The sequence below is a fragment of the Aythya fuligula genome, chromosome 3, assembly GCF_009819795.1.
Source record: "Aythya fuligula isolate bAytFul2 chromosome 3, bAytFul2.pri, whole genome shotgun sequence".
Taxonomy (NCBI): Eukaryota; Metazoa; Chordata; class Aves; order Anseriformes; family Anatidae; genus Aythya; species Aythya fuligula.
Window position 1 is genome coordinate 114314580 of NC_045561.1, and position 70690 is coordinate 114385269.

Sequence of the window (70690 nt, forward strand, 5' to 3'; positions counted from 1 at the left end):
ATTTCTTTATCATTAATTGATGTTTTTTTCATGTGTGGAATTTGATTGGATATCATTAATATTGCTTCTTGTTTGCTGATAATACACAGTTATCTTATTCTATGTAAGCAGCAACTGGTTCATAGTAGGGCTGTATTTATTACGAAAAAAATTTACTCATTTCTTCTGAATTTTCTTATCTCCAATTTCCAGTTATATCATTCTCTATAGACATTATAAAAGCTGCACTGTACATATGCCACCTGCTATTGTTGTTCATACTCTTCTGTTATTTACAACACCAAATCTATTTATTATTTGATAAAACACATAGACCCACAGCAAGAGAATGGCGCCTGCCTTCCTGTCCTGCTCTCTGAATTTGAAGGGTCTGCAATTTCTCCAAACCAAGTGTCTCGGTGCACATCCTGGCCACAGAAAAAAATCTGTCTCACAAGAGATATGGCCTATAACTGGTCTGGAGCCTTGGAAGTCTACAAGAAAATCCTTAAAGCCCTCAAGATAGACAAACAATATTTTTTGCTTTACAAGGCAGAGCTGACATCACTTTGCATGCATATATTTTTGAAATGATGACATATTTTTCCCCCAAAGCATACTGCAATAAGTTTTAAGTAGAAAATTTCATATGACGACAAGATAGGGTGAACTCTTGTTACAGTAGTGCTGCAGGTATTGTTAGCAGCTACAGAAAGCAGGTGGCAAACCCTTTCTGAACCCAAGAATCAGGTTTTACAACCTTCTCACTTTTGAAACCAGTCTTTATGCTTTTGCATGCAGCCAAATGATTAGCAAAGATTAGCACAAAAATAATTCTGCTTTCTTAAACTTCAGAAATTGGAAACAAGTTCATGCTGGAATTTTTCCAAACTGCTTGTGGCCCTAGCTCTACCTCAGGATGCAAGACCTGTTGCAAATATTTGCAAGATATTAAAAGACACGTGATATTTCTTTTATCGAATCGATCCTGTTCTGACTACACTAGCAGTATATTTAATAAATATTTTTGACTCTATGATAGCACACATTTGAGTACTTTGCTCTTCTATGATAATGATGACTAAGACTGAAGGAAGGATCTTAACTGTGCAAAACTTCTTGGCATAACTGAACTAGTTTTTGACTAAAATTTTTACAGCACAAACAGTTGATATCATTGGTCCGTGATCCAGAAAAATACTTAAGCATACATCCAATTTTAAGCCCAGGAGTTTTTATATTCAAGCCAAAAGATTCAGCATCTTGGAAAACTAAGCTCTGCATGTATGTCTATTACCTTTATATATATATATAATTTGAACACAACGGGATACTGCTAGATGTGAAAAATTTCTCTGTCATAAGGTTAAGCTACCAGCATTTACTGTTGTGGTGGGTAGATTTTATTTATTTATTTATTTATTTTCCATTCTTGCTTGAATGTGAGGAATTTACACCCGTTAAAGAGACACAGACTGTTTCCCATCCCGATTTTGCCAGTACAGGAGATTATTTTTTGCTTTATGATTATGTATACATACACAGGATGTTCACTAAACTCAAAAAAAGAGCCATGGAGAGGGGCAGGATAGCCCCTGGCTGCAAGAATAGTTTTTGTGGTATACTGTCAATAAAGGATACCCTTTTAGCTGTGCCTAGCTCTCCCATACTGGTAGAGAAAATTTAGTCATCTAATGCAAGTCTCCATATTCTACAAGCCCATCTAAATTATATATTCAGGATAAAGTGTGTTACCTTGGGTAAGCAGGTCATCTTTTCAAGTTTCATCTTAATTTTTAAGTTTCAGGAGATTAAATATGAATCCCTGGTATACCAAGGCAAGCTTTATCCCAAGACTTTTCTTAAAGTAGTAAAGAAGATGAAACCTAAATTAATATTTAATAACAACAACAACAACAACAATAATAACAATAATATTCTCCAGGTTACCTGAACAGAGGCATTTTTTAGTAAACTCTCTTATTTCTAGGTGAAAATTTCTCTTTGTGTAACTAAGAACAGGCCTGAACCTTACAGTTTCTTTTGTTTTATCAGCAAACTGAATTGTTGTTGTTATTGTTGTTATTGTTTTGGAGTTGTCAATGTTCAGTTGTTACTGAAAATGCTAATTTTCAGTAACACCGAGAGTTCAGCTTCCAATGTTCATTTTTCCACCAGAGGGCACTCCTCTATTTTTAATGAAATCAAATTTCTGAACAACATTGAGCAGATTTGCAGTTTGGCATGTGCTGTACAATTCTAGCTGAAATGTGGCAAGCAGAAAATTGCAGGATCAGAGACACCCTGTCACACATCTGTCAATATTATGTGTTATCTGCTACCCTCCCACTGCCCAGCTGATGGGCACTGCAAGTCTGCAGTATGACAGATGTTTTGGGTTTGTGTACGTAAAATAAATAGTCAATAATATTATACACAGTGCATGCAGCAAGGATATGACTGAGCTTAACCTGGGATTGAAGAGATCTGTGTCTATGTGACCAAGGAGAAAGGGTCACCATGGTGAGCACCAGATTTTAGCATTTTTATGGAATATTCCATTCCCTTGGTTGCTTAGTGTTTTTATATTAGTGTATGGGAATACATGTAATTATAAAATCAAATCTATTTTGGAGCTGATGCAGCTTGGATTGAGTTTTGGTGCTTAAGAATTTGTATCAATAAAAAACAAAAGCGAATATCTGCAGTGAGATTTGTAGACATTGAAGAACCTGTTATTTATCTGAACTGTAAGGAATGTTTACCACTATAAGGACTTTTTAAGCAATTTTATGTTTATTACTCATAAGTAGTCTGCTTTTTGATAACAGAAGAGAAAGGATATTTTTTAAGGCTTATACATAAGGATGTCAAAGCTTTCAGAAGAAAAATTTTGGCAAAAACTAGAGGATTATTATTATTATTATTATTTTTTAAATCTATGCATACAAAATGTAGATGCATTTCCTAACAGGCTCTATAAAGAAGGAGCTACCTCCTAAATATTTCACAGAATCACAGAATATCCTGAGTTGGAAGGGACACACAAGGATCATGGAGTCCAGCTCCTGTCTCCTCACAGTACCACCCAAAACCAGACCATGTCTGAGAGCATTGTCCAAATGCTTCTTGAACTCCGGCAGCTTGGTGCCATGACCACTGCCCTGGGGAGCCTGTCCCAGTGCCCAACCACCTCTGGTGCACTGCAGCCCAACCAACCCCCAGCCTGACCCTCCCCTGTCCCAGTTCCATGGCGTTCCCTCAGGTCCTGTCACTGTCCCCAGAGAGCAGAGCACAGCGCTCCTTGTCAGGGAGCTGCTGCAGGCCACCATGAGGCCTCCCCTTGGCCTCCTCTACTCTGGGATGATTTGTTAAAAGTAGTCTCATCCTCTAGTTACTGAAATAGTTGGCAAAAGCAAAATAATGAAGAAATAAACCCTTCTGATAATTTTACCAAAATGTATAAGAACAGAATCAGCAGAGATTGGAAGCATGCTACATCAAATGGTTAACATTCTGGCACTATATCAAAAGTGACGAATTCTCACAGCAGCTCTTAAACCAAAAAAGTAAACACTTTTCCCTTCCTCTGTCAAATAGTAAGTGGAATTACAGAGGTGGTGGGGTTTGCTTAAGGTTGTCTTAACCTGGTCCCTGTTAAGACAACAAGGGAGAGCCAAGATGAGCTAACACAGGTGTAAGAATGAAATAGAAGTATGTATTTGTTTTTCAATCAAGACAGGTTCAGTCTCCTGCAAACTTGTACTGTTGCACTTCAGGGTGAGGGGGATGACCTCTGTGCTTTCAGGACTTGAATGTAGGCAATCTGTAGCTAGGTCATTTGTTGGGATTGGTCTCTTCACTTCTCTAGAGTGTTTCATGGCTAATTATCCTCATGTTTTTCTTAAACTTCTCTGGACTAACTTCAGAAAATCTCTCTGCATTTAACTGCCTGCCAGGATCTCCATGATTCAGTCTCTTGCTTTTCAGCCAAACGCTTATACTCCCTGCAGGGGACGCACCTACTAATAGCCAAGCCTGCTGCCATTTGAGCCACCTTTGTTAGCTAGTCTCCACCCAAATCTCCAGAGTTTTCAGACAATGGTAAATACCTGTCCCTGAAAAAGTATCATCTAGGTGATAGTATCATCTAGGTGAAGACTCTCTCAGGTGAGAGTCTTCTCATCCAGCTCCAGAAGCTAGTTGTCTGCTTCAGAGCTTTTCTCCTTAATAGTGCCTTTAGAGGTAATGGAAGCACTTGAGGGATACGCCTCATCTCTTGTTACAGCGGATGTTTGAGAAAAGATGGTGAGTAGCAAAGTTAAATGACTGTCTTGATGTCATGAAGGCTTTTTAAAAAGTTATCATGTAGATCAAGTCATTTACAATTTTATATCTCTAGGAATGTTGAGGAAACCAACAGTTTCAGGAAAGGATGTAAGAGGGAGCTCTAAGTAAATACTGTCTTCAGTGTTCTAGCTCTCTGTAGAGACAGCATTTACTTTTCCCACTGTAGAATGATATCAGTGATTGATTGTGTGGGGGTTCTCTAAAATATGTGTTAGACAGTAGTAAATGTGTGAGATACACGAAATAGTTCATGTTTATTGAAAATAGCAGTGCAAAGTCACCTGGAAGAAAACCTACTCACAGCTTATTCTTCTTCTCGTCAAGTATATCTCTTTTGGAGCCTGCTTGGTAACTCTAAGCCTGCTCCATAGCTCTACAGGGTCTGTAGGCATAATTAGGATGTGTCATGTTTCCTCTGTTAGAAGCAACACAAAATTGCAGCTCTTCACTTATCGTTCAGCTACTTGACTAATAAAACTGCCCTCATAGCCCTGGTATGACACATCACCTATTCCTGCAATAGATCTGAGTGCTGTATTTAATGTGTGTGTTATTTCTAGTATTGTTTCTCAGTTGCAGAGTCACACAACACCTGTTCATGAGAATGAGCAATACTACACATATCAGTCTTGTGGAATATCCAGGCATGCTTCACAACTGCTGTTTTGTCTTTGAAACACACCTGTTGCTTCCCTAACACTGACTTCAAACAGCTGTACACCAACCCAGTTGATGCATATAACACACCTTCCAGAAGCAATGGCATGAAAAATTTGCTCTTCACCAGGTGTCTTTCACATGAGAGACTGAATAGTCTGTATGACAAACAACTTAATTGATTACAAGGATGAAGACTCATTGCAATTGCTTTTAGCTGTCTAAAATTAGTCCCCTAACATGGTTGTCTGGTGAATTGAGGCACATTCAGTGTATGATTCATTATATCTGTCATCAGCCTCTCTTTTAGGAAGACAAGTCATCCTCTAGACATCTTCCCTTGCTTTTCATTGACAACAGAAAGAGAATAAATGGTACTGTTTATACTACGTCTCTCATCACTTCCGTAGCCCTGCTGGCCACACTGTTTTTTATGCAAGCCAGGATGCTGTTGGCCTTCTTGGCCACCTGAGCACACTGCTGGCTCATATTCAGCCAACTATCCACCATCACTCCCAGGTCCTTCTCCACCAGGCAGCTTTCTAACCACTCATCTCCCCACCTGTAGGGCTGCATGAGGTTGTTGCACCCCAGGTGCAGGACCCAGCACTTGGCCTTGTTGAACTTCATACGGTTGGCCTCAGCCCATCAGTCCAGCCTATCCAGATCATCCTGCAGAGCCCTTCTACCCTTGAGCAGATCGACACACACACCTAACTTGGTGTCATCTGCGAACTTACTGAGGGTGCACTTGATCACCTCATCCGGATCATTGATAAAGATATTAAAGAGAACTGGCCCCAGTACCGAGCCCTGGGGGACTCCACTAGTGACTGGCATCCAACTGGATTTAAATCCATTCACCATGATTCTTTGGGCCTGTCTACCCAGCCAGTTTATAACCCAACAAAGTGTATGCCAGTCCAAGCCACAAGCAGCCAGTTTCTTGAGGAGAATGCTGTGGGAAATGGCATCAGAAGCCTTACTGAAGTCAAGGTAGATCATATCCACAGACTTTCTTTCATCCACCAAGTGCATCACTTTGTCATAGAAGGAGATCAGGTTTCTCAAGCAGGACCTGCCTTTCATAAGCCCATGCTGACTGGGCCTATTGCCTGGTTGCCCTGCAAGTGCTGTGTGATGACACTCAAGATAATCTGCTCCATGAGCTTTCCTGGCACTGAGGTCAAACCAACAAGCCTATAGTTTCCCATGCCTACCTTCTGTCCCTTCTTGTAGATGGGCATCACATTTGCTAGCCGCCAGTCGACTGGGACCTCCCCTGATAGCCAGGATTGCTGATAAATGATCGAAAATGGCCTGGGCAGTTCTTCCACCAGTTCTTGCAGCACCCTCAGGTGGATCTCATCTGGCCCCATCAACTTGCGTTCAACTTACATCTAAATGCTATAGAAGGTCACCAACCATTTCCTCGTGAATTGTGAGGACCACATCCTGCTTTCCATCCCCTTCCACCACCTCAGGGTGCTGGGTATCCAGAGAACAATGGCTCTTGAAGCTAAAGATTGAGGCAAAGAAGGCATTAAGCACCTCCGCTTTTTCCTTATCTCTTGTTACTAAGTTTCCCCCAGCATCCAGTAAAGGATGGAGATTCTCCTTAGTCCTCCTTTTTGTGTTAATGTATTTATAAAAACATTTTCTGTTGTCTTTAAGAGCAGTAGCCAGATTGAGCTCGAGATGAGCTCAATCTCATCTCAACCTTTCTAATTTTGTCCCTACACATCCTTACAACATCTAAAACAGGTGAATCCCACCTATAATACCTTTTATTTCAACTTCCAGCACTAAATTGTACTGCATTATGTTGCTGTTATGTATTAGCTGTTGGATTCTTCCTCTTCCTTGTGAATAAAATGGATCTTCAGTCTGAATTTAAATCCTGTAATTCTCAGCAATCAAAACTGGGATTACTGAGGCAAAGGATTATTTGGGAAGTGATTAGATTTATATATAAATTGGAAGCAATGCAGATAGACTTATGTTTTCAGTATAGGAATTACCATTTTCCAGTAGTGACCATCTGTTTATGATTATTACCAATTGATTAAAGGCAAACAAATGTATTGGTGGGTTTATCGATAATAAACAGGATCTTTCAGCAGATCACTTAGAAAGAAAATCATTTAAATCTTTCTAGGGGGACAAGCTGTTGTTCATGAGTTATGGAGAGGCAATTTGTCCACAAAATCACAAACACAACTAAATGTGATGTGGTAGTTTTACCCTGATGGGCAACTAAACTCCACCACAACTGCTCTCTCACCTCCTCGAAAGATGAGGGGGAGAAGAAAGTATGCTGGAAAGAAAAGAAGGGCTCAAGGGCTGAAATAAGGTTGGGGAGATTACTCACCAATTATTGCCACAAGCAAAACAGATAGCCTAGGGAGATTAATGTAATTTATTGTTTATTATTAGCAGACTACAGCAGTGAGGAAATTAAAAACACCTTCTCCATCTACCCTACTCTATGTCCTCCCCACCAGTGGTGCAGGGGAACAGAGAATGAGGGTTGCAGTCAGTCTATAGCACTCTGTCTCTACCACTCCTTCATGGTCACTCTCTGCTCCTGCTCCATGTGGTGTCCCTCACATGGGATGCTGTCCTTCCAGAACTGTGCCTTTGGGGCTGTCCACAGGCAGCAGCTCTTCAAGAACTGCCCCAGTGTGGCTCCGTACCACAGGTTCCATCCCCCAGGAGCAAACTGCTCCAGCACAGGTCCCCAGTGGACGGCAGCTTCCCCCCCCAGACCCCCTGCTCCTGCGGGGGCTCTCCATGGGCCGCAGCCTCCTCAGGCTACAACCACCTGCTCCACTGGGGACTCCTCCATGGGCTGCAGTGTGGAGATCTGCTCCATGTGGGACCCACGGGCTGCAGGGGGACAGCCTGCTCCACCAGGGGCCTCTCCACAGGCCTCATGGGAACTGCTGTGTGCCTGGAGCCCTCCTTCTGTACTGGGCTTGGGGGTTACAGGGCTGGTTCTCCCACATTTTCTCACCTTTCTCTGCCAGCCACTGTAGCATAACAGTTTTTTTCTCTTTCTTAAAACTGTTCTCCCAGAGACCCAACCAGCATCATTCATGGCTTGGCTCTGGCCAGCAGTGGATCTCTTTTGGAACCATCTTGAGCTGGCTCTAACCTGACATGGGGGCAGCTGCTGGGCTATGATTACAGAGGCCACCCTTTCAATCCCCCTGCCACCAAGCCCTTGCCATGTAAACCTAGTACATGTGTTGAAAATTTGTAATCCAATTCAAAATTCATTGACCATTTTCCAAGTCAACAGCTTCTCATAACTGTATTCTATACAAATTATATAGGGGATATTTCTATATCACTCAGTTACTTGGCTGAATTAAGGCTGAATATGAATCCTCAAGGTAGTTTAAGTCAGGTGTGTCTGGACTACAAAGCCTTACTTATACTACTGTATCTTATTGTGTCAGTTTGTATGCTTAAGGGCATGTACAATGTGAGGATAGCAACTAGAATTTATTTATTGCAGGCTTTTTCTTTGCTTGGTTTTGTTCCTACATGAATTGGTGTTTAAAACATCTTCTGGATATCAGGATTACAATATGAGTCATTTTCAGGTATGTTATTCCATGGTTCATCGTACTGTGGGCTATGTATGCCTTAGTCATGTATTCAGGAGAGTTTGTTTGCCTTCTATTGGATATCAGAGCAGGGAACTGAAAGTTTATAAAACATGATTTGCCTGATTTCCTACTGGAAAGTGTATGAGCACTACCCAGAATTAATATGAATTTCTAGGGTCTAGCACTCTTCTCCCTTGTCCAAATAAAATCTGGGTTCTTCAAAATATGGGTAAGTTTTTGCTTCAAGGACTGGAAGAGGGCTTATAACTACAACTAAGGCAGGAGGCAAGTTACCTAGGTCCTAGGATTTTCTGTTGGACCTTGTGGAATGGGATTTGGTTTGCAGATTAAAATACCGAACTGTAAGTGTCTATACGTGGATATGATCTGAGCATCTAATCTCCTATCACAATTAATGGAAAGCTCTGTCAATGTTCTCAGTGAAGCCTTCTGAGCTTTTAGGTGTATACAGAGTTTGTGAATTCACTGTCTCACTCAGAGACATCTAGAGCTAACTTTGATACACCAGAATGTCCTGTCTGTCCTTCTGCTGCTTTTCCAGAAGCACATAGTTTTTCTGTATATTCTGCAAAGCACCCATAGGCCCTATGTGCAGACCTTTGCCAATCCAGACTATCACATGGTAGGGATACCTCTGTTTAAGAAAAAAAAATATTGATTTTCCTACGAACTGTTCCACAAAATTAGTGATTTCTCACTCTTCTAGTAAAGACCCTCAGCATGACTAAACTGGCTGCAGATGTCTAAAGTAAATCAAGATGGATCCCACACCCCATATTGATATTCCTGACATTTTAATATGTTAGCTCATTTGCATTGGTTGACCCAGATGCTGCTTGGTGCATCTTAGCTTACAGGTGTCTTCAGCACCTAGCCCATACAATCTTACTTATTAACTGCTAGTGGGTGGACTAGCTGGCAATACTATGGCTCAACAGGGGATATGTTAATCTAAGTGTTTGTTGTTAGTTCCTTAAATCCAGCAAAAAGGTAGTGCATCTACTGTGGCAGAATGAGCCTTCTGCTACCACCCACTAACAGTAAGGCAGGTCCGATGTTACTGATCACAAAGTGAACAAAGGCAGATTGGGCTCAAGGGAGATGCTTTTTGCAGAAGATGAGATCAGGTTCAGACTCTGAGCTGCTTGGGGCGATGCATTATTAAATGCTATCTACTGATATGCTACTTTTGTAGAAGCTGATTAATGACATCTTATTTTATTATTCTTTATCTTTTATCTTCACCTTGTTTCACAGATGTAACTGGCAGTACACGGCAATAACCAAAGACCCGTGGCACTCATTAGGTTGTGGCTGCTCCTCAGAAGTGCCATCAGGCATGCAATTCCTATTCACAATTTTGTTAATGATGCTGGTTAACATGTGTGTTACTGTTCAAGCTACATAGACAGAATGGTCTTGTCAGTCTTAAACTAACTTATCTTTTAGTTATCATTTCCTTTGACACAGTCCTCTGATATACTGAGAGATAAATACAAGGCAGACTCTGTAATGTGTTCCCCCGGCAGTAAAATCTTAGCAGTAATGTTGTAGAAGGGTTTAATCTAACGAGTGTTTCTTTTGACCTGTTTTATATTTTATTAGAGAGTTAAAGCTGCAGGTCTTAAGGCACACTGAAACTAGAAACAAATTCTTTCTGAGTTGTTCCATGCTCCTTGGGAATTTTTTTGTCTTTGTGTGAAAGTGGGTGCTTAATCCTACCAGCACAGGACTCGTAGAGGATACAGCTAAATCAAATACCTTCAACTGCCTGAGATCCTGTTTTGTACCACTTTTGGGGTTGTGATTTGAGGAGAGGAGTAATCCCCTCTAAACAAAAACTAACCCAGCAAATAAAATGAATTTTTTTCTGCTGAATTATCTCAGCATGGGTTATTGAAAATTGACTATTGAAAAGTTAAAAGGATAAATTCAAAACAAAATGAACACAAAGAAGTCTATGTCCTGAGTGTGCAAGTATCTGAACCCAGTCAACCCAGGGTAAGCCGAAGCTGGCAATGAATAACTACCCACCGTCACTCCTCAGGTGTGTGATCTTTGCGTGTCCAGTAAAAAATAGGAGGCAATATGTCTCTTTTTCATTGTGGGTTTTGTTACTTCATGTTTATTACAGGATAAGAGCATGTACATGAGCAATTTCTGAAGAACATTTGATTTGGAAAGACTGTTGCAATAGGAATAGGATAATCTTCCCCTTATATTTATATGCTTAGGTCTTTATTCATACTGAGAAGTACCTCGAGAAGTACCCTGAGAGGGGTACTGAGAGGTACCTGAGAAGTACCTCGAGAAGAGTGTAAGCCTTCGATTGCATCCCTACCAACTCAATATTGACACTTCACCCTGGAAAGATCAGACAGCTGTCTTACTTTAGTTCCCAGGAAACTAATGGCTTTTATGGTGTTATTTAGTAGGTCATCTTATGAATTTTTCTTTTGCATGTACCTACTAGTTGCATGACAGCATTGTGCTTGCTAACAAAATCACTTTGCTGGTTTGGTAACTGACAAAGCAGCCAGAGCTACAGTGGTTTTCCATCATGAAGCATCAAGTGAAAATCAACCTGAGAACTACAGCCACCCACGTAAATTAAGTTCTGTTTCTTGAATTAGTTGCAAGGCTGAGATTCCTATGTGAGGGAAACCAAGGCAGAAGCCACATTGGCATTACAGAGTGGGATTGCAGAAGACCACTGAGGAAAGGCTTAACTTTCTCTGTCTTACAAAGGGCACTGAATGACTAGAAATTCTAGATTACATCTGAAAAAATACCCATGAGCTAGGCAAGACATAATATCAGAGCTTAACAGCTATGACAGGCTGAGGGAGTCGGGGGCGTTCAGCTTGGAGAGGAGAAGGCTCTGGGGAGAATTTACAGTGGCCTTCCAGTGCCTAAAGGGGCCTGCAGAGAAATGGGGAAGGACTCTTTGGCAGGGGGCATAGGGATAGGAAAAGGTGAGATGACTTTAACCACCTCTCTCCCACAAAGCTAATTTCTGCCTCTTTGCAGCCCCTTAGTTGTAAAAAAAAAGACTTGATATTGAGCTTTATGTTGAATTGTGCTAAGGAGCTGACCCAGATTAAAAACATACATATATTTATAGGGTATTTTTTATCATAGACCAGCTCCCCAATTCTTGACCTCCTCAAACATCCGGTATAGCAGAAATAACAAAATTTAAGGAAAAATGACAGAAATTGTTTGGTACAACACTGTTTCTAAAAGTCAAACCCAGGAAGATAGGGCTGAAGTATATTATAGACAGGGTAATAAGTATATTTACATCAAGGGACACTCCCTACCATTCGAGTCTGAAAGAAGTTGGTAAGACATTTATTCTTAACATAGCAAGTGCTCGTTTGTGAGGAGGCTGGGAACCAGATAGAAGGATTCTAACAAAAGGCTTCAGAGGGTAATATATACCTGGGGGAAATAGCCTTATCCACCTCTGATTGCTCTCTGCCATGCCAAGGGGCATCTGTAACCCTTACCCATGCCAAAACACAGAGGGTGGGGCAAGATTAAAACATGTCAGACCTTGTTTCCTTTTAAACTGAATTAGGCCACTCCTCACTCAGTCTTTGTTTGCAATTTGCATCTAATTTGGAGACACTTACCTCTCTCCTAAAATAGCATGCTGGGAACCTGGGTGCTAGACAGAAGGCTGCAGGTGCTAAGATGGGATCTCAGGAAGTAAAACACCAGGTTCTGCAGCATTTCTGGGGCCAGCTGAGGTCACTGAAGATCTCTGATAAAAGCCTGAGTACACACCCATTGTTTTCTTATGTGACTGTAAAATGGTAAGATGTTAATCTAAAAATGTGTAAAGCTATCTTTAGATTGTTTCTCTTTTCTTTAAAGTCTTTCTTTCTTGCTTGTTCAGCACACTGATGCAGCAGAGCAGACAGGTACATAAGCAGTCAGGAAATCCACCTGAGAATGGCATAGAAAGAGTTACAACAATATTCATTTTTGATTGCATATAATTTATCTAAATGCTTGTATTTGGCTAATTATTAGTTAGGAAATTAATGAAGGTTATCTCCTTATAGGTGGAAAAGGCATGTTTCTGCTCAGATGATTAAGTTGCAAAATACAACAGTCATGATTTTTTTAAGGGCACTCTATTTTTTGATGACGTCTTTACTCTTGCAGAGCAGAATTTAAAATGTGGCTGATGCATAACATGACTGGACAGTTTGGCACTAGATATAACATGGTATGTAGAGGATGATGAGCTCAGAGTAAATCTGTTTGATAAAACCATTTTTTTGTATGATGAGGTAAAATCAAGACAAACAGTATGGAGGGACAAATCAGAACTGGAAGAAAAAAATGGATGGGAAAAATAAAAAATAGATATTTCTTTGTCTTGTGTAAGCTGATGATTCCAATTAATTTTTTTGAGTTTTCATGAGTATGTGAGAAAAGGTTAAGCCAAATCTACATGTTCCTACAAAACTGCAGCCAAAAATGCACTAAAAATCAATGCATTTCCCCAATGTAGTGATCAAAATCAGAAGTTTGAGAATTGTAAATACAACTTCATTATGGTGCTATACTCACAATCTTTGTTAGCTCACTGTAGCCTCCCTTTATAGTTATCATCGAGTTAGATTTAATTGAGGACCAGAAGGCTTTATCTACCATGCAATTTCAGCTACTTGTGAAAGCATTTCAAAAAGCTGTCCTTCCATTCAGTACATAGGATTTTCTTCAAGACCGTATTTGAATACTATGGAAGTTACGGCATTTTGGTCAATGCATTCATGTATTCTTGCTTAGCAGGATGTTGATAATGACTGGAAAGCCTACGTTTCTTGCCTTACTCAAACATTACTATGTTTATTTTGAAAAAGAGGGAAAATTTGGTATATTAAAAATAGTGTGCAGGATGTTAAATTTCATTAGCATATTTTAAAAAAGTAAGGTTAGTGAACTTTATTATCCAATGACGATGCGTCTCTTGCATTAAGTATATTTTTGCCTTTGTGATACATGAAAGACCATCCTTTGCTGAAAGCTGTCAGGCAGATTAAAAAAATAGTTTCCTCTATTTTTCTATTCTTCTCTGAAGAAAGCACGGAAAGGAATGCACTGAAGGCATTACATTATCAGAAGTCTGTTTTCAACATTTTAGAATTTTATGAGATTTGTTGTTTTGTTGTGCCTGCTCTCAAAGATATAGCGTTCCTTATATCAAGCCCACTTGATTGTCTATTTCCTAGCTCTGTTGTACTGTGTGGAGTTTTTTCCTTAGATTTTAGTTGCAAAGAAATAAAGAGGTGCAGGAAAAATGAAATAAAAATAAAAGCTTATTAATGTGAAAATAGTCTTGAAAAAGATAATGTGGGGTCTCTTTTCTCTTGTTGTTTATTATGCCTGATATAGTTTGGAAGTTATAACAGGTCTAGCCAGTCTTTGGAGTGCATTGTCATTTACCTAAAATTTACTTCTCATAAATGTATTGCATGTGTTGTTAAACACTATTTTCCTGCCACCTGCCAGGTTATGGAAAGATATCTCCTTGATGAAGGCATTATTTAAAAAATAGGGATTCTTCTTGGACATATTTTACTCCAATGAATTTATACTTTGTTTCAACTACCTTTCATGGAGAACAATTTTTATTTTGATGCATGCACAATATCTTTTTCTTGAATGTGGGGAAGAATTGTTGCATTATGCAGCCTAAGAGAGTCTAAGTGAGAGGCAGTCCTCAGTTTCGGGAGGGATTTTTCAAACCTGCTGCACATAACATGATTTCAACACAGTTTTGCATCCTCACCTTTGAAATGTTGTAACACTTCAAAGTGTCAAATCAATCAAGGCTTAGGCACACATTTGAAGGCTTACTGCACGTTTTTGCTTTGCAGGCTTCAAGAACATTTCTTCAAATTCTACAAATAAGTGAATCAAGGCCTACAGCACGAAAGGTTGTAAAATATATTCATCTTGTAGTTTTCAGAAGACTACGTGCATTCTGAGAATATCTAACATTATCATAATGAAGGATGATTCATTTTCAAAATGGCATTAAAGTTTCTGTTTCAGTGCTAAAAGGATGTTATGACTGTTGAATATAAAATATATAGAGAGAGCAAAATCACAGAATTTTTCAGCCTGTCTGCCATTAAAGGACTTTATTTTTGTAATGGTGGGATGCAGGATACTGCTTAGCTGAACTGTGCCTATGATAAGTTTCTGTCCATTACACCATTGCACAAGTGAGAGAATTGTTGTAGCTGGAATATGTCTTACTCTCTAAACTGTGTACTTGTCCACAATGAGCCAAAAAGGTCTATGATATGGGGCATACTTCAGGCACTGTTGTCCTAGAGCAGCCAGATGCTGGCAGAGAACTCCATCCGAAGTAGGTGAAGAAGAGGATGGGAAATACATGTAACCCCTTTCCATTGCTCCTTCCATGGCAGTTCCTTGTCTGCTCTGGATCCCTTGTAGAGACAGGAAGGGTTTTGAGGGTGCCACCTTGAAAGATGAAACTCCCCAAGAATGGGGTGTGGTAGGAGAAAGGCATGATCTGACATGGAGTCTGTAGTCGCTGCAAGGATCAGAGACAATGCACGCAGCCGCACAATCATTATGATGTATCTGTTATAATGGCTTTTAAGTCTTTTACTAGCACCAAACAAAAACAAATTAATGTCTCTGTATCCTAGCTCTGGAAGTCATAGGTTTCTTGCTCCTAGGTTTTTTTTTTATACCATCACTAATCTATCTACTAGTATTACCTCTCCAGATTTTGCCTCTTTTAAGTACCACTTATTTATTTTATACCAAACTGTAATGGTTTAAAATTCTGGTAAATTTCATAGAACAGAACTGGCTCTTAATGTGTTTTGGATGGAATCTGGGAACTTGGAGCTTATTTTTGTCCTAAAGAATGCCTTAAATGTGCTTATGGTAAATGAGAACGTAGGTCTGATTCTCTTGTACCCAAGGAAGTAATTCGGTGAAGGTTTTCCATATTGTGGGTGTTCTTAAGCCATGATTGTGACTTGAGGCTAGGAAAGGTTGTGGGCATTACTTGTGAGAACTGTGTAATTAGCTCCTGATTTGAGTATTGTCAGTCTGTGAGGACACCCAGCGGCTAGAGGTCTTGGTCCCAGCTCCCTCTACAGGAACATCATAGTTGTGTGTGTTCAACAGCATGTATGTGTTGTGTCTTATTACGTTATTTTGAACCACATCTCCCTAGTTTGTAAAGATCTTTTATGGGTTTGTCAAACATGCTACCAACGTCAAGACAACCTCCTCTAGATCTAATTCCTTGTTAAAGAAGAAAGTTGCACTGGTTGGCAAGATTAGCTTGTGACAAAGCTATGCTAGTATTTTATGCTCTACTGACTACAAAATGACTGGTAAACAATTTGGTCCATTATCTTCCTGGATATCTAAATTATGCTTATTGACCTTTTGTTCCATGGGCTCTCAGAGGTGAGATGAATGAAGGTTGATTTTTACCTCACTACACTACTTTTATTTCCTGTTATGAGTGACCAAGAAATCATTTCTTGTGTTTTGGCTTAAGACAGAAGGGAATAGGTCTCTAGTCCCCCTACTAAAAGTAAACTGACTTTGAGTGGGGTGTAACTGGTCTACCCTATTCCATGACAACCACTGGATTATACGTTGCATTGTCATCATTTTTATTTGGATCTGTGCTAACAATTTGAGAGTGCAGGCGCTCATGTACAGTGCTCATACCTATATCCCAGCATTGCTTAATTTGCTGGTAGAGAGGTACCCAAATGAGAGGGCAGTACAACATGGAGTGAAAAAGTGGTGGAAATGAATGAGGAAAAAAAATATCAGAAGAAACAACAAAACAATAAGCTCTTTGAATTGTGAAACCAGGCTTTGAACTTAGAGCTCACCTTTCAGTACTAGCAGAAATGCCACTGAAATTAATGAGTCAGAAATACGTACTGAAATTGCCACTACAATCAGTGAGTCAGGAATGTGTGCTGAAATTCTTGTGCCAAAATCTCTGGGACTTGAAATCTTAATTATGACAGGAGCTTCCTTATTAAAAGAGCATTGGAAGGTGAAACTGCTGTAAGGTAAGGCTAAAATAACACGTAGTCCTATTGTTGACTCTGCGGCAGAACACTTGCTTCCCAAAGGTCACAGAAGCAGGTATTGCATGTTATTTGTAGAAGCATCCATTCTCTCTGAAAGAGATTCTGAAGAAAAGCTGTTTGTCTGACTGCTCTTTTTGACTAGGAAACCTCCAGTTTCTCACATTAGTGGTTTCTGCTTTTTTTGCTAAAGAATTGAGTTCCTTTCAAGACTTCATACAGTCAAAAAGTTGATGGAAGTGAACTGTGTTTCATGGTAATAAAAAAGAATGAAAACCAAAATGAATTGGTGAGTGAGAAATTAACAATTTAATGATTGATACAGCAAAAGCAGTCATTCAAAAAATAACTTTGGAGGACACACTTACTTGTCATTAAAAGGAAAATTTTCAAACACAAGAACCATCCCCTTCAACAATTTCTTTTTGTGAATTAAACCATTTTATTGAGCTGCTCTTTCTGATTGTAGAGCAGGTTTGGTTATCTGTATTTATGCTAAGTGTAATCTTACATTATAAAAAGGATCATTAATAATAATGAACTATATATATATATATTTTTTTTTAAGTAATAGGTGTAACTTTTTTAAAGTACAAAGTAAGTCAGCAAAAGACACAATACATTACAAACCAGAATAGCATTAGTGGAAGCTGCTCTGCTCTCCTAATTTGTTTTATTTTACCTTACTTTGAGAATTACATATTTCAGGTAATGTCATTTATCTTCTGGTCCAGTTTACAATACATAAATTGAAAATGTTGATAAAGTTAAGATTAGTTCCATTAGTATGCTAAGAACATAAAAAACCATGGACCTTTATGGAACACAGTGCTCCTTTAGTAACATTTTCGGAAAACAAAGATGTGAGAAGCTGATCACTATATATGTCTGATATCCAAATGCCAAATTTCAATTAACACCTCCACTACACTTCCAGAGCATTATGTGAATAGAATATAACATTGGCCTGTAGCTCTTCCTCATATGTATCACCGTACTGAAGTCAGTCTTTCTGCATGCATGGGGAATGTAGGATATACTTTGCTTTTGTGAAAGAAGTTATGAAGGAAATGGATGTGTAGGAAGTGATGAGCTTTTTATTTTATTTCAGTTTTGCATTGGCAAGAAGCTGGGCAGTTCTGCTTAACAAAGTTATTGGCACATCCATAATCTTTTTCCAATTGAGGACAATTGGAATAAAGATCCTGAAACTTGCAAGGGTTGCCTGAAAATGAATAAAAACACAAAATCACAAATTGGACATAAAAATCTACAGTGTTACCTTTCAGAATAATTTTTCATTGATATTTCTTTAATCTCTCATTTTTTCCTCTTTGCTGTTTACTCCACAGCAGCAGCCAAGATTTTGACCACACCTACAGTATTCCTAGCTCTTTTCAAGGTTTGAGCCAAGCTATTTTGACCTCATTGCAGTCAATAGATCTTCTTACACTAAGAAATACTTGTGAGAGCTTCCGTATGGAGATCTAGACATTGTCATCTTTTAAGGTCATATGAATATCTTGATATATCCCTGTGGGTCCAAAAAGTGGAGGGTATCTGCATCCCAATGTACATAAAACCAGCTACCATTTAACATTTGCCCACCCTTCTCACAGACTCCTTTTTTGGTTTCACTCCACAAGTTGTCCCACATAGGTAAAGCACCTAATGTGAGGAAGCCTGGGACTGCAATTGTTCTTCCATAAAACAGATGATAAATAGTAATAATATGGCAACCTATACAGCATGAGATTAATAGCTTTTCATTTGGCCTAACATTTGAACAAATCATTTTAAAACTCCCATTTGCGTAAAATAATCAGGTTTTTTTTTAGAATGTCAACTTTACCTGTGTCACAATTAAAATGCTTAAAACTTACTGCATAATCCGTTGTCACAAGCATTAGGGCAGTCACCACAGGGTTTTCCTTCTTTGTAGGGTGTCTTCATTAAATCTACCCTATTCCCCCTGAAACATAACCATTACTAACATAAACTATAAACTGATTATAACATATCTGAGAGTAAAACTTAATTATATGGATGCATACATATATAAATATATGCTGAATCTTTATTTATAGGTCAAGCTATTGATATATATTAGAATGTGAATATGGAAATTAATTTTAGACAAAGTTTATAAAACCTCATTCTGCCTTAAGATCCTTCCCCCTCCCCCCCAAATAGTATTATGGTACCATTATGCCTTTCTGAACCAATGTTTCAAGGAGAATATGGAAAATATTTATCTGTGATCTACTATGATGAAAATTAGGGTTTGGGGCAAATTAAATTTAATCTGAAAATCAGTGTCAGCATTATGTTTTATGCTTTTACTTGCTTGAGGATTCTTTTGAAAGGTATGTTTCTGTCCATATTCTTACTATGTTCCTAAGACCTGTTCCTGCACTGTGAGTGATGCATTGTGTTACAAATTTCCTATGTCCTGTCTTATTTTGATAATATAATAAGAACTTCCAGTAGCAGAATCAATACATACGCAGGGCAGTACTGGCACACATAAAAGTACTGATAGGTACTTTTAGGACAGTAAGCAACTGCACATCCAATTTGGTAAGACTTGTACCAAACCACCTGCAGATATAAGAATAAAGATAATTGGAGAATGAAAAACAAATAGAATTGAAAATAATTGAAGTAAGTTATGCATTAAAGAAACATTTGCAACCAAGTTAAGTTCTTTATATCTAACCTTTATAGTAAATATTAGTCCCAACTTGTTGGTAAAGCATTTGTTTTTACCTGCTTTCACCCCTCAATCAAATAACATTTTTGGGTATAATTACAAAATTTTATCTCATATATACATACATATATATATATATATATAAAGTTTTAAGCTAAACTGTCTTGATGTAGTGTATTTTCATTTAATTACAACTGTTGAAAAAGATGCTGTAAACGCAAAAGATGGTGTAAAATTTTGTATATGTAGTTGAACAGAGGAAGTTATCATAAGCCACCTTCCAACTGGGAACTCTCTGAAGTAATGGAACTCCATAGATCATAGCATAAGTATATATATATATATCCTTCCTGATAATTCAATAACCCTATTCTTCCAGTGTCTGAGAAATTTACAAAAGTTAAACAAACAAATGTTTTTTCCCATTTTATCTTCCTGAAGTTTTGAAATACTTGCATCTTTACTCCGTGTGCAAAAATAGTTGTGTGTCATGTCATATATGTGACTAAGTGTGTGCATGGTTGGAGACTTTGCTGAAGGGAAACAAAACCAAAGGTGATGTTGGCAGAATACCAATCCATATAGGAAGAACAGTAGAGCAGAATGCACAACAAATATTTACAAATTTTAAAAGATCAAAATTACTGAGCTTTCTCTCAGTGAACAAACTACTCAATATCTGCCATCAGAGTAGACTGGGTGGGGGGCACCATGACACGTCTCATGACAACCAGCCTTGGTTTCTGTGGAGTGGTGTGGTTTTGATGGCTATAGCTATTTTAACTCCTTCTGTAAATCTATTCCAGATTCTCCATTTGCTGCACATGAACTCACTTAATACTTAACCGGATTTGTTGTAATCTAGCAATTTAAACTAAAGCATCAACTTCTAGTATATTTTAAGAAAAAATTGAAATGACACTTAGCCTTTTAAATTCTGTCTTTTGTTGGTGTAACTTTCGTATCTCTATTGTACTTGTTGTATTTGAATATGATGAGAGGGTAAATATTGCTTGGCTGACATGGATTTTTATTTGTTCAGCATAGAATATAAAGAGGTTGCATCTACCTGAGTGTAATGGCCAATCACAGCACCTTCTGTTGTTGCTCCTACTCCATATTTGAAATCTTTCACCTCATTGTACCAGGCCTGAATAGCATCTGACCATGAGGAAGGGGCAGTTGACATGTAGAGATTTTCACCACAATCTACATCTGAAAAGAAAAAGGTACTGAGAAATGAAGAAAACATGCACATGTGAGAACAAGTAAAAGTTGCTGTGAGATCCCTGGCAGCTTTCATTCCAGAAGGGATGGCAGGGATTTTTTTCTGGTTCCATGACACCACCTTTTGTCAATTCTGAAGTCATCTGGCTGATTTAAAGCACGGCCAACCTGTTTGGCTGGTACTTTCATTGCTGACAGACCCTGTAGGTGTCAGTAGATACACATGCAAATGTGCACTATAACAGATTCATGACTGTATTTTTGATATTTGGAAGGTGGCATCTCTAATCATCATTCAGTTCACAGTCCTGTAATCTTGGGAAAATCACAATAATTCAAACTTTACTTGTGGTACACACTAAGGTGTCTACTGTGTCATGTGTATTTGCCTATTGTTTTTATTCAGGTCTAGTGCCCTGACCAACCTTCCTATACATGCATAACTTCTCATGTGGGGTTCACTTTAGCAAGAACCATTGGATTCATTTTTTTTTTTTTTCTAGACAAAAAGCATGAGAACTGAAGGTCAGTCCACATTTTATACAGAAGCCAGCAGTAAATACCACACTGGGCAGTGATCACAGCTATTGCTAATGTGGTGTAGCTGTAACCTCAATATCCAATGACTGAAGTGTCATTGATGACACTTCAGAGTGTCATGAGCCTCCCAGATAGTTGTACATTGAAGCAAGGTGCCAGGGGACTTAAAAGTTTTGAATCTTGTCTTAGTATCTATGCACCTTACCACCTTAGGTTTTGGACCTTCACTCTCTTCCCCGTCCATCCCAGACAGTTAAATCCAGCCCTTGCAAGCTGGTTTAGGCAGAAAATTGGATCAAGATTTTCTTCTTTCTAATGGAGATACTGAAAGTGTATATTTTCTCACTATTTATTTATTTGTTTATTTCAGCCACTGAAGAAAATTGGATATGCTCATGTAAAACTGATGCAACTGAGATGAGAAAAGGACTGAATTCTTCTTACTTACTGGACAGATTTACATCTAGAAATCTATTTTTGTCCTATGCACCAATAAAAACATATTGAATGTAAATGATATCTCAAATGCTTAGTCAAATAATTTAAAAGATAAATTAAAACAAAAATAAAAATCTCAAAAATTGTTCAGTGCTTTCCATCAACTTAAAAGTTTGGTAAGGAAAGTAGTGCTTGAGGAAGGCAATTAGTGGGAAATGCAAGACCAGAAATTTTACACGGTTTTTTTTTTTTTTTTTTTTTTTTTTTTTCCTCAGAGACTGTTAATTTAACACAAATTTGATAACTAAATGAATTGGTGACAATATATCATACAATTTCCATTGGACTTACCCAAAAATACTTGTACCAAAAAAGTGTAAGAGCTTTTTTGGGTAAAAGCTTTTTCTGAACAAAATCTAGAGCAAAAAAATCTGGAAAACAAATGTACAGCTTTAAGTTTCAGTCCATAAAATCCTAAAGATTAGGATGAATGAACCATGTCTTAGAAGATTTTTTTTTTTCCATTTGATTACATTTAATGTACAGGAATATGCACTGACCAATTCTGGTTTATGTCACATACTTAGTGGACATTTTCAGTTAGAAATGTGAATCACATCACCATGTTATGAAATCACAATTATAAAAATAAAGTTATACCAAAAAAAGTACATGAAATAATTACATTATAATATATATTATATTATAAGCTATTATAAAATTATAACATATATTTAGCTCAGTATGTAGTCATATCTCAGAAGATATGAATCTACAAAGATGAGAATAAGTAAATGAATTATTTCAGCTTCATTTTGATATCAGCTAATTTAGAAATCCCATGCTCCCAAATTGCTTACTTTAATATTGTATATGACATCATTCAGTGAGCAGTCATTCTTTACTTACTGGTTCTCCTTTGGCTTGGAGGACTGTGATTGAGAGAACATTGATTTGCCCAGTTTTGAGCATTAGTTGCAGCTGCAAGGTTCCATTCCTTCATAAAAGAAGAAAGAATGTAAGAAGAAAATCTGAGTCATTCAGGCATTAAGCACTGATGAACCCCTCTTGAAGGAACAAAACTTGGAAACTACACTTTGAATCAGAAAATTGTATGCAAACCCCTATTTTTAGCAGGGGTGGTGGTGCTGGGAGTAGAAATGGATTTACTGTGCACCCAGGAATTGACTAGAAACCGTGAAGAATGACAAAGAATATATCAGAAGTGAATGAACAATGTTGTGGCTCCTCCTTTTCCTCCCTTTTCTTTCTCCTCCAAAAGAAAGACACATTACTGTTTATACACCACAAAATCTTCCAACCCTTTTTTTTTTTTTTTTTTTTTTTTTTTTTTTTTTTTTTTTTTTTTTTTTCCCATCTGTGCAATTTTATATTTCTCCTGGTGGTTGCTGTGCTAGGTCCCTAGGAAAGGCTTGGAGGGTGCATTTGTTGCTAAATAAAATAAATTGACCTTTTATACAGTTCTGTAGCTCTCACGCAGTCCATTCCTCAGTGACGATAGATTTACAGCACACAACTTACCATCCTCAACATGTTGCTGGCAGTTGGGTTTACTCCTCTCCTGAGCGTATTATGTTTGTCAACAATTAGCTTTTGCTGATCAACATTCGTAGTTAACAAAGCAGGGAAAGCGTCAGGTACCTACATTGAAAGCAAAAGTTCCATATATATATGTATATTTATGTGAATGTGACTAATACTGTATACTGTCTAGGAAATATTAAAATACCAAAAGACTAATATCAATGAAGGAGTTGATCCTTGTGACAGAGGAAGTACTTTGTCTCCTAAGTTTTCTAGGGGTGCTCCCATGCAAAGTAGCACTTTGTGTGGTTAGCAGTAATAAAAATACCACTGGTTCCTATCTGCCAGCCCTCTGGATTGGCTAGAATATCCTGGAAGATCTCTTGTACCATTTGTACTTCATAATGTTTTGGGGAAACAGGATCTAAAAATCATATGAACACATGACTCTATATACAATGTGTTCCTCTTCTTCAGCATTTTAAACTAGCCCTTTGATGACTTTTGCGTTTGATTGTTTATTTATTTATTTATTTTCTGTTTAACCACAGGATCATCACAGACCTCTTGTGGTATTTTATCAGGCAATCCTAGAGCATAAAACATACTGTGTTAATATTTTTCATGCTGTAGATTTTCTTCCACTCTTGCTATATATTATTATGTTTTCTATATGTTAATATGTTTTCTAATTAAAAATAGCCATATGAACAACTCTGACTCTTCTTTACAATCCTTGCCATTAGTCTTCTAGATAGCATCATGGAAAGCAGAAATTAAAAATTTCCATCATATTTTTTAGGCTGTTCTGTATTATGTGTTATGATGTCTTACTTGCTTATGCTGTTTCTGTCATACAGCACTTCATACTCACCAGTGACTAACTTGATGAGGTAACTAGTGAACTGAGCCCATGGATGAACACCCACAATGTGTTTATTATTGATGATGTTTTTAGCGGTATAATAGCACTGCCAATAGTTGTAACAAAAGCTCCTTTGTATGTATTTATTTTCACTGATCAAGATAATCCAATCATATTCAATATTATCTTTCCAGCATCTAGTAGTTCTTCTAGACACCAAAATTTAAAAGACATTTCCTATTAATGTTTTTTATTTATATTCTATTAAATCTCGTTCAGCCATAAGGTTTTGATCCTGTGATAACTTACTCTTTTGTTTAACTCCAGAGGGACTAATCATGAACAAAGCACATCATTTGCTCTCTCCACTTCATGTAGTTAAAAAAAGTTTTAGTGTTTACATAGCTTTTAGAGAAGCAAGATTTGTAGAAAGAAGTAGTAGTTTTAGTTGAGCTGTTACAGATAGGAAAAACATAGTCAAGCCTTCAGTCACTTCTATATCTCTGAAGTAGAAATATCAAACTTCCAACTTCAGATTAAGCGTGGGTGGGGAGGAACTGCTAAGTGGGTGTTGAGTATGTTAGTCCATTTAGCCACTTGAGGGATATCAGTGATACCTGTTGAGAGGATGGGACTGTGAGCAAAGGGAGAGGCACATAGCTCAGGTCCTGTGGGATGAGAAACGGAGATTGTTAAGCAGTTGTTGTCTTTAAAATCGAGGGGAATTAACTGGAAGAGGGCTGGATCTTTGGAAAGTGTGTGGGAGATTCCAGGACATGCAGTTCTTGATGATCCAGCTCCTAGGTGACGGCAAGCCTATGCAAGCATGGATGCACTCTGCTGCTTTGAAAATTTGACTTTGAGGATAAATGCTTTCCAGATCCTATATATCTCATCAGACTTTTTCTGCATATGATTGGTGTGTAGAGGAAAAAAATAATTCAGTCAGATCTGTAGTCCCTCAGGCCCCATCCAGATTTTCCCAGTACAAAGAACATATCCCACCTGTCCAGTGGATGGAGACAGCACAGCTGCAAGACACAGGAACACTATTGGCAGAATCATCTCTGAAAAGAGAAAACAGGATTTTTATGTTTTTCTTCTTTCTACGGAGCTTTTATTTCTCTGAACATATAACATATTTTTCTCCTGTGTGTCTCCAAGCTTTTCCGCAACTAGAAAGGTAATGGATTCTTTCTTTCTTCCTTCTCTTCTCCTCTCATTTTCAGAATTTCTGTGAATCAGCTGCTTTGTGTCTCATACTTTCTGGACTAATCCTAGTTGAATACCTCCAAATAAATTCACAGTACAAGAGGACATTCATGCTTCCCTTTCTGTAGAAAAACTTCTGCAAAGCACCCTGCTTGGATGCTGCTTTTGGCTTGTATGTGGCTGTGTTAGTCTGAAACCCCCTTCTCCCCATTGTCTGCTTTGATTGGACTGCATTGGTGGAAAGGGTCATTAGACACAGCCCATGTGCAGACCTCTACATTCAGGTTTCCAGGTCTGGAGTCAAAACCCTTCCTAAATGACTTCAAAGCACTTCAAAAACTCACATGAGCTGGGACAGAACTGGCTGGACCAGAAATGGAACAGCACTACCATCCTGGGGAAGAGTTGTTTCAGAAAGATTTTTGCTTACTTTAGTAATTATTTAAGAAAACATTCAATCTGAGTGCATGTAGTGTGTAATCACAAAAGAAATGGGAGCTTTCTCTAAGTGAAAAAAGTCACCAGACTTTGGATTGACCAAAACTACTTGCTTAGGAGGGAGAGTAAAGGCTTCATTCTGTCCCATGACAGTGATCCAGAGAGTAATAAGGTTACTTTAAAATTTTGTTGTCTGATTGCAATCAGTCATAAGAGTTATGTTGAGCCGGTTTCTACTTAGCTACCTTGGGCAGGCAAGCAGGTGACTAGAGTGGAATTTACTTATTTTGGCAGTTTTCCCATCTTAGAACTCCAAGAGAGTTTATAGGCATGTTGCCACAGAGATGTTTTATTAGGTTAACTTCTTATTTGGTCTTGAGGTGCTGCTGGGTTTAGTTTTAATTTATCCCTGGAGAAAGGCCAGCTGGGTTTGCTGATCTTTCCATACTCAGCAAAGCCCCTTTACCTTGAGGCAACTGCTTTATATAAAACACAAGGTGCTCCTGCTCATGGAGAACATGATGTGAGAAAACACTGCCCTTTTCCGAATGGTACAGCAAGACCCATTTTCCTCACCAGTTTGCTTACCTTGCACAGAAGGAGACATGCTGTCCCTAGCCTGCAGGCAGGGGACCTGCACCAGCTCTGCTGAAGAGCAAAGCCTCTCAGAGTGGGCTCAGTGGCCATGTCTGCACTGGGAAACTAAGGAGCTGATTTGTAGCTCAGAGGACAAAATGCAGGTGGAATAACCACTTCTGTACATTCAAATTCACAGTCTCCAAAGCAGTGTGGCTTTGTCCAAGTGCTTATAATTTAGGAAAGATCCAGCTGATCTGGGAAATCTATGAGAACTATTCTGATAATCAACAGTATAAGTTATTGATTTCTTATTCTTGGTATTTGTTTATGCATTGTTTAATTTTGACATAACGCATGACTCCTCAAAGCTCTTTAGGATCACTGAAGGTTGGTTTTTTTTTTTTTGATTTTTTTTTTTTGTTAAACAAGTTATTTCTCAGAACCTTTACAAAACTTTGCAGTGCATCTAACCTATAAGTTTAACAACAGAACATTATAGTACCAATAACATGCAAAGTGATCCTTTTCCCTTGATTTCTAACTAAAAGTAAATAGATATGGGAATTATTTTCATCTCTACTCAAGTTAAAAGCAAAAATACATTTTTATTTTATTTTATTTTATTTTTAGTGAAAACCGTGCTGGTATGCAAATAGAGAACAAACCTTTTTGCATGTAAAACATGCCATATTAAACATTTTGTTTCAATGGAAAAATAACCATTCATTTAAATTGCAAACCTTTCTATTTTGTGAACAAACTGAAGAAGCTAACTTAAAAAGATTGCCAAAATATTAATTCACTGTAATATTTCCAATGAATTAAGTCACAGTTAAATATAATTGGTAATTTAATGCATGATACAATTTTCAAAATGCTATTAGAATATTTTTTAAGAAGCAGTGGATTGATTGCTCCAAGATACCAACATACTTTTGGCAATCCCACTGGTTTCAACCAAATGCTTATAGCTTGAGAGATGTAAATTTAATTGCTCTGCATTAATTTCTAGGCACTGGTCCTAAAATCAGTCTCTCCATCCCTCTCCCCTGCTCCCCCTCAATCAGACATAAATCAGGACATGTGCCAAGTCTTACTGACTTTTCTGCAACTCCATCTGTGTACAGAGACCTGACACTGAAAGAAACTTGTGTGGATATGTTTTTTCCATCCCTTCTCTAAGTGTTCACTTCATGAAATAATAAAACTGTTATATCCTAAATTATTCATATAAATGAATTTATATTACAAAATAACATCCCCATTAATTTTTATTATCCTTGAAAAAGGCCTGAAATGGACTAACACAAGCTGTCATTTCACTTGTACAGCATTACTGCATAAAGTCTGACTAGAGACCAGTGACAGGACACAGGGGAAAGCCTTAAAGCCCTAAAGATAGACTTCTCTGTCTATCTGAACAGAGAAGTTCAGATTGGACATTAGTAAAAAGTTCATCACAGAGAAGGTGTTCAAGCACTGGAACAAGCTCCCCAGGGAAGTGGTCATGGCACCAAGCCTGCATGTGTTCAAGAAGTGTTTGAACCATGCTCTTAGATATATGATTTAACTCCTAGGCTGCCCTGTGTGGTGTCAGGGGATGGACTCAATGATCATCACAGGTCCCTTCCAACCCAGAATATTCAATGATTATATGATTAGCAGCCACTGTGCACAAAAGTGGTAATGTACAAGGAGGTTATTTCCCCACTCTGAAAATAAGTGATGGTAGCTACACTTCTTTTTGGTTGTTCATCTGTTCACCTTTTTTATTTTTTTCTCATTTTTTTCACTCTTTTACTTTTTTTTTTTTCAACTTGTATTACAGTATTGCCTATTGAATGACAACTTTACATTGAATAAAATCCTATTTCTATAACTGCCCTAAATGGTTGAAGAGACCAGAAGCTTTTTGATAGTAGGTTGCATATTAATACATTATTAGAATTGTAATAATTTAAGCAAATAATTCATTATAAATCCTACCTTTGGTTTCCAGGAAGACTGGAAGCTTCTTCTGTCCTTCTGCAGGTGGTTCTGGAAGTGACTGGAGTTCTTCACTGGAGCATGATTTATAGTCCTTCTGTTTCCTGATAGGACCAGGTGACTCAGTGTCACAGGTATTATAAAATCTAAATGGTGACCAGAAGGAGCAGTGCATTGATCATGTGCACTTCTAAGAAGGAGGTTTCATTTATTTATTTGTTTCTTTAATTGTTTATTTATTTCCTTCAACTTCTTGTGTTGGAACAGATGAAATACTCTGAAATGAGTATTTCTATGTATTGCTACTTAGATACGAAATTTGAAGTCAATGCGAATACCAGGTACAAAGGCTCTCTGCCTTGACACATCCAGTTGTAGAAACACTTGATCTTAATTCCCAGCAATGAAATTACACTAAGTTAGCTACTGACTTGTCTCTACATTGACATTGTTGTAACCAAGTTGGAATCTTGCCCATTAATTTTTCCATGGAAGTAAAAATATCTTGGGCCAATTTCCCGTTTGTGCTATAGCTTCTTTATATCAATCCAATAATGTAAAATTCAAAGAAAGAGAAAAGGATATTTCTTCAAATTATAGTTTTACCTAGTATTGAATAAAGAATAAAAGATTATTGCGTACACTAATATTAAATAATACATAGTAGCGACATTTCCTGGTACATTAGGTAAAATGAGAACGGGTGGAAATACCGCTGGATCAGAAGGGTATTTGTGTATTTGACTGTTTCTATTCACATTCAGTCTGGAGAGAGTACTGACCACAGCAGCTGCCATTGTCTGCATTTATATATAAATATTATTAGCTTTCTATTTAAATTCATGGTTTCCATAAAGTCACATAAATAGCCTAGTCCCTTGTGAAGTAAGTCTTCAAATTGATCTTTTGCCTTGCATTACCTGGAAAGACAGTATATTTGCAATACCAGACAAAATGGTAGTGTTGTGATTAGCTGCCTGGCAATTACATGGAAAAGAACATGCTGTCAGCAAGTTTGTGGTTGACACCAAATTGGAGGGAGCAGTCAATATGATAGGTAATAAAGCTGTCATTCAGATCTTGACAAACTGGAGAAGTGATGTGACAGAAATTATCTGAAAGTAAACAATTGGGAGAGACCAATTTGCTAGGGAGCAGCTCTAACAAAAAGCTACTGCTCTTGGGTGACAAGTTGCATATGAGTCAATGTTGTGCACTTGCAACAGTGAGGGCTAACCATGTACTGCACTGCATTAGCCACTATGTAGTAAGAGTACTGAGAGCAGTGATTATACCCAACTTTTCAGCACTTCTGAGGCTGTATCTGGACTACTGTGTCCAGTTTGGGGCTCCTAAGTACAAGTAAGACATTGGCAAATGGCAGTAAGCATAGCAAAGGGCCATTATGTTGGCAAAGGGAAAGACAGATCCAGACTATTTTGTGACATGAACGTGAAGTAAAGATCACAATTTGTGACTCTGACCAGGTAATAAAAATGTATATACTCTTTACACTGAATTTTGCTACGAACTTGAATGAGGTGATGATCAATGTAATCTATCCTTCAAGCTTGTGATGAGTTTAGAGCAGATGAGATTCAGGGGTCCTGTATAACGAAAAATATTCTATGATTGTGTGATTTTATTTTGCTTACTTTGCAAAGGCATCAAATGAGACTTGTCTTGTTTTACTTGTTAACTAATATGACAGTTTAATTAATAACCATGGAAACTTTGTTTTTGAATTGAATCACATCGACTCAAATTGACTCAAATCTGGGATAGGATAGGATAGGATAGAATAGAATAGAATAGAATAGAATAGAATAGAATAGAATAGAATAGAATAGAATAGAATAGAATAGTTATAAGGGACCTACAAAGATAATCAAGTCCAACTGCCTGGCCACTTCAGGGCTAATCAAAAGTTAAAGCTTTTTTTTTTTTGATGGCATTTTCTAAATGACTTTTGAACACTAAGAGGCATGGGGCATAGGGCATCAGTCACCTCTCTAGCACATGAGAGGCATCAATCACCTCTCTAGGAAGCCTGTTCCACTGTTTGACCATCCTCACAGTAAGGAAATTATAATCAGTGCTAGTGAAAAAAGTTTCACTCAGGTGATCAGTGAACTGTGGATCCTAAGACTAAGACTAGCTGTTATGCTCATGTCTCTAATCTCTCTGCCTAATACACTGAGAACTCCTGAATCAACTTCAAGTGTAACAGCTGCCTATAAACATGAGTGTATGATTCAAAATAACCTTATTATAACATTTATCTGAACAGAAATTCTGTCATGTTATTTCATATATTCCTATAAATTAAACTGTTATCTTAACAGTCAAAAACATACATTTCATAATTATAGGCTTAGAAAGTAACTCTCTTGCTCTAGAGTTCAATCTCCTAATAGAAGATTTTCATTTATTTTCATAAGAGTTCTAGTTTGCATTTCCATGCCTCCCATTTCCAGGCCTCGGATCTCATTCATCTTCAGCTAAATTTTTCTGTCTCAGAGCATATGGTTTTTGGTGGAAGCCTTAGATATGTTCATCTCAGGATCACAAAAAAACTGAGGTTGGAATGGAACCTAATGTGATCATCTAATTCAGTCCTACTCCTACAGTGGTTTGCTCAGTGCCATGTCCTCTTGGGTTTTTATTGACAACCTATTTGAGTAAGCTGTTCCAGTGTTTGACTACCCTTACTGTAAAAAAGGTTTTTATTTATTTATTTATTTATTTATTTATTTATTTATTTATTTATTTATTTATTTTTCTCCCGCAGGTTTAAATGGAATTTCCAGTATTTCAGTTTGTGATGACTGCCTCTCATCCTTTCCCTCAATACCACAGGATGGAATCTGTCTCCATGTTCTTTGCATGTCCCCATCAGGCATTTGTATATACTGATAAGATCTTTCCCAAGCATTATCTGCATTATCTTCTCAGGCCACACTGGGCAGACCTGAACACGGCACAGCACTACAGGTAGTAGAGCAGAGGGGAAATATCACCTCCCTTGACCTGCTAGCAACGCTTTGCCTACTACAGCCCAGGATGTTGTTGGCCACCTTTGCCACAAGGGCACACTGTTGGCTCATATTCAACTTGATGTCCACCAGGACCACCCAGCCTTTCTCTGCAAGGCTGTTTTCCAGACAGATGATCCCAAATATGTACTGATGTATGAGGTTATTTTTCCTCAGTGCATGGCTAGACATTTCCCCTTGCTTAAATTCATGAGGTTCCAGCTGACCCATTTCTCCAGCCTGTTGAGGTCCCTCTAAATGGCAGCACAACCAGCTGGTGCATGAGCCACTCCTCTCAGATTTCCATCATATGCAAACTTGTTGCCAGTGTACTCTGACTTATCACCCAGATTAATGAAGATATTTCAGTCCACGTGCCCTTACTCTCACACTCTCTGCTCAGAAAGAATGGAGAAAACAAATGAATAGGATAAGGACTGAGTCTCTGTCACTCTGTTCATGCAGTGACCTTTATAGCCTTATCTCATGAAACAATCACTATTCAAACACTGCAGGATGCCCATAAATATTGTGTGCCTTCTCTTTCTATGAGCTCCTTGTATTCAATCTTTTGTCCCAATCTCCTTTTTTTTTTTTTTTTTTTTTTTTTTTTAACTTTTATGATAACTATTGGACTTCTATTATGGTGCTAATTAATATTGAGCTTTTTTGTACTTCAGTCTGTAGTGTGATAAGTACTGAAGCACTTCTATAATATTACTTCTTTCCACTGTTCTGTTCTTGGTATTTATGTTAGTATTACACTCAACTGAAATGCCTTGTTATTCCTAATCAGAAAATCCAGTATTAGTCTTACTGTTACAAAAAATATTTATGAAAGATATATGCATTCTTGAATGTTTAATAAAAGTTGATTTTCCTCTTTCCCCACCCCCTTGAAAATATCTAATTTTTTATGTCTGGCTGTTTATTTTCATTAAATATGGGGAAAATAAATTCTGTGATTTCCTTGACGCTAGTCAGGTGCAGCTCCCTTGGTGGCATATGGAGAAAAATGGACACTTCCAGGATGCAAAACATTTCATTATCTATTGCTTATCCAAAATAAATTATGTTTGTTGTACTTCATTTTCTCTACATAAAGCCCAGAGCAACTAACTCAGCTGTAGACTTCTATAGTGAAGATGTCTAAATGGAGATTAAATAAATCACATCCACTGAAAAAGCAAAATGGTCACACACACAGAAAACACGATTATCTAAACTTCACTTCTCTTGTACATTGCATTAAGTATCTGGCATTTATAATGGGTCTGTATGTATGGCATTGCTAAATTTCTTATCATTTTTAAAAATTTCTTGCCAACTCCATCTCATCAGCCGAAGGGTACTTGTTTTCATTTTTAAAAATATGTAGAGTTCCTCTTTGTCACCTGACACCTGTCTTTCAACCAGTTTTTGGATCCTGACTTTGACTTCCTCAGCCTCCAGCGCTGACTTTTACCTTTTCACCTTTTCACCTCTTCAGTTTTGTTGAAGGAAGGTAGCTAGTAAACATTTGCAGAGTTATCTCTGGATCTTCTGTGTAATCTCTTCTTTTCTCTGATGCCTACAAAACGTTTCATGGCAGGGAGGTAACTTTAGTCTATAGATATTGTTTTACAAAATATTTTGTATTTAATAATTCCATTTATTCTCCATATTTATCTTTTTTTTTTTTTTTTTTTTTTTTTTTTTTTTTTTTCTTGTCTGATAGCTAGCATACTTCCTCTAGGAGGAAAATAGTTCATTTGTTCTCATTTTTACAGAAATTTCTAAAATGGTCTCTCTGCCCAGAACGGAGTCCCAGAAACCATCACAATATGAACACTAATAAGCTATATAAAGCAAATCCCTGACAGGCTGCCATGAGAGGTTGTGGAGTCCCCTTCCTTGGAGATCTTCAAAAACCATCTAGATGTGGTCCAGGACAAACTGCTTTGGGTATCCCTGCTTGACCAAGGGTGTTGGAACAGATGTACCTGGAGGTCCTTTCCAACCTTAATCTTTCTGTGATGCTGTGATTCTGTGTCTTTAGATGTCCAGATAATGCATATCTAGCACAAAATAGGTTCCTGGAGTCTCAATAGTCAACACAGAGACCTTTCTCCTTTCCTATATTAGACACCTACCATAATTAAATTACCTTCTGAAAGCATTGTTCTGTTGGCTCGGTCTAGATGTTGCTTAGGTCACCAATTGTATACTTTGCAGGAGTATTGCAAAATATCTTAGTAATTTTCCTGAAACAATATATTGTGGCACACCTATGGACTGTGAGATCACTCTATTACCTGTGCTTACACATTTCTCTCTATGTAATACCTAATAGGAGGTACAGTAGATGAAATCTTCAGTAGCTCTTAATTCAGAGTTTCTGCAGGCTGGGTTGTCATTTTTGGGCATTGTATGCACAAGGTACATGAACCTTATACATGCAGGGAAGAACTGAGAGTGGTTGCACAGAGTGAGGAAACCAAGGAAAGAGATGTATCTGTAGCATGTTCCCAACATCATTGTAGCTCACCTATGGAGAACTGCTATTTTTAATATCAGTATTTTATCTTCACTAAGACCCTGGGCCCAAATTTGGAAGGAGAGCATAGAGTTGCCTTTTGAATGTACCTGATTTTGGGATCTATGTGCACTTATCATCTTAGGACATGAAGTTCACAGGTATTAGATATGTGACAGGAATGGCATCTTGGCTGCAGAACACTGGCGCCACAGCTCTGAGAGGAGGTTGTAGGAAAAACAAAACAAAACAAACAAACGAAAAACCTCCAAACCTCACTCTGACACCAGAATATTCCTCTGTGTGGAAGACAGTCTCCAAATATCTGGATGCTCCTGGTTTTGTGTCAACTCGTGTTTCTAGAAAAAAATAGATAAGGAACCAGTGGAGGAAAATAACCATTGCTACCATAGATTAGGATTAATCTCAGCTAAATTTATCAGTTTAAAATTTAGTTTTTAGTCTTTAAAGAGACAGGTACCTCCACTTTCATCCTAGAGACCAACCTAGGCTGACATAGAACGATAGAAAGGTTTGAGTTGGAAGGGACCTTAAAAGATCACCTCAGTGTAATCCCCTGCCATGGGCAGGGACATCTTCTACTAGATCAGGTTGTTCAAAGTCCCATCCAATCTGACCTTTAACACTTCCAGCGTGTACAGGGTCTGGCTGGGATGAAGTTAACTTTCCCCACAGAGGCCCATATAGTGCCGTGCTTTAAGCTTTTAGTTAGAACAGTGTTGATATCACACCCATGTTTTGTCTATTGCTGAGCAGTGTTAGCACAACATCCAAACTCTCTCCAAACTCCACCAAAGCCAGTAGGCTGGGGGTGGGCAAGAGGTGGGGAGGGGACATTGCCAGGGCAGCTGACCTAAACCAACCAAAAGGACATTTCTTACTGCCATGCTCATTTCTTATATTAAGATGTTAAATTCACCAATAAAAACTGGGGGAGCAGAAGGAGAAGGAGGGGTACTCTTGTTATGAAAGTGTCTATGTTTCCATGCAACTGCTGCATATTGATGACCTGTTTCCTAAGATGTGGCTGAGCATCACCCTCTCCCGGGTGCCTGCACAGCCTGTTTTATTCTAAAGATGTTTCTGAAAGAGGTGCAAACAACACTGCTCATTGGCTCAGCTTTGGCCACCAGTGGACCCCTTTTGGAGCCAACCCTGCATCCTCTTGCTATGAAAACCTTGCCATGTAAGCCCAATACATAGGGACAAGGGATTTATAGACTCTCTGGGAAACTTGTTCCAGGTCCTTGCCATGTTCATAGCAAGGAATTTCTTCCAAATATCTAATTTAAATCTTCTCTTCTTTAGTTTAAAGCTGTTACCCCCTGTCCTATCACTACACACTCTGGTAAAGACTTCCTCCCCATCTTTCTTGTAGGCCCTCTTCAAGTACTGGAAGGTCACTATAAGGTCTCCTGGAGGTTCTCCTCTCCAGGCCCACCACCCCCAGCTCCCTCAGCCTGGCTCCAGAGCAGGGGGGCTCCAGCCTCTGTTCATCCTCGGGGCCTCCTCTGGGCCTGCTCCAGCAGCTCCACATTTTCCTGGTGCTGGGCCTGGAGCTGAGTTCAGGGCTGCAGGGGGGATTCTCACAAGAGTGGAGAAGAGGAGCAGAATCCCCTCCCTTGCCCTGATGGCCACACTGCTTTTGGCACAGCCCAGGATAAGGTTGGCCTTCTGGGCTGTAAGCATGCACTGCAGGGTCATGTTGAGTTTTTCATCAGACAATGTCCCTATGTCCTTCTCCATAGGGCTGCTCTCTATCTACTTGTTGCCTAGTCTGTATCCACATTTGTCATCGTCCTCACCCAGGTGCAGGACTTTGCACTTGGCCTTGTGAACTTCATGAGGTTCACATTTGTCCACCTCTCAGGGCTGTCAAGGTCGCTCTGAATCCCTTCCCTCTGAAGTGTCAGCTGCACCATCCAGCTTGGTGTCAACTGCAAACTTGCTGAGGGTGCCCTCAATCTCACTGTGCCTATCACCAATGAAAATACTAAACATTCCTACTCCCTGATTAAAGCAGACACACAGAGATGGTAAAACATCTGAGAGAGAAATTTCACTTGCCTGGTCATACAACCACTTCTGTTCAGCAGTCCGGCATCATGAATGGCTGGAGTTGTCTCATTTTTTTGCATGACACAAAGTGAAAGCCCAAATACTCATCTGGAGCTTCATGCCTGTTGCACAGATGGAAAATTCAATAAATGCAGTGATTTTTAAGGGCAAAGAGGCTTTCTGGCAGTTTTCCCACTAGTATTTTAGACACAATCAGCCCTATTCTTTTCTCATGCTCAATATGACTAAAAAGACCTCAATTATTCAAGGATATAATTTTTTTTTTTTTTAATAACCCTGAACAAAAGTGTGTTCTTTTCTATGTATCATCTACATTTATCTCAAGAAGGCAATTACTTAGTGATCAGCATAACCTCAGATCACATGCCTGATACATATTTTGAGGCCATGATTGAGATTACAAGGTATATTAATACTCCTGAAAGAAATATGATGCCTCAGTTTTCATTTTTGCCTCGCTTCCCAAGGCCTCAGTGTTAATGATAAACTGGTGGCAATAGTGTCCCATTAAGCACAAACTTTGGGAAACCGCAGCCTGAAGGGTCCACTATGTATCTCTAGGAATAGGTTGGTTGCACAGTCAATCACCAAGACACAGTGATTCCATCCTAGAGAAGATACTGGTTCTTTTACGAGCCATTATATCTTTCTTCCTTCCTCATCATCCCTAACTTATGCATGGAGAGCACAAAACACAGGCTCTTCTGTAGTTCTTCCCAGAGTAATAAAGTCAATAACTCTAAATAAGCATAACTTAGAAAGTTAAACAACTCCTTTATTTAGTAACTTTAGAGCTCTGCCATAGCAAATGCATTTGGCAGCAGTTATTTGGAAGCATGTTTCAAGGATGTAATCTATTAGGCATTTACACAGAAAAATGCAACTGAAAATGAAATCAAATTTCCATGGTTTATCTGAAAGAAGATTTTCCATATCACTGCTGACATGTGTCTTTACCAAAGTCTTATGAATATTTGTTATCCTTCACTGAACATGGAACACTTTAAGGAAACAGTAGGTTCAAAGGATTGTTCCAAAATTCAGTGTCTGCTACATTTCCTTTCTTCTCAAAGTTTTTTTTTTTTTTTTTTTTTTTTTTTTTTTAGGTTCAGTCTACTCTTTGGCTTTATCAAATCCTGAGGTAGTCTAAAGGGAGTGTCTGTACCTGAAATAGAAAGATCATAGAATCTTAGAATCACAGATACACAAAATATCCTGAGTTGGAAAGGACCCACAAGAGTCATCAAGTCCAACTCCTGGGTCTGCATAGGACCACTCAGAAAATCAGACCCTATGTCTAAGAGCATTGTCCAAATACTTCCTGAACTCCAGCAGGCTCAGTGCTGTGGCCACTGCCCTGAGGAGCCTGTCCCAGTGTCCGACCACAGTCTGGGTGAAGAACGTTTTCTTAACATCCAGCCTGACCTAGCCCTGGTGCAGCTTCATATCACCAGATCTTGTGTATCATTTAAGACTAGTAATGTACTAGCCTAGTTAAGAACATAGATTTGGACTTAAAAATAATTATATCAAAGAATCTGAGTGGAAGAAATTTTTATTGCAAAACTGTATTTTTCTTTCTCTATATCCCTGCATAAGTTTGTTTATATCTCCATGGCTCTGAATAAAGAAGTGGTCAAGGAGAGTTTTGCGATCACAGTGCCAGTGTTTTTTGCTCCTGCATCTGTGGTTCCCCAGACACTGCAATGCTAGATCAAATTTTCAGGTCTTTTGTGCTGATTCGAGACAACTTCATTGGAAATTCAGTCATTATCTCTTTGGCTGTGGTGGTAAACATGTTAACACATGAAGGGATTGAGACTGAGACTGTCTCAAAGCCAAAGCCAGAGTCTTCATTCAAGCCTGAATCACAACATCCTATGTGCAGTGTCTGTGCATTTATGACTCCTGGCCTTTCACAGCAAGGGAGAAGCCCCCAAATCTTTTTTACCTGCCTCCCAGAAAAAGGCTCTGTCTTAATACCATGAACAGGCAATGTTCAGGCAAGAACTTACCACAGTCATAAACCTTAGTAATCATTTCTATCAATAATGTGCTTCCAGTTTTATTAAGAAAACTCAAAATCCTTGGGAATAATTTCTTTTAATTCTATGGGTTAAAAATATAGTACTATCAAGTACCTGGGCATGATTCCAAACAGCTTCTGAAGTAACATTTTGTCCATCAGCACACTAACTCCTATGCACATAAAGGTAATAGAAGCTGAACTTTTTTTTTCCCCATATTTTATTGTAATAGACATACAGAATACTGGAAACTTTACATATCTACCTGCACATCTGATGAACTGCCATGCCAAAATTAAGTCAAATGTGATGACAGCCTAAGAAAGAGATATAGACAATGTTACCGAGCTGTGCATTGTGTTTCTTTTTAAGAATTATTTGCACTCAACATTACAACTATGGTCAACTTGTGTATTAGTGGCTTGTATAGCTACACTGCTTTTGAATTCACTTAAACGCAAAGTTTATTAAGGAAGATGACCAGTGCTGAAGAAAATATTACAAAAACTATTAGACTGCATTCACCAAGGCATTTATGTACAAGAAATGGATTTAACTGAAGGATGTGCACAAGCATCTACATTTGAGCAATGCTCCTTTCATAGACTTTGAAAATTAAGGGGTATCTTTGGGATAAGACTCATTTCATCTCAAAGCTAACATCTAAACAAAATCATATTGAATACTTACATCTCTCACAGCTTTTGGATGTCCATATTAAAATCTCATACATTTCTTATTTCTTTATTTCTTATTTATTTACTTTTATTTTTACTAATTAAAGTTATATAAAATTAGTGTTGTTGTCGAGATAATAGAAATAAACTAATAGATATGGGTAAAGGAAGTTTCCTTCCTTCATGGGAAAGGAACTATGAAGGTGTGCACTAGCATCTTCATATGTATGTTGGTACAGTCATATAGAGTTAATTTAATAAACCTGTCCTTTTCTTCTCTTTACAGGGAATTTGTATAGTTTCTCTATGTTTTATGTGCAATTTTCTCTGATTTCTCATGCTGGCAAAAAAAAATTACCCTTACGAAAATAGAGTGAGAAAAGGCAGAATCCAGACAGAATCAGGACAAGGGGAAGATAATGCCAAAATATGGAAGTGAAAATAAAGTCTTTGTCATTAGAAGAAGGATGAATATTTGCAGATTATCAGTGTCTTTTTGGTGGTCATCAGGGAGAAACTAAAAGGGACCAAAGGGGCTGAAGAAAAGTGAAAAAGTTCAGTATTGTCAGGAGGTAACTATCTTGCTAATTGTTATCTTTTTGGCAAGGACCTGCGAGGATTTTAAAAATTTCAGTGGTAAAGATATTTCCAGACCTCTTTGATAAACACCTATGTATGTGTCCACCCATATCATCTCAGAAAAAGTAACATAATATTAATTACAGGATATAATAGGAAATGAGGAAAACAGTTGTTTGTCAAATGCAGGGAGTTTGTGGCTCAGTCACAATTGGAACTTAATTTCTATATCACAAAGCCAGCCCTTCTCTTTTTATTTATTTTTAATTTAATTTAATTTAATTATTTAATTTAATTTAATTTAATTAATTTATTTTATTTTTCCCTTAAAGAAAAATATTTGGGAGAGGCCTGCATTATCCAGATTTTACTTGTATGATCCACCAGCATGGTCTGACAATTCTATTTGAGATATCATCAGTAACAAATATGGATAAAGTTGAGTAAGCTTGGATTATATACATGAAGAAACACATCTCTGTTCTTGGAGACATTGGCACTGCCTGGGAATGAAGGTTATCTGCCTTGGATTGCACACTGTACTACATGGATGTGATTATATTGGCCTGTGTCTCAGATACTTGCTGATACTTGCAGTTCTGTGCTATGTGGGTGATGACTTGCAAGGTTGTATCTACACACAATCAGGGAAGTTTGAAGTGAAGACGAAGAGGAGAGGATTTTCTTGCTGAAACGTGGATCTCTGTTGCCGCTTATGATAAAGCATATCTGAAACATATGCATGGTGCTGACAGGTATTACACAGCACTTAGGGGACAGCATCCTTCTGGAATGTCAGAGGGATGCTAGGTGGGGCATCCTGTAAAATAGCCCTAAATATCCATATATAGGCAAATGGATCACATTCCTATTATATCAGACATTGTGAGTTATCTTGCCTGGCTTCAGCTGTGCTTCAAAACTGTGGATTTCCTAAAAGTTATCTTTCATATCTGCATGGCTTCTCAAATGACACTAAATACTGAAGTTTAGGCAGCTGAATATTTGGCTGTCTTATTCAGTCACTTTCCTTCAGATGTTGTCTCAACTTCAGTGTCTGACACTGTCTTGCGATGCTGCAAGATATCCTGCCTTAACTTTAGCTACTGGTTCACAAAGTTTGAGGTTCACATTGATCTTTTGTTATATCTGACAGCCTTGCGCATCTCAGATTTGCCAGGACATTTTACTCGGCCAAGAATAGCTAACCTGAGGGAAAGAAATGGAGACTCAGCTGGGTAAACATCAGGCATTTAATCCAGTTTACACCTTAGCACTCACTCCATACTCAACAAAGATAAAAAGTCAGACTCTTTTATCCAATTTTTCTTTAATACCTTTTTTCTCTTAGACTTAGAAAAATATGAACAAGCCTCTACAGGTGTTTGTGTATCTCCAGTTACAGGTGTTTGTGTATCTCCAGTTACTGACAATAAGGCCAGATTCACTTTCACACACCTAATTGGAGGTATCCACATTTGACCTGAGTGTTCTGGCTCTTGTAGCTGGCTGTTGTCCACAGGGGTCCAGAGGCATTAAAAGTACCTTTGATAGAGATATCAAAGAGATATTCATGTGAGACATTTTGTTTGTTTAAATCACCAGTAATAGAGTCATGAAACCTAGTGGATCCAAAATATGTCTGAGTCACAAGGAAACCAAGGAATTTCTTGTCATTTGCATACTGCAGTCCAGAAGTTTAAACTGGTCAAAGTTTCTTGAAACAAACAAGTCTTGTCAAAACCTAATCTCAGACTGGACCAGCTGAGATGTTTCCATTAATTTCCCTGAATGCTGCATTGTGTTTGCAGGAAGGATTCAGCTAGTGTTGGTAGGAGATAACACCTTCTTGTTATGGTAGAAGACCCAAAGAGGCTATTTCACTTGGAGCACTAGCAGGTTGGATAAATACTGTGACTTCACAGCAATGTGTCTTAGATTGATGTGGTAACTTTGCAACATCCCAACAGCATGGTGCTAACCATGCTAAAGTTATGAAAATCCAGGTGCTTTGTAATTACCTGAATGAGGGAGATTATGCTGGGATGACTTGAAGTTCATACTCATTGAGTGAGCCTGGGCTACTCATCATTCATAGGCTTCTCATTTATTAAACTATTAGAGAGCATCTAAAAGAGGGAACCAAAGGTGGTGAAGGGTCTAGAGGGCAAGAAGTATGAGGAGCGGCTGAGGTGCCTTGTTTTTTTTCAGCCCAGAGCAGGGCAGGCTGAAGGGAGGCCTCATGGCGGCCTGCAGCTCAATCATGAGGGAAGTGGAGGGACAGGAGCTGAGCTCTGCTCTCTGGGGACAGTGAAAGGACCAGCCCAAGGGAATGGCATGGAGCTGGGACAGGGGAGGGTCAGGCTGGGGGTTAGGGAAAGGTTCTGCACCCAGAGGTGGTCAGGCACTGGGACAGGCTCCCCAGGGCAGTGGTCACGGCACTTAGCTGCCGGAGTTCAAGAAGCATTTGGACAATGCTCTCAGACATGATCTGGTTTTGGGATGGTTCTGTGTGGAGACAGGAGCTGGACTCCATGATCCTTGTGTGTCCCTTCCAACTCAGGATATTCTGTGATTCTGTGATCTAGTCTTCCATTATAGTTGTCTCATCAGTAGTATTAATGGAAATAGTTTCTAAAGTGAAAATCTCCACCCCAGTGAATACTATCAGAGACGAGTTCTGGGTATAAAACAGAGATACTACTAGCTTTGCAGATAGAGGTTAAGAAACATCCCTTTGAGTTTAGATGTTATACAGTTAATTTTAATGAAACCATTAAACATGTATTTGTATGTGCGAATTCAGGCTTATATAGGAGTGCTCTCTTATTTATTTTTTTCTGTACTTGGACTTGAGCAGTAGTCAGTGATGCCTCTCTCTCTCAATCCCTCTCTCTCTCTCTCTCTCTCTGTAAATGTGTGTTTGTGAGCCCAGTGCCATATTTGAAGTCTTTCACCTCATGCTTGTCTGACAGCTGACCAAGTACTGAGAGTGTCTGTTACAGACAGATTTTCACTGCAGTTCGCAGCTAACATAACAGAGGGAGAGGGGAGGGGAAAGACGGTTCACAAAATGTATGAGGAAACATGTTGGGAAGATGCAGGGATCTCTATGCAGACAGAGTGTCTTTTGTCTCTCAAGCAGAATGACTCCCTGGCTTGAAGCCCGCAGCAAAGCAAATAGCAGAGCAGATTCATTATGCCCTAGTGCTGCTACAAGACCGTACATCTGGGAATTAAATTATAGACAAAGGTGGGTTCTCTCTCTATTATTTCTTGTAATCCCAAGAAGTTGCCATTGTCTCACCGCTCAATAGCTTCTTTGTATTCACTAGATCTGCAAAGCCCCAAATTACCTTCCTCAAAGGAAGTTACAGTTGTATTAAAAATGTTTCCTTATATTTTCACTCAATTTCTAAAAGAACTAGGGCCTGTTATTGTTCAGGATTATACAAAGCAGATGGTATTTTCCTTTTTTTTTGTATAACTGTATTTAGATTTGAATGGTGAGATTATTTTTTTACAGTTTTTGTGTATTGAAGTCTGTTGTCTATATAACTAATGGTATAGGTGCCCTATATTGTGATTAAAGTGAAAAAGACACTAACGGAGCATGATTTATCCCAGCCGAGTAACTTAGGACAAGATGCATTGCATTCTGGAAATGCTTGTACTGCTCCATTGATTACAGAGATCTAAGACAGACATCTGTCTTACAAATCACTAAAGTAAAGGAACTTAAATTCTTCTGAACACTCAAAAGTTTCTGAATTTTCAATGATGATTTTTGTTCCTACAGGTGGTCAGCTCAGATTTATTTAAGCATTAAATAATTAATTAATTAATTTTGAAAACAGGTGTAGATTATTTATTTATTTATTAAGCAACTGGCTAATTAAATAAAACTTTAAACAAGGTTATATAAAAATGTGTACATAAAAGAAAAAAAATACCCCTAACCTCCCCAAACATTTTAAGGCTCATTTTAAGAAGCAATGACTCTGCTAGGAAATAGTTTAGTGTTTCAGTAAGATAAATCTAAATAAGGTGTGATATGTCAAAGAGAACGTACTTGGTGTTACACTGTCTTCAGATGAGTAATTCCTTCGATATCCAGTCAAATCTCAGTAATTATCATTGATTCTTTATTGACTCCCATAGCACCTGGAATTTTTGCAGCTGTAGACTTCTCATAAAGAATGATCCCAAATGGAGCCTGGAAAGTAGTCTGGAGAAAGTACTGTTAATTTTGTTTATAAACTTGTGAGCTATATGCTAGCTCCTTATACAGTATTTTCCTCCTCTCAAACAGCTAGTTTGTGTTTAGAATTATAGAATCATAGAATCATAGAATATTCTGAGTTGGAAGGATCCTACAAAGATCATTGTGCCCAACTCCTGTCTCTACACAGGAACATCTAAATGTTTAAAAGCATGGCATTTTCCCAATGTGTAAAATGAATACTAAATGTAATTTACAAATTTTGGTTTTGCACAGTAAGCCCAGAAGAAAGGCGCAAATATGGTAAACAGACAAATACTAACCTTAAGTGCTTACAGATAAATTACGCTGTTACATGTCTACAGAATTACAGAATCTGAGAAGGCTTGAGATTGAAAAGAAGTCTGGAGGTCATCTTGTCCAAGCCCCTTGCTCAAGCAGGGAAACCCCGAGCAGGTTGCTCATATATTCCCTTAAGAATAATTAAACAAACAAACAAACATAAATGTTAGAGGATATATTACTGAAGACAGATAGCAGAGATGCATTACCCACCCATACACTTCTAATTTAGAGTATATTTGCCTGCTATTACCAATTGTACTTAGCTCTGTGATGACTTTTATGATCAACCTGTCATCTGTAGATTGACATGACCAAATGGATTTCACTTGTGACCTAATCAGAATGTAAACAAAAGTTTTAGGAGATTAAAAGTTTAAGGGGTTATCTCAGTCCATAGACTAGGCTATCTTCAATGTTCACAGCTTGACACAGCGTTCCTTGCGCATCAACCCCAGCATCAGGACACTGGATATTGTAAGAAAGACAAAGTAAACAGAAATTTCTAAATGGAAGAGCTGGAGTTAAGGCCTCATCTGTCTATCCTCTGAGTCTTTATCTTCTACAAATATCTACTGTATGTTTGCATATATAAGCACTCAGACTATCAATTCCCACTCCCTCTCTCTGTGTATACATACATAAATATATATGTCTATATACATATTTACATTTACATGCATGTAAATGTAAATGTAGCAAATAAATCTGTGCCAGGGCCTGTTCTCTGCCTCTGAGATAGTTTGGTAGCTTGCTCAGCCTTCAGACTGGGTGACTACATTTAAATTGCCTCCTGGGGATGGTCTCTGACCCATGATAACACTTGATGTATACCTGGACATTGTTTGGGACAGGGTTTTTGGGACAGGTGTTGTTCCACCTGTTAAATGTCATAGACAAACGGTTTCCAGTGTCCATACCCTGGCATTGTTTGTTTACTGTGTGGACATATTTTAAGTCTCCCTAAGCTACTAAAAATAATCCTCCTGAACTCATGCAATACTAGTGCCTGGAAATGCCAGCATTGCCCAGGGTTCACAGAACCACTGAATAGCTGAGGTAGGAAGTGATCTCTGAAGGTCATCTGGTCCAACTCCTCTGCTCAGGCAGGGACACCTACAGAAAGTTGCTCAGGACCATGTCCAGATGGCTTTTGGATATCTTCAAGGAAGATCAATTTTTATTTTACAACTGTAAAACAAATACTGCTGAGTGAACCAAAGTCTGCAGAGCTATTCATTTTGGCTATGCTTACTTGACCCTCACTCACTGTAATGGTAACCTAGGTATGTCACTTGATAATAGATACTTCTGTATGTATGCTCAAATGCGGATAAGTTGAATTGCACTTCAGTTCTCTGAAGACAATTATAAAAGTTGAAAACTCATGGGTAGGTTGATTTGCTTAGACTTGTAAAGAGTTTTCTAAATGAATCTTTTCCATGTGTAATTTATTCTTGAAAAATAGAAATTTTAACAGGCTATTTTGAATGTTCTCTAACAATAGAACAATATTAAAAGACAATGTAGAAACTCTCCGAACAGAAGAAGCAGGTACTTCCAAAACCCAAAAGTAATGTAGTGCATTTGAAATCCGTGCTTTTCCACTCCTACTGGTATTCATCCTGCACCAATGAAGTCTTCTGTTGATTTTAATACACACAAAGTAACAGATCTCTCTTACTTTGTAAATTGTCTTTATACTGACTGACTACATGTACCTAACCTGGACGCTGTAATCATAATGGATTATAATTTAAAGAGTGTATCTGCATCTATTGTAGAGGTCCTGCTTAAACTGGACATACTTCTCCCTGTTCATAGCAGAAAGCTGAGTCTGGCAGGCCTGTACAACATGGTGTTGCATACTTTTTTTTTTCTTTTCCTTTTCTACTTTTGCAACAGTATTGCCTATTTACAGCAGACTGCTCAAACATGGCCTTTTATCTTTAACTTTTGCAGGAAATGACTATGACTATCTAAACAGATATCATTGGCTCACCTTCTCATTTGCTTGTATGGTTACGCTGTTTGTTAGGAAAAGGCAAAATCTAGATGTATTTTAGATGTTTCTTAGTCATGAGGCATAGAAGACAGGTATTAAAACTATGTTCAGCAAACAAAACTTCAGAGATTTTCAAACTTTTAAATTCTCCCAGAACATTTCACCAAGAGGTAACTTTTATTTAGATAGCTGCACCAAGTTCTGTAAAGATGAATGTGAGCCAAGCTGATGTTGCACGTGCAGCCCTCTATACAAATAAACATATGTATGTGTGCATGTGCATATTTATAAATACGTATAGATAGCCACTAAAAATATTTTCAAATTGATGTGTATGATACATTATAAGCTTCATTAGGATTCATTTGTGTATTGGGATTGCATGACAAAGTTTTGGGGGGGTTGGGGGGTGGCATAGGTGTGGCTTCTGCAAGAAGAATCCAGAAACTGCCCCATGTTAGATAAGGGCCCAGCCACTGGCCAGAGCCAGGCCAATAAGCGATGTTGTTTGTGCCTCTGTGAGCACATATTTAAGAAAGGGAAAAAAAATCTGCTGCTCACCAGCAGCTGGGAGAGAGAGAGAGGAGTGAGAAACAGCCTTGCAGACACCAAGGTCAGTGAAGAAGGAACGGGAAGAGGTACTTCAGGCAGCAAAACAGAAGTTCTCCTGCAGCCTGTGGAGAGGCCCCTGGTGGAGCAGGCTGTCCCCCTGCAGCCCATGGGTCCCACATGGAGCAGATCTCCACGCTGCAGTCCGTGGACGAGCTCCCGGTGGAGCAGGTGGATGTGGCCTGGAGGAGGCTGCAGCCCATGGAGAGGAGCCCACGCAGGAGCAAGGGGTCCGGGGGGATCTGCCACCCATGGGGGACCTGTGCTGGAGCAGTTTGCTCCTGATGGATGGACCCTGTGGTATGGACCCATATGGGAGAAGTTCTTGAAGAGCTGCTGCCTGTGGGCAGCCCTTGCTGGATCAATTCAGGAAAGATGACATCCTGTGGGAGGGACCCCACATGGAGCAGGGGCAGAGAAAGAATGTAGAAGGAGTGGCGGAGACAAAGTGCTATAGACTGACCTCAACCCCCATTCCTCTGTCCACCTGTGCTACTTGGGGGGAAGACGTGGAAGAGGGTGGATGGGGGGAAAGTGTTGTTTTTTTTTTTTTTTTTTTTTTTTTTTTTTTGTTTCTCACTTCTCTAGCTTATTAGTAATAGGCAATAAATCTTAGCGTCTCTCTGTTTTGAGTCTGTTTTGCCTGTCGTGATAATTGTTGAGTGATCTCCCTATCCTTACCTCAGCCTTTGAGCCTTTTGTGTCCTATTTTCTCCCCCTTTCCCGTTGAGGAGGGGGAGTGAGAGAGTGGCTGTGGTGGAACTCGGCTGCCCACCCAAGTAAAAATACCACAGTTAGCTACTATATACAGTAGATATAAAATCCCCACTGAAGCAATTGACAAATAGTTGACTTTATTTGTAAGATACTGAAGACAGAGTAAGCTACCAAGCAAAACTGGAGGACTTCCAGGCTATTTTGGCTTTAATCTGTGTAAAACATTGTTGACCAAAAATAAACAAACCAAGACTCAGAACAACCTATAAAAAAAAGGTTAAAGAGTGTGACCCTAAGCATCTGGGTTCATGACCACTGTGTTCTCATCAGTATAAACCATTAAGAAACTCATACAGAAAATTAATATGTAACTAGAACACCAAGTACTGATTGAAGACTCCTGCTGATTCATCCAGCAAATGGTGCAACAGGAAAAATGAAATGTGTGTATATAATATGTCTGTTTTCTACTTAGAACATACAGAGAAGTATTTTTAGGCATGGAATGAAGAATAAATAGGCACCACTATATATATATATATATATATATATATATATACACGTATGTATCTGTATGCATGAGTGCAGGTGTGTGTGAGTTTTCAACTTGATTTTTTTTAGCACATAATTTCTGTCTATCCTGTATTTTCTCAGTATGAGTGCTTGTTGACTTGGTGCACACATTACAAGAAAGATACTTGCAAATTACAGCAAATTCAGCAGAAGTCCAAGAAGATGACTTGGGGCTGGAATGCATGACACAACTAGAGTTACTGACAGAGCTGCATTTGTTAGCCTGGAGAGTAGAAGGCCAGTGAGGAGGATCCATTTACTGTTTCAGTAGGGGTTATAGAAAAGACAGATTCAAACTCTTCTCAGAGGTGCCAGCAAAAACACATAATGGAATGGGCATGAATTGTAAATCAAGGTGGGTTGATGAGGTGAGGCTAAGAGAAAGTCATTTTTAATGGTTTTTACATTGTGAGAATATACTCTTCATTTTTCTGCCTTGTTTACTGACGGTCTGTAATAGCTTTAGTTATACAAGGTAACCTATCCTGCAGTGGCTTTTAGTGGTGCACATATAGTCCATGATGGAGACTACAGGTTTATGTTGCTGAAAATTCCTACAGTTAACATTTCTAAGCTGTGCCCACCTCTATTCTATGTAAATCTTAAATATTTTCATTTCCGAACCAATGGGACAAATTACTTACTGAAAAACCTGTTCCACCAGTTGTCACAGTGTGCAACTGACAAACAGTGAAGTTGATATTCTGAGGACTACTCAAACCTTAATGTTAAATATTCCTTGCTGAGTCAGTTGACATTGACTATAGCTATAGCTGACGAATATATAATATATATATTGTATATATATAATATCATATTCATATATCAAATTAGTCTAGCTGACAAATTTCCTATATTTTCCAAAATTTTCTCCTGATCATTCCCCCTTACTTTTTTTTTTTTTTTTTTTTGTTCCTGTCAGAAACAATTTCACATGTGCAGACTATAACAGGTTGCTATTGTGGATCTGCTGCAATGCTTCCAGGTGGAAGCATTATAGCATAATATTGTTTACACTGCTAAGTGCAGTGAGGGAAAAAACATTGAACTTAAGGGATTATATTCTGCTAAAGCTGGTTAAACAGTTTCTTCAGTTCATAGAGTTATGACAGAAAAGCTTTTACACAAGAATCAAATTATCCAGGTTGTCTGTTAATGAAACAGATGTCAGTTTGCTTAAATGTCAGGCTTCTTTTTTTTTTTTTCTGTAGTTCAAATCCTTGAATTGTTGCCTGAGCAAAAGTTAAGAGTGTGCTTCTGCATAACATTTGCACATATGATAAGAAATTTCCTTAATTTGGTTCCTCTAGAATTGAAGTGGTGATATGAAAAGAATATGATACAATTGAAGTGATATGATAGAATTGAAGTGGTAGATATGAAAAGAAAATGTTTGAGAAATTGGATCTCATTACTTTTTTTTTTTTTCTTTTTCTTTTTTTTTTTTTTTTTTGGTTTTCATCTTGTATTTGCTTCATTGAAAATGAAATTGTAAATTAGTGTAACAGAGGGTAGAATTCATCTGACTCAATTTAATCTTCTCACCTAAAGGATCTACTCTAACAGGTTATGTAGGTTTCCTGTGTAGAAGACAGATGAAGATGGAGACCTGTAAGAGGGCTATGCATTACAGGTTTGTATCTGAAAAGTGGATTAAGACATTGTCTGAAAGATATTCATTTTATTCAGTGGTAATACACAGACTATACCGGATCAGATCCTTATAGTTCAGAGGCCTAGGGCTAGGCAAGATACCTTAAGATACCTTGATTAATAAATAAATAAATAAATTATTTTTTTGTATGAATGTATAGAAAATCAGACTGCAGGTTCTCTGATAATTATATTGGTAATGAAAAAAAATGAAGCAACTTTGCAAAAATAGTATCTTTCCTTATTTTTTTTTTTTTTTTTTTTTTTTTTTTCAAACTGCAGTAAGGCAAATAGTGCTGAGAAAAACAAGATTATGCTGTGACCCAGTATCCTCATACTTGCAAAAGCTGGCTTTAAGGAAAGAGGATATGTAGTTAGTACGGATTACTCTGCAGTTAGCATCAGGTATGTAGTTTAAGTCTCTAAGGTTGTGTCTTTCCTGAAACCCAGGCTTTTGTTCAGGGCTATGTTCACAACTTAGGCAGGAATACCTGAGATGATTTTTATTTGTTTGGTTTGGGTTACAGTCAGGGCTTTGATGTGGAGGAGCATATTCTAGGGTGAGTTCCCTCAGAAAACTACAGGCTTACACAACTGGCTGTCCCTTCCTGAAGGCTGTGCTGACACATCTTCACTCTATTGCTCCCAGAACAGGTGATATTAACACTTGTTCAAGAAGGCTTATGTACGATTTGATTGGATAAATATTTTGTCTCTTACACAAAAAGCTGTTCAGCCAGACTACCTAGGCTGAACTGCTTCCTCTCTTTTCCAACATGCAGGGGGGAAAGCACCCTGGTAAGAAGACTGATGGTACTCTCTGTGGATCATACTGAGTATGTGTTTCTTAATTTGGGATTTCTTCTGAATGAATGTCAGAGCAGTTACGAAAAGCTTCATGAACCCAGCAGTAGTGTAAATGGCTTATGATAGGATCTGGGCTCACAGGTTTGACAGGTGATATGAAACGTGGCCATGTTAAGTGAGTTCCTGTTTCAGGTCTTCATTTGGGTGACTGAGCAGTCCAGCTTTTATTGCTTACCACAAGATGATGATATTTTTTTCTTATGAATTATTTCTCTCATTTTGATAAACTTTTTTTTCCCACTCCGCTTCTTTTCTGTCTGCATTGATACACTTAATTTGTAGCAGGACTACATTTATCATACCAACATCTTCACACAGGCTCAGGTCTCTCTATAGGTACCCAACAGAGGTGTCATACATATTCCCATTAATCACATTGCACTGAAGAGAAAGATGACTGATTTAGCATCCTTATTTTAAGGGTTATGTCCATGGTAGGTGTGCAGGGCTGTTAAATCATCGTGTCCTGGAGGAATGGTGCCATAAACCCAGTCTGTCTTACTGATGCTTTCATTTAGTAAGGGAACTGTGAGTGGATGTCACTGGACATGTTAAGAACTGGTTGTCTTGGAATGGTGTTTCTGTGTGTTTCAAGGTAAAGGGCAGTGTCAGATAACAAGTGCTGAAAGAAAAAGGCAAAAAAAGGGTTTGGCATTTCCAGCTCTTGCTCAACAACAAGAGCCTGGTTTCCTTCTTCTCTTCCTTCTTCAAGCTTTACCAGCTACTCAATTAAGTCATGAAATTCTGTTCTGCCAACCTCACTAGCCAAAATGTCTGCAGCTGTTCCAGTGATATCAGCTTATTTGACCCTGATTTTGTAAAATTACCTTTGGACATTGTGAAGTCCCAGGTATATTATTTACTACTTAGCCTTTTTTTTTTTTTTTTTCTTTTTAAGTGATATAAACAAAGCATTATGTCCTTTCTCCCTGCTTTTTATTTCTTGACATTTGAATCAAACAATATCATATTCACAGACACAGATGCATTGATCCAGCACATCACCAAACATGGGATGGGTGAGTGAGTGGCTGCACTCTTCTTTTGCATCTGCTCATTGAGATTAGTGAGGATAGTCCCATAATAATAAGACTATCCAGAGATATAAAAGGAGCTGATCCTTTGTCATGGATGCCTCTTCCAGAAAGAGGAGAATAGGACTCACTTGCTTATATTTGGATGACTAGAATATAGATGCCCATGCCTCACATGGTAAGCTTCATTCTCCTTTAAAAGACAACAGAGAACAGTGGCTTGACAAGTGTCAAGTCATTTTAAGATGCATCTATACCAGGGAAGATGTGCCTATTGCTCTTCATCAGCTTTAGCCATGGTCAAGACTATCTTAGGTGAAGACATGAACACTGTGGACAGAGGTCCTTGTCCATACTTAGGCATCTAGAACCATCTGAGATGCCTTGGGGCATCTAAGACACCCATGGCACTGGCAAGGAAAGGAGGCCTACAGAAGATCCAGAACTTTCTAGAACAGCAGCTGGATGCTAGGTAATACAATTCTGAGCACTTAAAATGACATTACTTGCATATATTTAATCCTGTCACTGTTCTCCATTGGTAACAACAGTAACCTGGTCACTTTGCTCAGAAGTACACACTACTTTGTAGATACTCAAATCTACAACTAACCAGAGATTAATACCTTTAAAATCAGATGAGTTTGATCTCACCCTTACAAGTGTATCTGTATTCAAGAGACTAAGATCATGATGATATGCATTGAAAGCCATGGTTACAAGACTCAAAATTCTTCCATAGTCTAAAACTGAGGTACAATTTTTTGTTCCATGTGGGTAAAACAGGTGTAATGCTCTATTGACTACGTTGACCCATTATCCATGACAGATAATATTCACACTAATTTACTCATATTTGTTCTGAATTTAAAAGACCATAACAGTTAATCCCATTTTGGGTACCATTGCAAGTAGTTAATTACATACTGGATGTGAAAATATTCTGTAATACAATTACGTATTGTTTAAGGCAAACATACAAGTCAAATCCCCTTGACTGAACATGGACTGGATTAGCTAACTCAACATTACCAAACCCCCACAAAATCTTGACAAGTATTGCTTTCATCTATTCACTTACCACACAGTCCATTGTTGCACGTGTGCATACAGTGTATATAGGGGATTCCTTTTGGTAAGGTGTATAGGTAGAGCCTGTTAAATTTCCTCTGAGATTTTCAAATGACCTAGCATGAAACAAAATATTTTCTTCGTATTTATTCCAAAGAAGACAGGAAACCTTACTCTCTGGTGCTGCAACTACTGCCCAGAGGGGGAAATATTTAACACCTGCAGAGGCACTGCTTGCTTCTGTGTTTAAGTGCATGGCATGACTGGCTGACTGCAGCAGAGTGACCCTGAGCAAGCAACCATTGGCTTTTGGTGGCAGTTCTGGAGCTATCTGGAATTTTAGTGCTGATTTAATCAAACTTTGAGTGGCAGCTGAAGGCTGTTGTGATATCTAGTATTCATCTAATTTTCAGTAAAGTGGATTACAACTTTTAAAAGTTCTAGGACTGGCAGATAAACACTGGTCACACTTATTTCCCCAGCCTTATCTGTTGTATGAAGAACTTAACAGTAGTGAAATTTAATAGGTTCTGAAATGGGGCAGATGTACTAGTAGCCATAATTTTCAGTGTTTACCTGTTTTAAAGTAATAAGAGGTTGGCACAGCATTGGTAGATACTACTGCCATTTGGCAGTGCTACACAGCAAAAGGTTGGTTCTCCCAGTGTAGCATAATTTTATAGCTAAGTAGTACCTGGGATTCTTATCCCACCACTGTCCTGGATGTTGTTTTTCCATTAAATTTAAAGTTTTAGGTTTCATCAAACCACGCCTGTAAAGAGGAAGATCACGAGGTGTGTGTACTTGCAAAATAGGGATTTTTACCATAGGAAAAGTACAGACCGTACCAAGTAGGAAAGTTTTCTTGCTCTTGTCAAGGAAAAAACATTAATCCATTCAATCATCTCCAGAATTAAAGAGAATGACATATAAATGGGACAAAGCAAGTGTTTCAAAATAACATAAATGGAAACCCCTCAAATATCCGTATCAACAATAAGCTGTTTCTACTTGCGTGCCTACATGTACATTAAACACATAAATCCAACTTCCATTTATACCAAGGTTTCTTTGATCTGCTTTGACAGCCAAAAGGGGACTTAGAATGTGAGCAAATGTATTGCAACAATCTTATGACACTTGTTTGCATTGCAAAGACTTTGTGAATATGAGAATCTGACTCTGTATTTTAGGGTGATTCACCTGTAGAGCTTTTTGTATGAACCACAATAAACCTTGACCCTTTCCTGAATTCTCTTACCAATGCTCAGAGTCTTATGAGGTAGACTACATTATTTTGAAAGGAAGGTTCTTCTTCATCTTTTCCTATTCTTCCTTTGTCTTAGTGTCCCATTTCTACTTCACCTAAGGACAGCTAAAATTCTTGCTTATAGTTGATGCAGAAAATTAACTTTCATAATTGATTGGTGCCATCAGATTCAGATTTCCATGTTCCTAGTGTAGATTTTACCATCTTGGGTAGCTTACTACTACTTTAGACTACGTGTTCCAGTGCATCAGATAGTTCAGAAACCTTGGGCTTTTGGAAACAACTTGGTTATACTTCTGCCAAAACCAACCAAACAAACAAAAACACCAAACTTTCCTTTTGCATTGTATTCCAGAATTAGGAATGTAAGGTAAAGGTTGTTTGTTTAAGTTTTAGCATTCTTTGCAGCTTCCTCATTTCACACATTAAAGAAATAAGGGATAAGGCACACAATTAATAAAATAAAATACTGAAGATGGTTTGTCTGCTTTGGTGGCTTTGACTAAAGTTGAATATACAAGCTAATATTTTTAATACCATTTACTGAGAACTATTTCTAAACTCCTAGGGCCTCTTTAATTTATCAGCCTAGAGTACACAAGTGGTATAACTGTCTGCAGAACAAGTGCTTAAAATTACTTATTTCTCTCATGAGCATTGTTTTCTGAATCTCTAAAAGCTGGCCATGTAAGCAGGTTTCTCCCTAATTAGATCTCTAAATATATGTATCTAATCTTTTAAAGGAAACTTGTTCTCACTTGTTTACCGTATCAAATGCCTCTTGAGATATAATGATAAACTTTTACCTTTAGCTAACTGTTTGAATATAGTTAATAAATACTGATCTACAACCATGTGCCACTGTTACTTGTCAAGCTGGTTGTTGATTTCAACTCAGTAGTACTTGAAAAACTGCCTACTGAATAAAGAAAACTTCCATACTAGCACAATTTTTCCTGCATTACTGTCTAATTAAAGCTTTGTCTGCACTGGCAGCTGGGGACTTTAGGCAATCTAATGCCCATATGCACTAACCATTTACATTGTAAATCTTTTGGCTAGGTCTTAAGTGACAGTCTTGCCTGATGCTGAAAAAAATGTTGGCATGAGGTTGATGTGACCCCTTCATACCATGTGCTTTGAAATTATCTGGGCACACAATCTGTAAGCACTAGAAATCGATCAGCTGCGATCCCACAATCCACCAGTTTTAACTTCCTGCAGCTCTTGCAAATCCTTTCTTTTCTTTTTGCCACCAGTAAGTACAGAGAATCTCAGAAAAAAGGCAGACAATTCTCAATCAATTACTGAAAGAGTTCAACTTTTTTATGGTATAGGGTAATCTGTGATTCATTTTAGCCCTTAGACAGGTGATCTGAAGCATCAAGTACATGATTTATGATCTTTTTTGGGGGGTGGGAGTGTTAAGTGCATTGTGAACAATTCAAGGTTGGTCATAAATATTGGAGGTGATTTCCCATGTGCAACATCATGAAGACCATGCTTCAAGGTGTTTGGAGCTGAGACATAACATCTAGTAGGATAAGCTAAAATTTACAGGGCAAACATGATACACCTTTTATGCATGGATTTTTTCTTGAGTCTTTGTTCTTGTGAAGCTCTTGCTTTCATTACACAAGTGCTTAATAATAAATTGAGCCTTTGACTAATATGCATGATCAATACATATTGAAGAAAAGTATTCCCAAGACTAATAATGTATAAAGTACAAGGAATCCTGGATTATTTTTTTCTGATAGCTCAAAAATCAACCTATTTTTATTGATTCTGAAACAAGGCATTTTTTTCCATCCTTGGCATTTGTTCAGGGGCTAACAATAGGTTCAACCCTTATTTTCTATGTTTGCCTCCTTTTTTTTTTTTTTTTTTTTTTTTCTCCAGATGTTCTTCATTTCTCAGTGTCATCAGTACTAGTTAGTCTTCTGATTAAAAGGACAGATGACAATTTTTAATATCTGTCTTCATGGTCTCTTCACAACTTAGTGCATAGATATGTTACAGACAGCCTAAAACCTTCTTAAATCAGAACTAGATCTTAGATTTTTGCATAGTTTCCCTGTTGCAAAGCAGAAATATATGTAAATGTCACTGGAATAACTCTTAGTAACTGTGCATGCTTGTAATTTATTTATTTATTTATTTTACTTATTTCCTTTTCTGTTTTATCTTAGAGTTTCCCTACAAGAACAGGGAGGAACAAAAGTGGAGTTTTAGATTCTGCTCCCTGAAATGGTTGTTTATTCTATTATATAGTCATCGGAAGAAAGGCAGAAATAGTCTTGGTAGCACAGACCAGAATCCCTAAATCTTCCTTCATATGAATATTCTGCAGCTGGCTTTGACTGATGTCTGCTTCATCTGCTTCAGATCCCCCAAATCTTCCATTCTTTCACTTCTTCAGAGAAGAGTTGAAAAGCCTGTTTAACCATGATAGATTACACCCTGTGAGAAGGTTTCCAACTTACCCAGCAAGGATACAAGCTGGGAATGTCATATCCCCATTCCTGGGTGGTCTGTCATGACTTGGCTGAACCCTGAATTGCACTGAGCTCCAAGAAGAGTGATCCATTTTACCTCAACTCCCTTCACTCACACTGAAGGAAGTACTTACATTAAATGAGTGGCATTTATATTAAATGAACGTAGGATAAGCAGACTGGATCTGCCTCTGCAGAGGCTTTCCTTATGCCAAAGGGTGCAAAGAATTTCTCTCCCTGCAGTCCAGATTCCGCCCAATTTTAAGAGTTGAGATCATTGTTATTGCTTTATAGTAAAATACAATACAATAAAAATGAGAAGCTCAGTAATTTGTTTTGCATGACTTGGTGGTCTGGAAGTTGCAGTTCCTGTTGCACCTGGTGACAAAGATGAGGTGTCAAGACATTTCAATGAAAATGGTTGCAATCTTTTAATTGTCCCCACCAGAAGATCAATAAAAATTGACTCTGCAAGGCTTCTGGTATTAAAGCATTTGAAAACCACTGTTCCAGGAACACATGCAACATCTTTAACAAATGTGTCATCAGCATTTTGCTAGCTGTTATTCATCATAGTAGGTCAATGTGTTTGCCAGTGACCTCACCTTGTTATTCTTGCAAGTCAATAGACTAAGCAGCATAAACTGCATCAGAATCCTAAAATGCAATTAGAGCTCTATTTACATTTTCAGAACTTATGTAAAATAAGTTTTTTTTTTACTTATTTTTCTTATTTTACTTATGTAAAATAAGTTCTGAAATATAAAAATAAGTTCTGAAAATAAGTTCTGAAAGGGTTTCTAAGAAGTTCAAAGGGTTTCTAAAAAACCTGCAGCTTTCTGTGGGTACCTCAACTTTTGAACTCATACCTGTCCAAGGCAGCCAGAAGCCAGCAACTGTTCAGATGAGCACAACTGGTAGACTCATCTCTGAAAAACAAAAAACAATTTTGAATTCCCTGAATATGTTTAATCATCTTGAGTGTTCCTGTAAAACTATCTTGCAAAAGACATAATTGAAGGATCAAAGGGTGTGACTTTACTGAATGACTAAAATGCATGCAAATATAGGAAGGGATTGTCTTAATCTTGACAGCGAAGGTTGGCTGTGGGTATTCATTTTGAAATGCTCAAGACAAAGATACCATTTGACTGACTAGAGTTGAACACAAAATCTGATTTTCACCCCTGTAAGAAAAGTTAAAATACATACTGGAGAAGTCTGCTCGGTAAGTGTTTTGGCCCAGCTGCACATGAATCCCATACTATGGAATGTTTTCATGACATTTTCCATCAACTCCAGCTTTTGCAACTTTCTAGTTAGTGAGTGTCATCCTCTATATTTATATTTGTACATTATATAAGGAAAGAGCATGATCCCAGACAGTGCAGTGCAGTGCACTACTTGCTTAAACTGTTAGCACGGGCTATATCTGGAGTTCAGACAGATAAGCCTTGTCTAAACAATTCCAGTGCATAACTCAGGAGTTACCATAGGCCAAGGATTGTACCCCACACATAGTTTGGGATCCATCCATGCTGTGTGGAGTGTAACAGCTGTAGCTGGGCCCAGTGATTTGGCCTTAAGGTCAGAAGACAGGCCTGGCAACATTTACATCACTTATACAGGTATAGCCTCAGTTATAGCACTGATGGACTGTATGTTGTAGCTTATGTAGATAAAGTAAGATACCTCACTTTACAGTGTAAAAACTTGGGGCATGGAAAACTCCCTTGATGATTCCTGGATATGTTGGCTTTACTGGGAATGAAGTAGTCAGTGATAACCCACAGCTTTGGGCTTATGTTACATATACTATACAGTGTGTGTACACAAAAATATTCCTTCCTTCTCCTAACTGCAATGTGTCATGGTAGCAGCTTGGCTGTAGGCAGAGTGGATTGCAGACTAGGCAATTGTAATTTATCTTGGTATCCCTTTTTTTTTTTTTTTTTTTTTTTTTTTTTCCTCCTGAGGCATCCATGTTCTGTGCATCAATTAGGCAGTGGACTGCTGGGGGAGGATATATAGAGATTATTAGCAGTTTCTAGTTCCAGTTAATAGTTCTTGATGTATTTACAAGCCACAGGTTGAATACTACTACTGCAAAACATCCCCAAAAGTTGAATAATTTTACTACCTAAGGTCATATTTACTACTGATTTTACTATGGTGAAACACGAGGAAAGCTGACAATTAAATGACAAATGACAAATGACAAATGGTGAAACACGAGGAAAGCTGACAATTAAATGACAATGACAAAACACGAGGAAAGTTGACAATTAAATTCAGTGTTTGTTTATAGTTTGTTACCAGTTATGCAACAACAAAAGACCAGTACAATTTCCTTGAGCAACTGCTGTCTCACAACATGAACTGTCACAATCTGAGAGTCCAAATACCCTGTGTGACTCCCAAACTTGGCATCCATAACTAGCTCTTGCTCCTCACCAGGCTAAAGGTCAGTTCTTGCTGTAGAATAAGGACAAGTCATCAGCCATCACACACTGTGATACCTTAGGTTGATATATTCTTACTGGCAAAAAAGTACAGAAAATTTCTGTGTATCATGTGGAGAGGATCCTCTTCTCACTGGGCCACGAATATGAGCTGAATACAGGTCTGACTGAAGGAGACATAGGAGGTCTGCAACATTACAGTAGATACTCGTTCACAACTGTCAGATAGCATTTTCAGGCACTTCTTATAGTTTGCTTTTATTTACTCCATTTATTATTATTATTATTTTAACAAAGAAACCAAAGCCATATTTATAGCTCTGCAAAGAACTGAAATGTGTGCTCCAGTTCATCCTCTTTCAGAAAAAGGTGGGAAAATTGTTACTTTTAACATTTTTCTCACGCTTTTCTGATCATAAAGGGATTTTAATGCATGTGTTTTCTCAGGATTTTTTTAATGATGTTTTGAATATGAATAATTTTTCAAAGAAGGTCTAATCATTATTAAAGGGACGACTGCTTACATAGGAGGAAACAGAGCTATCTTGATGTCCAAATCATGGGATAAATAACACACTGTACAAACTGTCTCAGTCCTACATCAGAAACAGTCCTATTGCACAAGCTCCTATAAAAGAAGTGGTGGAATGCTAAAATAAATATTTTGGTGGGTCATTCAACCTTTCTGCTGTTTATTTTTTTTTTTTTATTTATTTTTTATTTTTTTATTTATAGATTCAAAACACCTAGCACTCACAGAATTAAAGCCTCTGGCTAAGGATGCAAAATTGAGGCACGTTTTGAACTGAAAAACCACATCATTGTCACCTTTGCTCATATATTGCTGGGAACTGCAATCTTATATAAACATAAGGATAAACTAATTTGTACAGAGATGTGATTGTGAAGCTTCTGAGCTTAGCATCTTCAACTGTGTATGTGGAACAGAAAAAGGGCTTGATGTATATTTAGATTTTGGTTCTGCAGTTACAGATTATTCAAAATAGCCAAGATAATTGAATGTTACTACGTCACTACCTAATATATTGAAGTAGTACGAGAGAAGTTTGTAACATTCTCTCACTGGGAGCTGATACAGGAAAAAAAGACCTTGCCATAATTTTGACAAGTAAAAAAATATTTTTATTATAATGTTCATTAAAAAAAAAATAAAAGAAATATATTTTTAATGAAAGGAGTGAAAATTCTTCATACTCTGTAGGAAACCTGTAGAAATAACTGGTGTCATTCATGACACTTGTCTTTCCTTTTACCTATTTTGACATTATATCTGAAGCAGTATTGGAAAACATCCAAGCTGAGAAACCCATTCTGTCTTTGTCAATCATGTTTCCAAGTGGTATAAGCAATATTTAGTTTTTACATGGCTGTTACTGTAGAAAACGGTAGCACTCAATGTGAGAAATACAGTCAGAATATGAAGTTATCTGTGGTTTAATTTACTTGCTGATATTACAATAAATTAGCATGGTCGTAATAGTACTGGAGGCTTTAGGACTTGAAAAGTCTCGTGTGTATTCTGAAGGCATTCTTTGCAATAGCTATTCTTCCACATTTTCGTCTATACCACACCTGTTGCAAGTTCTAGCTAATCCCTGCTATTTACTTAGGCACTGCCTGCCAATTAAAATCAAATATACACCTACAATCAGCAGTCATGATCAGCTCAGCCTGGCTTAACACTGAATGGCTCCCAGCATCTCCAAAGGGAGTGTCATATTTAAATAATCCTAATGTTTAATGTCTATTTTAGTGGACAAATAGAAATGGATTAAAAGTAGCATTACCTTTATCTTTTATGGGATTAAAAGTCAATGCAACCTTAAATTGTCCTTGACAAACAAATTCTACATATGAAGTTTGAAGAACAAACAATAAGGATCCACTTCTTGGTTTTGGGGCCCTTCTGTGCTAATCATTCACATTATGACAGATTTGTGTAGCTTTGGTATATGTGAAAGTATAGCTAAAGAATACGAGCCCTAAAAGTCACTTTGCCAGCTGGGGTGCACAGTTTACCAGCTGTGCTTTGTGTACTATCTATCTTTGTATTCTCTCCAATACTACATGCACGTTGGGAGGGCAGGTTTTTTTGTCATGTTGACTGCTTACCTGCTAAAGACACTCTCGTAGTATGACTGTTCCCAGATAGCTTTAAGGATTTTACTTGCATTCTCCAGAGTTTACATCTCAACAAGACTTTCAGGCAATTTGTTAGCCTCAGTAAAATTTAATATAGTTTTTCAAATGACAGCTGATAGAACTTTAAATGCTCATGGTCTGGCACCATCTGAAAAGCAGGATGGAAAAGAAGAACTAAGAAAAGAAGAAGAACTAAGCTGAGAACAGCTGGTCTGAAAAAAGGTAGAAATATTAAGCTGTTAGGCTGTCTGAATGAAAAGACATCTGATAGTTGTATACTGTAGGAGGATATTAGTGAGAAAAAAAATACATTACCTTTTAGGACATCAAGTCAGCAGGAAAATTCTGGGGGGCACTAGAAGTAAGAGTTCCAGAAACAACAGGGACATACTCTCTGCAAGAAAGATAATGGTAGCAAAAATCAGTAGCTGCACTTGAGAGAACTTTATAAGTAAAAACATGCAATTTTTAGTGCTGAAACATGCTTTGTTCTTTTCCTCACGTGGCTGGCATTTGTTTAAGTTCATGCATTTTTTGCTTTGGTGAACTATTTGTGTTGATTTAGGTAAATCAAAAGAAGAACAATGTATACAGCAGCTTACTAATAGCAATCACACGGTAGAAGTTTCAATCTGAACAATTTTAAAATGTTCAGTGATGCATACAAAAAAAGAGATACACAGTATCAGCCTTTTTTCAATATAATCAAACAGATTATATTTCCTTCTGAAATACTAAAAACAAACTTGATGAGTTTGATTTCTTATACAAACAAGGTGTTTTTTTTTTTTTTAATATATTTTATGTATTTTTTTAGGAGTAGAAGTAATTTCTCATGTGGCTCATATTAACTGGACTTTTATCAGTAGTTTTATAAGAACTCTGCTGGATAGTAACAAAGTGAAGTTACAGCCATAGAATGGTTTGAGATTGATCAACCTCATGATTTTGGTGACTGTGGGTTAATCTCTTTAATGAGATCTTATTGTAGAAGAAAGAGGTCTTATACAGTAAAAAAAATTGTGCTACATCATCCAGAGAACAAGTAAATGTGAAGTCAATAACATCCTGAAGTGACAAAGGTTATCCTGTATTCAATCCATGAAAAAAAATTCTAGAAAAATATGTTAATATTCAACCATGTATAAACAACATTGTCTTTAGCAACATTCACCTTTATTGGTATCTTTATAGAATGGACATAGAAAGGCACTGCCATTACTATGTAGCTTTTTTTTGTCTTCATTTGTTGTGTTTAGAAGTGGCGATGCTGAGAATCAGGTTTATGGACAGTACCTCGAAAGCATTGAGCAGTTTAGACACAGGTCCATAGTGGAAGATGGAATTACATGAAACTGCAAGAGTGTCATAGACTATACAGCTTGTCATGAGCTGAAAGTAAGTCTAGAAGACCACAGCAATCCCATTGGGACACTAGATCTAGGAAATGTTTTTTTTTTTTTTTTTTTTTTTTTTTTTTAAACTGCACTGTAATACTTAGCAAAAAAGGGTAATTTACAGTTTTGCTAAGGTAGACTGTGATAGCTTGACTTTTGAATTTTTTGGACCACAATTTCAAAGCCATGTTAGAGTAAGGCAGCACTACCTTACCCAAATACTAGAAAGTTCAAAACCTAGTCAAAGGCTTGTAGGTGGATCACATGTTCTCTGCTTGTTTAGTTCAAAGGAGCTGCATGATTTACATATACTTTCTCTTGATTGTAAACAGGGGACTACTTTGGAAGTAATAAATTTGCAGTACAGAAATGATAAGACTAAGACTATGAGATCACATGCACTTGGTATAAACAGAAGACCAACTTGTTGCATTTGTTCAATCATGAAGACGCAATGTACCTTTTGTTTTTTAATGGCATGGTATGCGGTTTTAACCTGAAATTTGACAAGAGAAATAAGTAATGTAAAAATTTGTATTAATGAAGAGCTACTATTCAGAGTGTAACCATAAAGATTTAACACATATAGTTCAAATGCTATATGCATTAATAACATTAATAGTAAAGGTCTATTCTACCTTCCAATCTGCCCTAGCATTCCAGCAAAAGGACAATACGTGCTGAACAATGAAGCATAATTCCAAAACAAGTGGCTAACTGGTATATATTTTAAAAGGAAAGGCATCTAAAGAAGGCTTCTGCTTGCCTCAATTAGTTCCCTAGAAACTGAAAAACTAACATGAAAAAATCTAGTTTACTAGCTCAGTTTCAGTTATAAAAATATTTCAAGGATTTGCCATTGGATCACTGTTTTAAAATGGAATAAGACTAAAGTGCAGTAGACCTTAATGGTGTTATAATAAACGGATCTACAGGCATTCAAGTGATCTGTTTTCTCTTGAGATAAATTAATTGTGCACACAGTTCATAATCAATATATACTTAACAGAAATCTCTTTTCATAGATCATGGGACATTCAACAATGTTTCGTTGAATTAAACCACTTGTTCTCTGGTCTAGTTTCTTACATAACATGTGCTATAGGATTTCAGACCTTATTTCCAGCTTTAAGGACAAATAATTTATGGAGAAACTAAGATGTTACACTGGATAAGTCTAACCTTTATAGCAACTCTGCTGGCACCAGATTGCCATACATCAATTTGTTCCCCTGAAGACAGAAACTGCCATGACCTGTGCTGTTTTACAACCAGTTTTCCTGAAAGTGGAGGATAATCTCATATTTGCATTTCCTCCTCAGGAGAGGATGAAACAGGAACTGTGAAGCCTAACCCTGACCCACGTGAAATAAACCTGCAGGGTAGCTAGAGGATCCTTCCCCCTTCCCTCTCTGCCACTCCCCAGTATTTTTCTTTCTTTGGAAGGCCAAAACAATCTTTTGCTATTTTTATTAAAAGTGTTCTCAGATATAATGTGATATAAAACTCTACTCCAAAATACATGGGTATGGATTTTCCGGTATGGTATATATTAGTATACAATTTATTGTATGATAATTACATATATTTTCTTGTTTTGTTGTTTTGATTCCTCATTTTTAAAGGTATTACAAGACACAGGTATTTATCAGTCATATCATCTCTTATAATATTTCAAGAAACTACTGACTGTTCCCAGAATTAAAATATTACTGCAGTGATTCATCATAGATTTCCTGTAGCTGGCACTGAATTATGATTATACAATATGTGACCATTTCAATGCTTATAAATATTATACGTGCTTTTACAGAAGTCAGTTTCAACACTGTGTCAAAATATTTACTTACCAATGATGTATTTGGGCTTATAATAGGCTAGAGGTTCCTGCCTCATTCATCCAAAGTAATTGAAGGCATAATTAACTGAAAGCAATTTCTATCCACTACTTGCATGAAGGAACATTTGTTAAACTTGCTATTGCCCTGCAAGCAACTATCAGATTTGTTATTGACAGTATCATATTGAGCTTCATTAACCGACAGCTCTGGCATCCTACACAGCTGCATGATCAGAACATGTTTAATTATAATCCCAGCCTACTATGCTAATTATTACAAATGCTTTCTAACTGTAAGAATGAAACCTAGTATTGCTGAATGAAGCAATAGCTGAGTTAGCTTTTTCTAGGTTGCATTTGACATGCAGACTGCATGGTTGAACAGAGGAACACTATAATTATTAATGACTGAAGGAAGGTTTTATCTAATTTGTAATATCTCTGAAACAGAGGCATAATATATTGTGCTCATTGATGTGTTACCACAACTTTATACTGCAATGATATCACTACTAAATGTTATATGAACAGTGGAACTACTGAAGCTGTGATTGGTAGATTAATATATCTGTACTTAAGTAGCTACATACAGGTGTATGCTAGATTTTCAAATTACATTGCAGCCAACGGAGCTCAGCCAATAGAGGGAAATCTACAGCAGTCCAGCTGACCAAGTCTCTAGATAGCTGCAAGATTATCATCATCTTTCTCCTGTTAGGGGCACAAATTTCCATTTCTATTCTCTATCTAGTCAGTAATTTTCATATAATTTTAGAAGTTTAATACCTGCTATCAGCTCGGTGTCAGGAAGCAAAGCAAGGCTAGGGAATAGACCTGAGATCTGGCACTGACAGATGTGTTAGCATTGCTCTTGTTCTGATGTTGGCCTGAGACAATTTGTACCCTTCTACATTATTCCTGGGTGTGATTTGAGAGCTAACATGGACCAGTGACCAGTCTTGAGAAGCCATTTATGTGTAGCTGCCTGGTTTTGGAAGTCAAAAAAGTTTTCATAGTATGGCATGGCTTGTGCCTACAGGTACAGTTTTAAGTATAACTACAACCAGTAAAATACTTCATTTTTGGCAAGTGCAGTAGGTTGGACAGTGTGTTCAAGTGTTGTTAAGGGGAATATTGACCGTCAAAGAGATATACAGATGAAAATTGACTAGCTATCATGACTGCATGGAAACCAGGCTAACAGTATGCTAGCTGAGATGACCATGATTCAATTCTCCTGATCTGAAATAATTTTAGAAAAATATGGGGTACAAGCTCATCCTGTCCATTAGATTTCTATAAAAAATGTGTTACCAAAGCTGCTTCTTGAAGGTTATACCTAAGACATTTCAACAACACCCTTGCACTGGGACTCTGGCATTACATATATTATCTGCATTCTATCATATCTACAGATGGCATGGTCATGACAACAGATCCCTCACTACTGGAAGACTAGCTGAGTAAGCTAAGTATTGTCCACTCCTATTCTGCTGCTGTGAGACCAACTACCACAATCTGCCCCATTCATACTCTGAAAGGAGTGTTCAGACGTGATCTGGTGTTGCTCCTGAACACTGCCTAGGAACTGTGTGTGACAATGCTCATAGATTCAAGCCCAAACAGCTTCAGAGACTTTTCTAAAAATTCAGCAGCATAAACCAAAATCAAATTCTAGTGCAAGGTCCTGTGCCCCAGCACTGATGTATTCACTAGTACAGCTGCAGATTTTGGGAATGTGTTCACTCAAGCAGGAGACACAGTCTTTCACTATCCCTCTGTTCATGGAGTGTAATGTAGCTAGATGTGTAAAGGAGTGTAATGTACCCAGAGCACAGCCTTTAATGTTGCATGAGGTGGAACAGTACATCTTGTAGGTGGAGCTCAGAACCCAAATATTTGTTAAAACTCAAATGAAGTGTTAGGAAATGACCTTTGCTCTGAGGACTTGTAATGAATCATTCTATTCTCTAACAAAATATGCAACTTAAAAAGAGTCTATTTTAGGGAGAGATTAAAATGCTCAGTTTATGTCTGCACCACAGAGAAACACCAGCAGGTGTAGTATGAGTTAACCCAGAACGTGATGTGATAAAAGGAAATTTCACACATACCCAAGTTAACATATCTGTGCCAAGAAGCACTAAACAATATGTACTTACTCTCTCAAGTTGGCTCAGTTTTGATGGTTCTTTGTTACTCACCATTTCATACAGTATATAGAACATTCCTTACTTTGCATTGCAGAACGTTCCCTGAATTAGGCAGCCCTAATTTTCAAGCAGTATAGTATTGAAAATGAACTAAGAATTTAGATTTGTCTTCATTATTATTATTATTATCATTATTATTATTATTATTTTGAATCTAAGTCCCATTCCCTGGTCAAATTTGATTTATTTATTTATATTTTTTTATAGATTTTAGATCACTCACTTTAAAAAACAGTTACAGAGGCAATCCCTTAAATCAACAGTGATCTTTTTAAAGCACTCATATCATTCAGAGTACATGTATTGCGGTGAGGTTTTAGTAGCAGGGGGGCTGCAGGGGTGGCCTAGTCATAGGCTGTAATAATCTTTTCTTCAGAATGCTAATTAGTGTCAGACAGTGGGAAAAAAAAAAGTTTTAAAATTAATTTAAAACAATTAAAGTAAAATGAAACATATAAATATACCCGGAATTTGTAGATTCTAATTCTACTAGTCATTTTCTGCCCATTACAGAAAATTGTACTGAACATAGGATTTAAGATGTTAGACATTTTCTATGAAAGCCAAAATTTAATGTCTTCAGCAAAGCCCATGGGTTTGATGGCAAAGCAGTTAACCACAGTTCAAGTGAAATGACCTGATTAAAATCTGTCAGATGTTTATTGAAAGCTTCTAATAATTTTGAGAAGCTTTTATTAAGAGGATCTAATGATTGTACTGGCTGTTTTAACTATCTAATAAAGATAGATTATTGTAATGTAATTCTGCAGTGGAGTCCAGTCTCATCTAGTACCGAATCCATCTTCTCTAATTTCTTGAAGGTGAAATTGGGTGTATTAAATCTTTGGATAAAATAAATGTAAAAGTTAGTGCATTGTATTTTTTATTATGGTAATTACAGCAGAAAAAGTTCTGATTCTTTCACAGACAACAAGGAGTGGAGGAATCTTGTTTGGCAACAATTATGTTTCAAATCAAAAGGCTCTTTTAAAGAACCACTTTAACTAGAATACTGCTTATAATAAAAATAATGTTTTCAATTGTCTTCTTTCACAGAAATGTCAGTAGAAGATCCATAGAAAAAAAAAATAAACTGTTATTTTATAACATTATTTTTACTTTTCAAAATGCTGAACTAAATATAGTAAAGAAACAATCAGTGAAATGTTTCTCTGATTTAATTTGCTTGTAGAACACTCCATGTGGTTCTAGTTTACAGATCCTAAATATAGGATGCATATTTTATCAGACATTACTTTTTGAAATCTTTTCTCTGAAGAGTGGCAATAATTTTTCTAAACTCATGTTGCTGATATGACATACTTTATACCCAGAATTAGTTATGTCCTCTCTTAGTTATCTCCTCGGAGTTCAGTCCCAATCTGACTTTTTTTTTTTTTTTTTTTAAAGATGATCAACAAAGTTTTAGTAGTAATGAGTCTTTTAAATGTTGATTCTCCTTTGCACAGACACAAAAAATACATTAACCAATGTCAACAGACAGATCATGTTTTCAACTACCTGCTGTCATTTCTTAGCTTGCTTTTCCTTTTTAGGTATCTTTATCAATACAAGCAAAGAAGTCAATCCATGAGATCAGTGTCTCTGTGATGAGTTTCACCTTAAGTTTCTGGTTTCCAAAGTGACAAATGAAGATTAAAGAGATTTAGCTTGTCCTGACAATATCTTTACAACTCACATCATGTATCCATGAAACATTCAGCAAACCTAAGCCAGTGGCACCAGACATCTCTTCCTTAAGGTGTTTGCAAAGAGCTCTTCACCATTTCTTTGGGTTTTCCTGCTTGTTGCTCCACTATGCTGTTTCAAAATACACCATTCATTATCTCTTTGGAGAGGATGTTGCTTCATTCTACTACGCACCCTGCATTCTTGTGCCATAATCCCTCACAGATGTCTTTGGACACTATTATCATGTAATAATAATTGTATTTGTAATTAATTAATTAATTAATTTAATTGCCATTAATTATCACTGAAAGAAGGCTACCTATGGATTGTCAAGTATGTGATCCAAAAATAACAACCCACTATTTTACAGTATTATGTGAAAAGAAATGTAAACACACTTAAGAATATTCTCACATAAGAAATGTGACTTAAATGGGTAAAACCTGAGATTCACTTTTTTTTTTTTTTTTTTGGCAAGGTTATATCTGTGTAATATATTCACGTTTTTGATTTTGATACTACAGACTAAGATGAAATACCTGTGGCAAGTGAATATTATTGCAAGTTTATCTGTGTAAAGTGTAGCCATCATCACAGATAAAAGGAGTGGTATAAAATCGCTTGAAGTGGAGCAGGACACAGCACCAGAACTTAAATTGTGTTATCACAGAATTCTAGTAAAAATAGATGTCTATATATCAACCAGTTACTTGAATTCACTTGAAGTGAATGAGAACAATTAGGCATTTTAATGACGTGATGCATACGTGAGATCTTAGTATTTACTGTTGGATGAAATGAACTGAGATCTGGAAACACCCATTTCCTTCTACTAACTACAATAGGGAAGTTAGTAGACTTTCAAAGGGATTTTCAAAAGGGCAATCTTCGCTGATTGCCAGAACTGAAAGAAATATGACTTCAGGACTTACTTCAACTCCCTACTTTGCATACAAAAAATTTGAAGATTAAAGAACAGAAAACAATTGCTCTCTTGTGCTTGCATCTGGAGCACTGACAAAAGCTTAAGGAACTTTTTTTTTTTTTTTAAATATAAGATAGAAAATTTATTGAATATCAACTTACAGTTAATAAGAAATTGAATATATCATAAAATGTTTTATATGCATGTATATTTATACATACACACATATAAGAATTTATTTTTCCTCTTTACAGACATTTTAAAAGGGAAATTGTCCTTTTCATCTAATTTTTTAAATCTCAAATATTTTATTTTGTTCACTAAATGTAACCACAGAAAATGACAAAACAACAACAGCAACCAAAAAAGTCCAAGAACCACTTAAATTTTCAATATTATTATTGAAAAGGTCATTTTTCCCTGTACGGTTGACTACCACCCTTACATGCCTTAATTTAGAAAGTTGTTCCCCAACTGTTCTTTGGAAATAGGTTTATTTCAATGCAATGCTATGTGCAGCATACACCCTTATGACAATAAACTTTTCCTGATTTGGGAATCTTTTTAATAAACATGTGCCATTATTCAGACTCTTTATTTATTTATTTATTTATTTATTTATTTATTTATTTATTTTGTCCATCTAGAAGTAAAGATAAATCACTAAGAAAATGTCACTGTTGATATATACTCTGCAACAGCTGGTATAAAGAATCATGAAGAACAAGGAAAACAAAACTAAAATGAGTTATCATTAGCTATTTCAGTAATATAGTGCTCTTAAGACATAGGAATAGGTACAAAGTAGGAACATTAACTAAATTAACAGTGTACTGACTGAAGTGGAAAAAGTACTTCAAATATCCTGCTTGATGCCTTGCTCATTTGGATGAACAATTTACTGAAATGTTGTTATGAAGGAAGACTTTTGAGTCATCTAATCCAGCCTCCTGTTCAACGTGGGACTGAGAGGGATGCAGTAATAAGAAAAGTCAGTCTCTGATCCAACTCTAACCATGATTTTAATAAGACGTTTATGAGATATTAATAAGGGACTATGTTCATGTAAAAGGGAATTTATTTAATACGAAAAAGGTGTTACATTTTCCCTATTTCTACACATACAGAGATCTCATCCACATATGTAATATCTGAAGATTTTCTAAAATATTTAATGTCTTCATTTTATGTAGATACCTAAATATGATAGAAATCAAGTTTTGATAACCCAAGTAACAATGTTTAAAATGAACAACCTCTTCTACCTGGATAAGTGTCTTTAAACCTTTAAGCAATTAATAAAAAGAAAGTGCAATGGTACTTCTGGTCTTTGTTTTTAGCTGAATTTAGCATGTTTTCAAGTATTGATGAATCAATTACTTTTGGAGAGGAATATATAAGATGAATAATAATTTTAAGTGTAAACTCGATATCTGCATTGTCAGTGCATGAAAATGGAGTCTATCCTCAGTCACCTAAGAATGTTTTTAGATAACTTATGCAGTTATAGACTGCTAACACTTATACAATAAGTGTTAGCAGGTGTTTTAATGGTTTGGTCCACTATAATATATTGGTCCATATGGACCATACACAACAAAATGCCATCTGTGTTTTAAATTAAGTAAGCGTGTTTTGGTACACATTTTGTGTAATTGTGAAAATATTTGCAAATGTAAAACAAAACTTACAGGGAATTAGGTGCTAGATTTTAAAAGCTCATTCCTCCAACTCCCCTAGTTAATTTACAGTTATTGCAGAACTGTAGCAGTCTCTTATTTTGCACCAGTACAATTCCCTAGAGCTTAGCACGTCATTCATTTCCTGTCCAGGTTCAGCTTTGACTCACAATGATGATGTTCCCATCTCTGTGTCATTTGAGGAAGCAGTCTGTATTGTCATTCTCTGAAAATG

At 37.5% G+C, this 70690-nt stretch overlaps 1 protein-coding gene across 1 annotated transcript; it reads right to left on the reverse strand.

Moving 5' to 3' along the window:
- Window positions 1-17844: 17844 nt before the first annotated feature.
- LOC116487832 (cysteine-rich venom protein-like) lies at window positions 17845-28330 on the reverse strand. The gene is made up of 9 exons (XM_032185042.1): window positions 28291-28330; window positions 25081-25142; window positions 24693-24743; window positions 23208-23327; window positions 22575-22662; window positions 20530-20675; window positions 19254-19348; window positions 18631-18719; window positions 17845-17972 (listed from the first exon to the last, which is right to left on the reverse strand). The coding sequence occupies exons 2-9, from the start codon at window positions 25138-25140 to the stop codon at window positions 17845-17847; spliced, it is 777 nt and encodes a 258-aa protein (XP_032040933.1). The 5' UTR covers window positions 25141-25142; window positions 28291-28330.
- Between the last annotated feature and the right edge of the window lie 42360 nt (window positions 28331-70690).

Excerpts from the sequence above, each read along its gene's own strand:
- LOC116487832 (XM_032185042.1), bottom strand. The coding sequence starts at position 25,140 with ATGATTCTGCCAATAGTGTTCCTGTGTCTTGCAGCTGTGCTGTCTCCA. Across the intron at positions 22,663-23,207 it reads CCAGCAACATGTTGAGGATG|GAATGGAACCTTGCAGCTGC; the intron begins GTAAGTTGTGTG and ends TCTTTTATGAAG. Across the intron at positions 20,676-22,574 it reads TCCAAGCCAAAGGAGAACCA|ATGTAGATTGTGGTGAAAAT; the intron begins GTAAGTAAAGAA and ends TTTTCTTTTCAG.